The sequence below is a fragment of the Heptranchias perlo genome, chromosome 7, assembly GCF_035084215.1.
Source record: "Heptranchias perlo isolate sHepPer1 chromosome 7, sHepPer1.hap1, whole genome shotgun sequence".
In the NCBI taxonomy this organism is placed as follows: Eukaryota; Metazoa; Chordata; class Chondrichthyes; order Hexanchiformes; family Hexanchidae; genus Heptranchias; species Heptranchias perlo.
Window position 1 is genome coordinate 72,059,334 of NC_090331.1, and position 72,089 is coordinate 72,131,422.

Sequence of the window (72,089 nt, forward strand, 5' to 3'; positions counted from 1 at the left end):
GTGCCTGTATCGTGCAGTTCTTTCACTTACTTGTTTTTCTTTATCTCCTCTCTTGTACTCTATTCACTTCATTTGATCCCTTTATGGCTCTTCCTTTTCATTCTCTCTTTCTGTCTCTGTTTCTCTCCATCTGTTTCACCTTCACTCCATCCTCTTCCCGAATATGTTTTACACGCTTGTGTCTGTTGTTTCTCTGTGACCGTTCTTGATGGACTCTGAAATACCATCATTCTAGCATTCTGTGCCAAAACTCCTAATCCAGTGGTGGAGTTTCTAAGAACACATTACTAATGAGGAAATAGAACCAGTGGCAATGATAAAATTCAAGAGTGCCTCCCTCAGAGAGCAATAAACAACTGGCCTTTTGATGAGTAATGAAAACTTTATTTTAATTGTTCAAAGCCACAGCTTCATTCCTCTTGTAGATCCAACCAACAATTACCACCGCTTGTGTTTCACGAATGTTCCTTTGTCTACATCATCTCACGCCTCAGTGTTGCCTCTGGTAATCCCATATAACGACTGATTTTAACGTTGTTTCCAAGAAGCCCAGTTTTATTTTTCATTTCAAGCACTTCTTTTCTTTTCAATAACTGTTTCTGAATCCAAACTGGAACTAAAATTGTTTGATAGTCAACATATCTCTCATATCAAGCCTCCAGCCTCAATCTACTTCTCCATTGCAATCCTTTTTGTCACTGTGCTTTATCAGAGGAGCATAGGAGTGTATAGGACTAGAAAGGACAATTGCAGTCCATCTGGCCAGAACCAGTGCCTAGAAAATGTCATATCCCACAATACCTCTTACACTCCACTACCAAATTCTTTACCAGATACTTATTCAATTGTTTCTTAAATTATTTGTCACTGCCTCCCTTAGAAGTCAATTACAAATATACACCAGCCTCCACCTAGTCAATTTGGAACTGTTTTTTCACCTTCCCTCTTCTAGGTTTCGGACCCTGCCCCCTAGTTCCAGAATCTGTGATATGTTAAATATCTTGAAGTTTATCTTGTCGATACCGTTTAGGATCTTCCATACTTCAGTAAGACCTCCCTGAGCCTTCTCTTCTCCAGTGTAAATATTCCTTGCATCTGCAGCCTCTCCTTATAACTCAGGTGACTAAGTGCAGATATTAACTTTGCTGCCCTTTGCTGCACCCTCTCCAATGCTTGGATATTTTTCTGATAATATGGTGACCAGAATTGTACACATGACTCCAGGTGGGTCCGAACTAGCACTCTGCACACTCTCCAGAATCACTTCTTGAGATGGATGATCTATTCCTCTGGCTATACAGCTTCCTAATGTATCCAGGCCTGACTTGCTCTGTTTATTACTGCCGTACACTGCGCTGATGGCTTCAGCAAACTATCCGCCAGGAACATCAAATCACTCCCTTTTGTTGTGCCCTGGTGGCTAACATCATTTAACTTGTATTGCTAGCGTTTATTTTTCTTTTCCAGTCTTATGACTTTGCATTGGTTCATGTTAAATGATATTTGCCATTCTACAGCCCAGCTCCATATCTCCTTACAAGTTTCGTATCCTCCCTATTCTTATATTCATCCCTGTCCTCTGATCTTTTCATGGCTTTAAAGTTTAGAGAATCTCTTTGGTCCTCCTTACCCCTGGCAGTACTTGCCTTGTTACCCACAACAGCCTCCTTTTTTCTGTAGTGCATTTCATTCAACTGCTACATAGGTCTTTTTTATTGACAATAATGTATTCCTGAAAGTGTTCCACTTTTCTTCTGTAATCCTCCCTTCTAAAATATTATCAATACCACAATGTTCATTGCTCCTCAGAAATTTGCTCTCTTGTTCATCCCAAGATCCATATTTGCTCTCCATCAATCCTCTCATCCTTTTAAACCCTCAAATTATTCTCATCTACTCTTTCAATCTCAGACGGGGCCTCGGATAATCATCTTATCTGAAAGAAGCCAACTCTGATAGTGCGGTAGCACCTCAGCACTGCACTGAATTATCAACTTGGATGATGTGCTCAGGTCATAGAGTGAGACTTGAGCTCACAACCTTCTCGTCAATACTTCCATTGGCTCATTGAATAGAACGTTCACATCATGGAAGTGGCCTGTGGGCAATTTTCCATTCCTTCCAGTGACGAAGGTCTGACAATTCCTGGGTCCCTGGTCCGCTAATGTGAGTGCAGCAGAGCAGAACCCTAGCCTGGCCTTGCCCAAGACCAGGAAACCCATCCATTGTTCCGGGGACAGGGTCATTTGCATAACCGGGGTAGGCCATCACCACCTGCAAGGGTGCATCAACAGTGGCCACCCTGTCTTGAGCTCATCGCCCTGGTAAGGTGGAGCACAGTCCTCTGGCGGCCCAAATGGACTGAAGTCAACTGCTCCGACTGGAGCCAATCTGAGTAGAGAAGGAAATCGATGTCCTTCAGGATTGATTACCTTACTACAGCGAAGGTTTGGGGCTTTTAGAAACCCTCAAAGCAACTAATGCCAAGTCTCAACTGGCATGCGTTCCTCTGAGGTCTTTCGAGGGCTTAAAAGGAGCCATTTCTCGTGAAAGCCTGGGAGATCCCCCCTCTGAACCTGCCTCCTTGATGTAGGAGGGGTCAGGCCGAAGATGTTACCTTGGTCTCAATGACTGAAATTTAAAGGTCCTGTCAAATGGGGTGCAACCCCAGTTGAGCTGGGATCCAACCACAGTTCAGTTTTTTCCCACACATAAATAAAACTCTCCAGCCACAGGAAATTAGGGGCAAAATGGCCTTGCAATTATACTCTTGATTTAGTGGATAAACGCTTACTGCATTGTACGAATTTCTTTTTCTACATTTTAATGGTGGAATTAAACCTGTTATTTTAACAAGAACAAAGTCTGCTTCAAAATAGCTCATAAAGGAACTTCACACAAATCTGCTAAGTGTTTATACAAATATCATGTACCATTATTTCAAAAATTGTTTGAAAACACAGCTCCCATTCAATAACTGTACATGTGTCTGACCCTTCCACTCACTACAATGAGGATGTTGGACAATACAAAGATACCCATAATGCACTGTGGAAAAGCAATGAACTTAGACATTTGCAACAAAAGATGGAAGGCGTCAGGGACAATTTTGCTTACATAGGGTCTACAGTGATTTCACTAACAATGTGTTTTGCTATTTTGCTCTTTCAGGCGATGTATAAATAGCCCAGCTCTACTGATCCTCATCACAGTCACTGAAACACACAGAGCAAAATGGGAAAGGTATTTACTGATCAATATTATGATGTTATTTTATTACAGCTTTGTAGAAATGTTACCTGAAATAATTATTTTTCCACAGATCATCTTTTACGAGGACAGGAACTTCCAGGGTCAGCACCACGAGTCCAGTACTGACTGTTCTGACCTGTCCTCTTACTTCAGTCGCTGCAACTCCATCCGTGTTGAGAATGACTGGTGGGTGGTGTATGAGAAACCCAATTACATGGGATACCAGTATGTTCTGAGCAAGGGAGAATATCCTGACTACCAGCGCTGGATGGGATACAACGACAACATCAGGTCATGTCGCACTTACCCATACGTAAGTTTCAAACTTGTTTTATTTATTCTGTTTGCATTGTACCTTCTAACACCGATGACACTATTATATATTTAAATAATATGTTGTTAACATTTATAATATACAACACACAGAAACATTCCTTTCAAGTTAACTCTTCACTCCACTGAACAAATTTTCAGCATCTCAATCACTCACTTCTGGAGAAAGGTGAAAAGCTGCTTCCATGTCTCATTGAGGAATATTAAACACTTATTTCCTCACACAATGGAAAGTGAAAAGGGGCTGAAGTCTCATGAGGCCAGATTTCCACCTCCTTTACGTTGCCCAGGGATTCCTGTGGATCAACCGAGGGGATGGACACCTGTGGAAATGAGGTGGGGATCCTGATTGGAGCTTTCGGCCTCATTTTCCTCCACTTTGTCTGCAGGAGTGCTCAAACGCAAGGACACCCAGAAGAAGTTGTTATCTCTTGGGTCTAACCCTTCTCAGATAGGAGAATTTGAGTGGGTCAGGCAGCTGGGCCAAGGAGGTCTAAACAGATCAAAGGGGTTTTTGTCCCATTCGCGATTGGAACTTTGGGTCTGGATGGCCGAGACACGAGGCTCCACACACATCGGAATTATTGCAGCTGCAGGCCTCTCAGCTCTGCATTAATGGCTGGAATTCCACTCTTGATTTTGGGGCCACTGGCCTCTGCCAAGGGGTGGGCTTATAGCTCCAAACATTGGGACAATGTTAATGCCTGAATCCAGGCATGTTTACAGCATGTCAGGTGGTCTGCACGTTGAGTGCGCTGCGCCTGACCTGCACCCAGGTGTTGGTGGTGGGAGGGAGGGCATACTTGTAATATACTTCGATAAATAGAAATTACAATTAATTTTTGATTTCCATTTAAATTGATTACGCAACAGGAATTTTAACACGATTGAGTGGAATATTCAATAATTCAAGTCGTGACAACGATTTCAATAATCGTTGATGAATTCATCACTCAGGACAATTTGATGATCTTTATCACAGAATAATAAACTGTACATTCCAAAATATTTCACTGCCATTTTGGATCAATTAGTAATTGAAAATATTCTGAAAAACAATTGTAGTGGTAAATAACCTGTCGGCATCTGACTATTTATATAACCGTGACTAAATACAAAGCTTGTTGTCCATTTTGTTGCTGCAGAAATTTCCTGACAAGTTCTGCTTTGTAAACTGTGCAGTGATAAAATCATTCAAAAAGGGAAAAAATTTACTGACATGATTCTCCTGCCATTCCAGTCCAGCAGTAACTCCTACAGAATGAAGATTTACGAGAGGCCTGACTTTGGAGGACAGATGATGGAATTCATGGATGACTGTCCATCTGTCTACGATCGTTTCCACCACCGTGACATTCACTCCTGCCATGTGATGGACGGTTACTGGACCTTCTATGAACATCCCAACTACATGGGAAGGCAGTACTTCATGAGACCCGGTGAATACAAGCGGTTTGGTGACTGGGGCGGCAGTTGTCCATCTGTTGGTTCCTTCCGTCGTATGATGCATTACTAAAATTCCACTGTGCTGACTTGATTCCTTCCAAGAAGTGGTTAAATCAAACCGCAATTAATCAATAAATGAGATTTTATTGAGTCCTAGCCACTTTTGATCTTTATTTGCTGATTCTGTTGTAGATACTTAATTATAGGATATTTACAAACAATTATCTGGTCTTCATTGGCAGCATGAGTTTGCACCATGGCCGTATTGGCCAGCGGGGAAAATTAAATCCATGTTCCCAGTGATTTACATATATCTCACCTTGCTGATAGTGACAGAGCTTGGTGTTGTGACTTAACATTTATCCACCAATGAGGCAACAGTGGGAGAAACAGCTTTTCCAAACCTCCCGGGAGGAAGCTTCAAAGGCCGGATTGTAGGCCTCAGGATCCACACGTGGCCCAGGGGCTGCAGTTTGGACACCCCGATTTACAATCTCAAATCAAATTCAGAAAATAGTCACAGTATAAAATATTACCTCACCTATAATTAACCATTCTTTTTAAAATATCATGCAATTATGAGATTAAAAAAAACTGAAAGAAATATATAACCAGTGACCCTGAATGTATATTCATACTAGAGTTCACAAATCCTGAGGGCAAAAACATATCCTTTTTGCTAAAATGATAAGGTGACATAAAGGATATTTAGGGGCCAATGACCGTGACGTGCAAAGAGTTTGGTGACAATATCCTCTCCCTCTCTCTCTGAAAGTCTCTACACTCCACTTGTGCACTTCTTCTGATATCAAAGCTCGGATCTGTCACTCATCATATGGGAACTGCAGGTACTAACCCATATTCAAGCACAATGCATCCAACAGACAGGGCCAAATCTTGCAGTTCTTTCACTTACTTGTTTTTCTCTATCTCCTCTCTTGTACTCTATTCGATTCATTTCTTCCTTTTATGATTCTTTCTTTTCATTCTCTCTTTCTGTCTCTGTTTCTCTCCACCTGTTTCACCTTCACTCATCCTCTTCCCGAATATGTTTTACACGCTTGTGTCTATTGTTTCTCAGTAACTGTTCTTGATGGACTCTGAAATACCATCGTTCTAGCATTCTCTGCCAAACTTCTAATCCAGTGATGGAGTTTCTAAGAACACATTACTAATGAGGAAATAGAACTAGTGGCAATGATAAAATTCAAGAGTGCCTCCCTCAGAGAGCAATAAACAACTGGCCTTTTGATGAGTGATGAAAACCTTTTTTATTTTGATTCTTCAAAGCCACAGCTTCATGCCTCTTGTCGGTCCAACCAACAACTACCACCGCTTGTGTTTCACGGATGTTCCTTTGTCTACATCATCTCACGCCTCAGTGTTGCCTCCGATAATCCCGTATAACGACTGATTTTAAAGTTGTTTCAAAGAAGCCCAGTTTTTTTTTCATCTCAAGCACTTCTTTTCTTTTCAGTAACTGTTTCTGAATCCAAATTGGATCTTAAGTTGTTTGATTATCAACATATCTCTCATCTCAAGCCTCCAGCCTCAATCTATTGCAACATTCAATCCTTTACGTCACTGTGCTTTATCACAGGAACATTGGAGTCTATAGGACCAGGAAAGACAATTGCAGTCCATCTGGCCAGAACCAGTGTCTGGAAAATATAATTTGCCATGATCTGCAGCAAAGGCAGAGTGGTTTTAATGGAGGATTTTAAATTTCTTATTAATTGGGAAATGCAGACCCGCTCATGTCAGAAAGATAGTGAATTTCTTGAGTGTGTTCAGGACAGCTTTCTGCAACAATACGCCCTAGAACCAATAAGGAGGCAGGCCATATTAGAATTAATAATGAGTAATGAACCAGATTTAGTTAACAGCTTAACAGTGCGTGAACATTTATCCAATAGCGATCATAATATGGTTGAGTTAAACGTTGTGATTGAAAAGGAGGAACCGGCATCAACTACTAAGATTCTAAATTTAGGTAAGGCCGACTTCAATGGGATGAGACAGAGACTGTCCTCAGTAAACTGGGCAAATCTGCTAAAACGTAAAATGACAGAAGATCAGTGGGAGATGTTCAAAAAAGAATTTAACATGATACAGAACAAGTTTATGCCCCTCAGGGGAATAAGATCTATTTGTCAAAACACACAGCTATGGATGACAAAAGAGATAAGGGACAAGATAAAACTAAAAGAGAAAGCACACAAAAGTGTAAAAAAGCACAAATCCTGGCGATTGGGAGAGATACAAAGTACAGCAAAGGGTGACCAAACAGATAATAAGAGCTACAAAAAGGGAGTGTGAAAAGAAACTTGCAAGGGATATCAAAATGAACACAAAAAGTATTTACAATTATATTAGGAAACAAAAGGTAGTCAAGAGCAATGTGGGCCCCGTAAATACTAATAATGGTGTTATTGTAAATGAAAAAAAAGGAAATGGTGGACATGTTAAAGAATTACTTTGAGTCAGTATTTACAGTAGAGGAAGAGGATAGCATGCTGGACATCCCAAGGAAACTAATTTTGAATCAGCGACAGGGACTCACCATTATTAACGGAAGCAAATTAACAGTAATGAAGAAAATAATGGCACTAAAGAGTGACAAATCCCCAGGACCAGATGGTTTCCATCCTTGGGTTTTATAGGAAGCAGGTAAGAACTTTACAGAAGCCCTAACTACAATCTTCCGAAGTTCTCTCGATTCAGGAACCATTCCTTTAGATTGGAAAATTGCTCATGTCACTCTGCCATATAAGAAAGATGAGAGAGGGAAACCAAGGAATTATAGACCAGTTAGCCCAACATCTGTTGTCGGTAAATAACTGGAGTCTATAATTAAGGATAGAGTGATTGAACTCCTTGAAAATTTTGCGCTGATCAGAGAGATCCAGCATGGACTTGTAAAGGGTAGGTCATGCCTGACAAACCTGATTGAATTTTTTGAAGAGGTGACTAAAGTAGTGGACAGGGGAATGTCTATGGATGTTGTTTATATGGACTTTCAGAAGGCATTCGATAAACTTCCTCCTAAGAGCCTGTTAGCTAAAGTTGAAGCTCATGGAATTGAGGGCAAATTATTGACCTGGTTGGGAAATTGGCTGAGTGACAGGAGACAGAGAGTAGGGATAATAAACAGGTACTGAAATTGGCTGGATGTGACTAGTGGTGTCCCACAGGGATCTGTGTTGGGGCGTCAACAATTCATTGTATTTATTAATGACTTAGATGATGGAATGAGCGGCATATATCCAAGTTTGCCAAGGACACAAAGATAGGCATCATTGTAAGCAGTGTAGACGTAAGCATGAAATTACGGAGAGCGATTAGTAGATTAAGTGAATGGGCAAAACTGTGGCAAATGGATTTCAATGCAAGCATGTGTGAGGTAATCCACATTGTACCTAAAAAGGATAGGTCAGAGCACTTCCAAAATGAGGAAAAGCATGAAATAGTGGCGGTCCATAGAGACTTACAGGTCCATGTACGAAGATCTTTAAAATGTCGTGGACAGATACAGAAAATAATCAAAACGGTGAATGGAATGCTGGCCATTACATCTAGGGGACTAGAATACAAGGCAGTCAAAGTTATGCTACAGCTATACAAAGACCACACTTGGAGTATTGTGTTCAGTTGTGGGAAACGCACCTGAGGAAGGGTATACTGGCCTTGGAGGAAGTGCAGCGTAGATTTACCAGAATGATACGTGGACTTCAAGGGTTAAATTATGAGATAAGATGACACCAACTAGGGTTATATTCCCTGGAATTTAGAAGATTATGGGGTGATTTGATCAAAGTTTTCAAGATATTATGTGGAACTGATAGGGTAGATAGAGAGAAACTATTTCTGCTGGTTGGGGAGTCTAGGACTAGGGGACATAGCCTAAAACGTAGAGCCAGGACTTTCAGGATGAAGTTAGGAAACACTTCTACATGCAAAGGGTGGTGGTAGTTTGGAACTCTCTTCTGCAAACGGCAGTCGATGCTCGCTCAATTGTTAATTTTCAATCTAAGATTGATAGATTTTTGTTCACCAAAGGTAATAAGGGATATGGGGCTAAGGAAGGTATATTGAGTTTGGTCACAGATCAGCCATGATCTCACTGAATGGAGGAACATTCTTGAGGGGCTAAATGGCCTACTCCTGTTCCTATGTTCCTACCTCACACACCACACTATCAAATTCTTCACCACATGCTTATCCAATTCCTTCTTAAATCATTCATCATTGCTTCCCTTAGCAGTCACTTACATGCATACATCAGCCTCCGCCTAGTCAAATTGGAATTGTTTTTTCACCCTCCCTCTTCTAAGTTCCGGGCTCTGCCCCTTGTTCCAGAATCTGTGTAACCCTTCACATTTTCCCAGCAATCCTCATCTTGTCTATTTATGATTCTCCTGACAAGTTTCGTATCCTCCCTGTTCTTATATTCATCCCTGTCTTCTGATCTTTTCATGGCTTTAATGTTTAGAGAATCTTATTGGTCCTCCTTACCCCTGACAGTATTTGCCTTTTTACCCTTCTTTAGTGCATTTTGTTCAATTACTACATAGGTCTTTTTTATTGACAATAATGTATTCCTGCAAGTGTTCCACTTTTCTTCTGTAATCCTCCCTTCTAAAATATTATCAATATCACAATGTTCATTGCTCCTCAGAAATTTGCTCTCTTGTTCCTCCCAAGATCCATATTTGCTCTCCATCAATCCTGTCACCCTTTTAAAGCCTCAAATTATTCTTATCTACTCTTTCAATCTCAGACAGGGCCTCGGATTAACATCTTATCCAAAAGATGCCAACTCTGATAGTGCGGTACCACCTCAGCACTGCACTGAATTATCAATCTGGATGATGTGCTCAGGTCATACAGTGAGACTTGAGCTCACAACCTTCTAGTCAATACTTTCATTGGCTCATTGAATAGAATGTTCACAGCATGGATGTGTCCTGTGGGTAATTTTCCTTCCTTCCAGAAACGAAGGCCTGGTAATTCCTGGGTCCCTGGTCTGGTAACATAAGTGCAGCAGAGCAGAACCCTAGCCTGCCCTTGCCCAAGGCCAGAAACCTCATCCATTGTTCAGGGGACAGGGTCATTTGCAACGCCGGGGTAGCCCATCACCACCTGCAAAGGCGCATCAACAGTGGCCGCCCTGGCTTGAGCTCATCCGCCCTGATAAGGTGCAGCAGAGTTATTATGAGGCCCAAATGGACTGAAGTCTACGGCTTCCACTGGAGCCAATCTGAATAAAGAAGAAAATCGATATCCTTCAGGATTGATTACCTTACTAAAGTGAAGGTTTGGGTCTTTAGAAGTCGTCAAATGACTCACAACATATCTCAAGTGGCATGAGTTGCACTGAGGCCATTCAATGGCTTAAAAGGACGCATTTCTCGGGAAAGCCTGGGCCATCTCCCCTGACCTGTCCCCTTGATGTAGGAGGGGGCAGGCAAGAGATGTTACCAAGGTCTCACTGACCGTAATTTAAACGTCCTGTCAAATGGGGTGGACTCCCGGTTCAGCTGGGATCAAACCTATCTTTCAGTTTTCTCCCATACATAAATAAAACTTAGGCCCCTCTCCATCCTCTGGAATTTAGGGGCCAAATGACCTTGCAATTATACCCGTGATTTAGTGTATAAATGCTTAATTCATTATACGAATTTCCTTTTCTACATTTGAAAGGCGGCATTAAACCTGTTATTTTAACTGGATCAACATCTGCTTTAAAATAGCTCAGAAAGGAACTTCACACAAATCTGCTAAGTGTTTATACAAATATCATATACCAAGATTTCGAAAATTGTTTGAAAGCACAGCTCCCATTCAGTAATTGTACATGTGTCTGACCCTTCCACTCACTACAATAAGGATGTTGGACACTGCAGATACCCTTAATGCAGTGTGGAAAAGCAATGAACTTAGACCTTTACAACAAAAGATGGAAGGCGTCAGGGACAATTTTGCTTACATAGGGTCGACAGTGATTTCATTAACAATGTGTTTTGCTATTTTGCTCTTTCAGGCGATGTATAAATAGCCCAGCTCCACTGCTCCTCATCACAGTCACTGAAACACTCAGAGCAAAATGGGAAAGGTATTCACTGATCAATATTATGATGATATTTTATTACAGCTTTGTAGAAATGTTACCTGAAATAATTACTTTTCTTTAGATCTTCTTTTACGAGGACAGGAACTTCCAGGGTCAGCACTACGAGTGCAATACTGACTGTGATGACCTGTCCTCTTACTTCAGCCGTTGCAACTCCATCCGTGTTGAGAGTGACTGGTGGGTGGTGTATGAGAAACCCAATTACATGGGATACCAGTATGTTCTGTGGAAGGGTGAATATCCTGACTACCAGCGCTGGATGGGATTCAATGACAACATCAGGTCATGTCGCACCTACCCACACGTAAGTTTTAAACTTGTTTTATTTATTCTGTTTGCATTGTGGCTGCAGGAGTGCTCAAGCCCAAGGACACACAGAAGAAGTTGTTATCTCTTGGGTCTAACCCTTCTCAGATAGGAGGATTTGAGTGGGTCAGGCAGCTGGGCCAAGGAGGTCTAAACAGATCAATGGGGCTTTTTGTCCCATTCATTATTGGAACCTTGGGCCTGGATGGCCGAGACACGAGGCTCCACACACATTGGCCATTCGTGCAGCTGCAGGCATCACAGCTGTGCGGCATTGGCTGGAATTCTATTCCTGATTTTGGGGCCATTGGCCTCTGCCAAGAGGTGGGATTACAGCTCCGAACATTGGGACAATGTTAATGCCTGAATCCAGGCATGTTTACAGCATGTCAGGTGGACTGTACGTTGAGTGCGCTGCGCCTGACCTGCAATCCAGGTGTTGGTGGTGGGAGGGAGGGCATACTCCCAAACCACGTTTGTAATATACTTCGATAAATATAAATTACAATTATTTTTTGATTTCCATTTAACCTGATTACGCAACAGAAATTTCAACATGCTTATGTGGAATGATTCCAGTCGTGACAAAGATTTCAATAATCGTTGATCAATTCATCACTCAGGACAATTTGATGATCTTTATCACAGAATAATAAACTGTACATTCCAAAATATTTCACTGCCATTGTGGATCAATTAGAAATTGAAATTATTCTGAAAAACAATTGTAGTGGTAAATTACCTGTAGGCATCTGACTATTTATATAACCGTGACTAAATACAAAGCTTGTTGTCCATTTTGCTGCTGCAGAAATTTCCTGACAAGTTCTGCCATGTAAAGTTTGATAAAATCATTAAAAAAGGAAAGAATTTTACTGACATGATTCTCTTGCCATTCCAGTCCAGCAGTAACTCCTACAGAATGAAGATTTACGAGAGGCCTGACTTTGGAGGACAGATGATGGAATTCATGGATGACTGTCCATCTGTCTACGATCGTTTCCGCTCCCGTGACATTCACTCCTGCCATGTGATGGACGGTTACTGGACCTTCTATGAACATCCCAACTACATGGGAAGGCAGTACTTCATGAGACCCGGTGAATACAAGCGGTTTGGTGACTGGGGCGGCAGTTGTCCATCTGTTGGTTCCTTCCGTCGTATGATGCATTACTAATATTCCACTGTGCTGACTTGATTCCTTCCAAGAAGTGATTAAATCAAACTGCAATTAATCAATAAATGAGATTTTATTGAGTCCGAGCCTCATTTTGATCTTTATTTGCTGATTCTGTTGTAGATACTTAATTATAGGATATTTACAAACAATTACCTGGTCTTCATTGGCAGTATGGGTTTGCACCATGGACGTATTGGCCAGCGGGGAAAATTAAATCCATGTTCCCACTGATTTATATATATCTCACTTTGCTGATAGTGACAGAGCTTGGCGTTGTGGCTTAACATTTATCCACCAATGAGACAACAGTGAGAGAAACAGCTTTTCCAAACCTCCCGGTAGGAAGCTTCAAAGGCCGGATTGTAGGCCTCAGGATCCACACGTGGCCCAGGGGCTGCAGTTTGGACACCCCGATTTACAATCCCGAATCAAATTCAGAAAATAGTCACAGTATAAAATAATACCTCACCTATAATTAATCATTCTTTTTAAAATATCACAAAATTCTGACAATAAAACAAAAGTCAATGAAATATATAAGCAGTGACCGTGAATGTTTATTCATACGAGAGTTCACAAATCCTGAGGGTAAAAATGATGAGGTGACATAAAGGACATTTAGGAGCCAATGACCGTGATGTGCAAATATCCTCTCCCTCTCTCTCTGAATTGTAAACAATTTTACAACACCAAGTTATAGTCCAGCAATTTTATTTTAAATTCACAAGCTTTCGGAGATTTTCTCCTTCCTCAGGCAAATGTTTCAAGAGCTCCTTGAAGCCTACGCATTTATACATATAGAACAATACATGGTGTTTACAGACTGCCCCTGCAACTGCCCGTTGCCAAGGCAATCACCGTGTTCAGACAGAGAGGTGTCACCTGCAGAACCCCCGAATACACATTCAACAAAAAAACAAACAGGGAAAAAAAACAGAGAAAAAAAACACAGAGAGAGGCAGAAACATCCGGAAGGCAGAGAGAGCCAGCAAATGACCCATTATATTAAAAACAGATAACATTTGTTCGCTGGTGGGGTAACGTGTAGCGTGACATGAACCCAAGATCCCGGTTGAGGCCGTCCTCATGGGTGCGGAACTTGGCTATCAATTTCTGCTCGACGATTTTGCGTTGTCGTGTGTCTCGAAGGCCGCCTTGGAGTACGCTTACCCGAAGGTCGGTGGATGAATGTCCATGACTGCTGAAGTGTTCCCCGACTGGGAGGGAACCCTCCTGTTTGGCGATTGTTGCGCGGTGTCCGTTCATCCGTTGTCGCAGCGTCTGCATGGTCTCGCCAATGTACCATGCTCTGGGGCATCCTTTCCTGCAACGTATGAGGTAGACAACGTTGGCCGAGTCACAGGAGTATGAACCATGCACCTGGTGGGTGGTGTCCTCTCGTGTGATGGTGGTATCTGTGTCTCTATATTCCACTTGTGCACTTCTTCTAATGTTAAAGATCGGACCTGTCACTCATCATATGGGAACTGCAGGTCCTAACCCATATTCAAGCACAATGCATCCAACAAACAGGGCCCATATCTTGCAGTTCTTTCACTTACTTGTTTTTCTTTATCTCCTCTCTTGTACTCTATTCGATTAATTTGTTCCCTTTATGGTTCTTTCTTTTCATTCTCTCTTTCTGTCTCTGTTTCTCTCCATCTGTTTCACCTTCACTCCATCCTCTTCCCGGATATGTTTTACACGCTTGTGTCTGTTGTTTCGCTGTGACCGTTCTTGATGGACTCTGAAATACCATCATTCTAGCATTCTGTGCCAATTCTCCTCATCCAGTGGTGGAGTTTCTAAGAACACATTACTAATGAGGAAATAGAACCAGTGGCAATGATAAAATTCATGCCTCTCTCAGAGAGGAATAAACAACTGGCCTTTTGATGAGGGATGAAAACCTTCTTTATTTTAATTCTTCAAAGCCACAGCTTCATTCCTCTTGTCGGTCCAACCAACAATTACCACCGCTTGTGTTTCACGGATGTTCCTTTGTCTACATCATCTCACGCCTCAGTATTGCCTCAGGTAATCCCATTTAACGACTGATTTTAAAGTTGTTTCAAAGAAGCCCAGTTTTATTTTTCATCTCAAGCACTTCTTTTCTTTTCAATTACTGTTTCTGAATCCAAATTGGATCTAAAGTTGTTTGATAGTCAGCATATCTCTCATATCAAGCCTCCAGCCTCAATCGATTTCAAGATTGCAATCCCTTTTGTCACTGTGCTTTATCAGAGGAGCATAAGAGTGTACAGGACTAGAAAGGACAATTGCAGTCCATCTAGCCAGAACCAGTCTCTACAAAATATCATATTCCACAATCTGCAGCAAAGGCCGATTGGTTTTAATGGAGGATTTTAAATTTCTTTTTCACTGGGAAACGGAGACCAGGTCATGTCAGAAAGCTGGTGAATTACTTTAGTGTGTTCAGGACAGCTTTCTGCAACAATACATCCTGGAACCAACAAGAGGGCAGGCCTTATTTGGGTTACAAATGAGCAATTAGCCAGATTTAGTTAACAGCCTAACAGTGAGTGAACATTTATCTCATAGCGATCATAATATGATCGAGTTCAACGTTTTGTTTGAAAGGGAGAAACCCGTATCAACTAATAACGTTCTGATGTTAGGTAGGACCGACTTCAATGGGATGTGACAGAGACTGTCCACAGAATACTGGACAAATCAGTTGTAAGATTCTCAAAATTCACAGATCCCCCAAAACTCAGAGAAAAACCCTAAAAAACCCTGAGTATGGAAAACTTTGGCCATTGACCAAAATCCTAAGATGCTAGGATAGGTGAGAGGTCACCAGACGAAATCAACAACACACAGTGGAATGTGGGAGAATTACTGCTTCAGAAATGTCTCTGTTTTAATGCAAAACCTACAGCAGGTTTTCGACACTCACTGCCATTGAAAGAGGCAACTGCTCCAGACATGGTGGGGCCATGTCTTTGTTTTAAAGCAAAACTGATCAACACCTAGGATGTTGGATACAAAAGGAAGCCTTATGGGACAAGCTCTAAAATCGGAATTAACAATGACCCATCAGGAGAAGCAATTGCAACATGATGAGGGACTATCAAAAAGCCATCAAAGATTCTTAAGGACTTTGTAACAACTGTTTAAACAGACATGAAGTGTTTTTTTTTAAGGTGACGAAGACCATTATAAGAGAGCGATACACAAGTGGATCCTCAAAACCTCTCTCTCTCTCTCTCTGGCATGCTGGCGCTTGTGTGCTGCCGGTCTTGTTATGCCTGTCTCTGGAAGGAAGAGCAGCTTCCAGCGAACCACAAGCAACAGGAAAGCAGTTCGACAGGGAAGGTCATCAGCTTTAAAATCAGGCCGACACACAAGAAGAAACCAGCGCAACAGTCCCAGTGACCATCAGACACCTCGCGGCAACAAGGGCCTTACGAAACAACCAACCGAATATTGCCACCAACCAACCGGGTAATATTGGGCCACCGCGACCAATGAAAACCAACTCGGGAGAAAACCAAAGATCCGCAAAGTTTCCACTTTACAATCTATTTCTGACTTACCTCTGGGTGAATTACTGTCAAGGATTCGTTTGGTGAGCATTATCTCTGGCCCTTTAGAGTCCAACTTAGCTAGTAAAGTGGGATTGGGATGGGTGAGGTATCTTTCTACTGTAATTTCCCTCATGTATACCGAAGTGTTCCCGATATTATTAGAGTGTTTAGATTGTTGTCTTGTATTTTCTCTCTTGAATAAAGGTCGAAGTTTCCTGCACCAAAACCAGTTGTCTGCTGCACTTTGTCGCAACCCCCAAATAAGTACAAGGTCGAGAACCCAGGGAGTGGGAGCGATTCGGACCGCTCAGAAGCCAGAGGCGAAGCTGACACACACCACCACCCCCTACAGAGTTAATGGGTAAAATTAAGTGGGTGATGTTCAAAAAAGAATTGAACATGTTTATCCCCAAAAGGGGCAAGAACTCTACTTGCCAAAACACACAGCCATGGACGACAAAAGAGGAAAGGGACAACATAAAATTAAAGATAAAGCAGACAAAAATGGAAAAAATATCACAGTTCCTGGCGATTGCTTGAGATACAAAGAACGGCAAAGGGTGATAAAACGGAGAGTAAGAGATACAAAAAGGGATTATGAAAAGAAACTTGCAAGGGATATCAAAATCAACACAAAAAGTTTTCATAATTATATTAGGAAACGGAGGGTGGTCCAGAGCAATGTGGGCCCTGTAAATACTGATAATGGTGATATTGTAAATGAAAATAAGGAAATGGTGGACATGTTGAATAATTACTTTGCAACAGTATTTACAGTAGAGGAAGAGGATAACATGCCGAATATTCCAAGCAAACTAATTTTGAATCAGGGATGGGAGCTCACCATAATTAACGTAAGCAAATTAACAGTAATGAAGAAAATAATGGCACTAAAGAGTGACAAATCCCCAGGACCAGATGGTTTCCATCCTAGGGTTTTAGAAGAAGTAGGTGAGAACATTGCAGAAGCCCTAACTACAATCTTCAAAAGTTCACTCAATTCAGGAACAGTTCCTTTAGATTGGAAAATTCCACATGTCACTCCGTTATATAAGAAAGGTGAGAGAGGGGAAACCAGGGAATTATAGACCATTTAGCCTAATATCTGTTGTCGGGAAATTATTAGAGTCAATGATTAAGGATAGAGCGACTGAACACCTTGAAAATTTTCAGCTGATCAGAGAGAGCCAGCATGAATTTGTAAAGGGTAGGTCATGCCTGACAAACTTGATTGAATTTCTTGAAGAGGTGACTAAAGTAGAGGTCAGGGGAATGTCTATGGATGTTGTTTACATGGACTTTCAGAAGACATTTGATAAACATCCTCAAAAGTGACTGTTAGCTAAAGCTGAAGCTCATGGAATTGTACATAAATTATTGACCTGGTTAGGAAATAGGCTGAGCGGCAGGAGACAGAGAGTAGGGCTAATGGGCAGGTACTCAAATTGGCAGGATGTGACTGGTGGTGTCCTGTGGGGATCTGTTTGGGGCCTCAACTATTCACTGTATTCCTTAATGACTTAGATGACGGGAAAGAGAGCCACATATCCAAGTTTGCCAATGATACAAAGATAAGCAGCATTGTAACCAATGTAGATGGGAGCATAAAATTACAGACAGATATTAATAGATCAAGTGAATAGGCAAAGCTGTGGGAAATGGATTTCACTGCAGGAAAGTATGAGGTCATCAACTTTGGACCAAAACAGGATAGATTAGATTACTTTCTAATTGGTGAAAAGCTCAAACAGTGGAGATCTAAAGAGACTTAGGGTATCATGTACATAGTTCATTCAAATATTATGGACAGGTAGAGAAAATAATGAAAAAGACTAATGGAATGCTGGCCTTTCTATCGAGAGGACTAGAATACAAGGGGGTCAAAGTTATGCTGCAGCAACACAAAGCCATGGTTAGGCCACACCTGGAGTACAGTGTTCTTTTCGAGGCACCGCACCTGAGGAGGGATATATCGGCTTTGGAGGAAATGCAGCGTAGATTTACTAGAATGATACCTGGACTCCAAGGGTTAAATTACGAGGAGAGATTACACAAACTATGGTCGTATTCCCTGGAATTTAGAAGATTAAGGGGCGATTTGATCAAAGTTTTCAAGATATTAAGGGGAACTGATTGGGTAGATACAGAGAAACTTTCTCTGCCGGTTATCGGGTCCAGGTCTCGGAGACAAGGCTACAACTTAGAGCCAGGACTTTCAGGAGTGAAGTTAGGGAACACTTCTACACACAAAGCGTGGTAGAAGTTTGGAAATCTCTTCTGCATACAGCTGTCGATGCTTGCTCAATTGTTAATTTTCAATCTGAGATTGATAGATTTTTGTTAACCAAAGGTACAAAAGGGATATGGGGCTAAGGCAGGTATGTGGAGTTCAGTCACAGATCAGCCATGATCTCATTGAATGTCGGAACGGTCTCCAGGGGCTTAATGGCCTACTCCTGTTCCTATGTTCCGATGTTCCTGCCTTTCACACCACACAATGAAATTCTTTACTAGATACTTATCCAATTCTCTCTTTAATCATTCATCATTCCGTTGCTTAGCAATCAATTCGATTCAAACACCCAGCCTCTGCCGAGTCAAATTGGAATTGTTTCTTCACCCTCCCTCTTCTAAGTTTCGGGCTCTGCCCCCTTGTTCCAGAATCTGTGTTATCTTTCACATTTACCCAGCAATTCTCATCTTGTCTATTTATGATTCTCCTGACAAGTTTCATATTTTCCCTATTCTTATATTCATCTGTGTCCTCTGATCTTTTCATGGCTTTAAAGTTCAAAGAATCTCATTGGTCCTCCTTACCCCTGGCAGTACTTGCCTTGTTCCCCACAACAGCCTCCTTATTTCTTTAGTGCATTTTGTTCAACTGCAACATAGTTCTTTTTTATTGACAATAATGTATTCCTGAAAGTGTTCCACTTTTCTTCTGTAATCCTGCCTTCTAAAATATTATCAATACCACAATGTTCATTGCTCCTCAGAACTTTGCTCTCTTGTTCATCCCAAGATCCATATTTGCTCTCCATCAATCCTATCATCCTTTCAAACCCTCAAATTATTCTCATCTACTCTTTCAATCCCACACGGGGCCTCGGATAATCATCTTATCTGAAAGATGCCAACTCTGATAGTGCGGTACCACGTCAGCACTGCACTGAATTATCAACTTAGATGATGTGCTCAGGTCATACAGTGAGACTTGAGCTCACAACCTTCTCGTCAATACTTTCATTGGCTCATTGAATAGAACATTCACATCATGGAAGTGACCTGTGGGTAATTTTCCTTCCTTCCAGAGAAGAAGGCCTGGAAATTCCTGGGTCAATGGTCTGGTAACATAAGTGCAGCAGAGCAGAACCCTAGCCTGCCCTTGCCCAAGGCCAGAAAACCCATCCATTGTTCCGGGGACATTTGCAACGCCGGGGAAAGCCATCACCACCTGCAAGGGTGTATCAACAGTGGCCACCCTGGCTTGATATCATAGCCCTGGTAAGGTAGAACAGAGTGCCCTGGTGGCCCTTTTGGGATGAAGTCTATGGCTCCTCCTGGTGCCAATCTGACTAGAAAAGGAAATCGATGTACTTTAGGATTGATTATCTTACTATAGCGAAGGTTTGGGGCCCTTAGAAGTCCTCAAATGGATTTGCACCAAGTTTCAACTGGCATGAGATCCACTGAGTCCTTTCAATGAGTGAAAAGGACGCATTTCTCAGGAAAGCCTGGGACATCTCCCCTGACCTGCCCGCTTGATGTAGGAGGGGACAGGCAGGAGATGGTTCTGTGGTCCCACTGACCATAATTTAAAGGTCCTGTCAAATTGGGTGGACTCCCGGTTCAGCTGGGATCAAACCTATCTTTCAGTTTTCTCCCACACATAAATAAAACTGAGGCCCCTCTCCATCCCCAGGAAATTAGGGGCCAAATGGCCTTGCAATTATACTCTTGATTTAGTGTATAAACGCTTACTGCATTGTACAAAAATCCTTTTCTACTTTTTAATGGCAGCATTAAACCTGTTATTTTAACTGGATCAATATTTGCTTTAAAATAACTCATAAAGGAACTTCACACAAATCTGCTAAGCTTTGCAAAAAGATTACCTGAAATAATTATTTTTCTTAGGTTTTTTTTACGAGGACAGGAACTTCCAGGGTCGGCACTACGAGTGCAATACTGACTGTGATGACCTGTCCTCTTACTTCAGCCGCTGCAACTCCATCCGTGTTGAGAGTGACTGGTGGGTGGTGTATGAGAGACCCAATTACATGGGATATCAGTATGTTCTGTGGAGGGGAGAATATCCTGATTACCAGCGCTGGATGGGATACAATGACAACATCAGGTCATGTCGCACCTACCCATACGTAAGTTTTAAACTTGTTTTATTTATTCTGTTTGTATTGTACCTTCTAACACTGATGACACTATTAATTATTTGACTAAATACAACAGGTTGTTAACATTAATAATATACAACACACGGAGACATTCCTTTCAAGTTAACTCTTCACTCCACCAAACAAATTTTAGCTTTAATGATTAGATAATCTTATTGGTCCTCCTTATCCTTGGCAGTACTTGCCTTGTTCCCCACAACAGCCTCCTTATTTCTTTAGTGCATTTTTTACAATTGCTACATAGGTCTTTTTTATTGACAATAATGTATTCCTGAAAGTGTTCCACTTTTCTTCTGTAATCCTCCCTTCTAAAATATTATCAATATCACAATGTTCATTGCTCCTCAGAACTTTGCTCTCTTGTTCTTCCCAAGATCCATATTTGCTCTCCATCAATCCTATCATCCTTTTAAACCCTCAAATTATTCTCATCTACTCTTTCAATCTCAGACGGGGCCTCGGATAATCATCTTATCTGAAAGACGCCAACTCTGATAGTGCGGTAACACCTCAGCACTGCACTGAATTATCAACTTGGATGATGTGCTCAGGTCATACAGTGAGACTTGAGCTCACAACCTTCTCGTCAATACTTTCATTGGCTCATTGAATAGAATATTCACATCATGGAAGTGACCTGTGAGTAATTTTCCTTCCTTCCAGAGAAGAAGGCCTGGAAATTCCTGGGTCAATGGTCTGGTAACGTAAGTGCAGCAGAGCAGAACTCTAGCCTGGCCTTGCCCAAGGCCAGAAAACCCATCCATTGTTCCGGGGACATTTGCAACGCCGGGGAAAGCCATCACCACCTGCAAGGGTGTATCAACAGTGGCCACCCTGGCTTGAAATCATAGCCCTGGTAAGGTAGAGCAGAGTGCCCTGGTGGCCCTTTTGGGATGAAGTCTGTGGCTCCTCCTGGTGCCAATCTGACTCGAAAAGGAAATCGATGTACTTCAGGATTGATTACCTTACTATAGCGAAGGTTTGGGGCCCTTAGAAGTCCTCAAATGGATTCGCACCAAGTTTCAACTGGCATGAGATCCACTGAGTCCTTTCAATGAGTGAAAAGGACGCATTTCTCAGGAAAACCTGGGACATCTCCCCTGACCTGCCCTCTTGATGTAGGAGGGGACAGGCGGGAGATGTTTCTATGGTCCCACTGACCATAATTTAAAGGTCCTGTTAAATAGGGTGGACTCCCGGTTCAGCTGGGATCAAACCTATCTTTCAGTTTTCTCCAACACATAAATAAAACTGAGGCCCCTCTCCATCCCCAGGAAATTAGGGGCCAAATGGCCTTGCAATTATACTCTTGATTTAGTGTATAAACGCTTACTGCATTGTACAAAAATCCTTTTCTACTTTTTAATGGCGGCATTAAACCTGTAATTTGAACTGGATCAACATTTGCTTTAAAATAACTCATAAAGGAACTTCACACAAATCTGCTTAGTGTTTATACAAATATCATATACCAAGATTTCAAACATTGTTTGAAAATACAGAGCCCATTCAATAACTGTACATGTGTCTGACCCTTCCACTCATTACAATAAGAATGTTGGACTCTGCAAAGATACCAATAACACAGTGTGGAAAAGCAATGAACTTAGACCTTTACAACAAAAGATGGAAGGTGTCTGGGATAATTTTGCTTACATAGGGTCTACAGTGATTTCATTAACAATGTGTTTTGCTATTTTGCTCTTTCAGGCGATGTATAAATAGCCCAGCTCCACTGATCCTCATCACAGTCACTGAAACACTCAGAGCAAAATGGGAAAGGTATTCACTGATCGATATTGTGATGTTATTTTATTACAGCTTTGCAAAAATGTTACCTGAAATAATTATTTTTCTTTAGATCTTTTTTTACGAGGACAGGAACTTCCAGGGTCGGCACTACGAGTGCAATACTGACTGTGATGACCTGTCCTCTTACTTCAGTCGCTGCAACTCCATCCGTGTTGAGAGTGACTGGTGGGTGCTGTATGAGAAACCCAATTACATGGGATACCAGTATGTTCTGAGCAGAGGAGAATATCCTGACTACCAGCGCTGGATGGGATACAATGACAACATCAGGTCATGTCGCACCTACCCATACGTAAGTTTTAAACTTGTTTTATTTATTCTGTTTGTATTGTACCTTCTAACACTGATGACACTATTAATCATTTAACTAAACACAACAGGTTGTTAACATTCACAATATACAACACACGGAGACATTACTTTCAAGTTAACTCTTCACTCCACTAAACAAATTTTACAGCATCTCAATCACTCACTTCTGGAGAAAGGTGAAAAGCTGCTTCCATGTCTCATTGAGGAATATTAAACACTAATTTCCTCACACAATGGAAAGTGAAAAGGGGCTGAAGTCTCATGAGACCAGATTTCCACCTTCCTTTACGTTGCCCAGGGATTCATGTGGATCAACCGAGGGGATGGACACCTGTGGAAAAGAGGTGGGGATCCTGATTGGAGCTTCCGGCCTCATTTTCTTCCACTTTGTCTGCAGGAGTGCTCAAGCGCGAGGACACCCAGAAGAAGTTGTTATCTCTTGGGTCTAACCCTTCTCAGATAGGAGGATTTGAGTGGGTCAGGCAGCTGGGCCAAGGTGGTCTAAACAGTTCAGTGGGAGTTTTTGTCCCATTCGTGATTGGAACCTTGGGTCTGGATAGCCGAGACACGAGGCTCCACACACATTGAAATTATTGCAGCTGCAGGCCTCTCAGCTCTTCGTCAATGGCTGGAATTCCACTCCTGATTTTGGGGCCATTGGTCACTGCCAAGGGGTGGGCTTATAGCTCCGAACATTGGGACAATGTTGCTGCCTGAATCCAGGCATGTTTACAACATGTCAGGTGGTCTGTACGTTGAGTGCGCTGCGCCTGTCCTGCACCCAGGTGTTGGTGGTGGGAGGGAGGGCATACTCCCAAACCACGTTTGTAATGTACTTCAATAAATATAAATTACAATTAATGTTTGATTTCCATTTAAACTAATTACACAACAGGAATCTTATCAAGATTGAGTGGAATATTCAATAATTCAAGTCGTGACAACGATTTCAATAATCGTTGATGAATTCATCACTCAGGACAATTTGATGATCTTTATCACAGAATAATAAACTGTACATTCCAAAATATTTCACTGCCATTTTGGATCAATTAGTAATTGAAAATATTCTGAAAAACAATTGTAGCCGTAAATAACCTGTAGGCATCTGTCTATTTATATAACCGTGACTAAATACAAAGCTTGTTGTCCATTTTGTTGCTGCAGAAATTTCCTGACAACTTCTGCTTTGTAAACTGTGCAGTGATAAAATCATTCAAAAAGGGAAGAAATTTACTGACATGATTCTCTTGCCATTCCAGTCCAGCAGTAACTCCTACAGAATGAAGATTTACGAGAGGCCTGACTTTGGAGGACAGATGATGGAATTCATGGATGACTGTCCATCTGTCAACGATTGTTTCCGCTCCCGTGACATTCACTCCTGCCACGTGATGGACGGTTACTGGACCTTCTATGAATATCCCAACTACATGGGAAGGCAGTACTTCATGAGACCTGGTGAATACAAGCGGTTTGGTGACTGGGGCGGCAGTTGTCCATCTGTTGGTTCCTTCCGTCGTATGATGCATTTCTAAAATTCCACGGTGCTGACTTGATTCCTTCTAAGAAGTGGTTAAATCAAACCGCAATTAATCAATAAATGAGATTTTATTGAATCCGAGCCTCATTTTGATCTTTATTTGCTGGTTCTGTTGTAGATACCGTAATTATAGGATATTTACAAACAATTATCTGGTCTTCATTGGCAGCATGAGTTTGCACCATGGCCGTATTGGCCAGCGGGGAAAATTAAATCCATGTTCCCTGTGATTTACATATATCTCACCTTGCTGATAGTGACAGAGCTTGGTGTTGTGACTTAACATTTATCCACCAATGAGGCAACAGTGAGAGAAACAGCTTTTCCAAACCTCCCGGTAGGAAGCTTCAAAGGCCGGATTGTAGGCCTCAGGATCCACATGTGGCCCAGGGGCTGCAGTTTGGACACCCCGATTTACAATCCCGAATCAAATTCAGAAAATAGTCACAGTATAAAATAATACCTCACCGATAATTAATCATTCTTTTTAAAATATCACAAAATTCTTACAGTAAAACAAAAGTGAAAGAAATATATAACCAGTGACCCTGAATGTATATTCATACTAGAGTTCACAAATACTGAGGGCAAAAACATATCCTTTTTGCTCAAATGATAAGGTGACATAAAGGACATTTCGGGGCCAATGACCGTGCTGTGCAAAGACTCTGCTGACAATATCCTCTCCCGCTCTCTCTGAAAGTCTCTACACTCCACTTGTGCACTTCTTCTGATGTTAAAGATCAGACCTGTCACTCATCATATGGGAACTGCAGGTACTAACCCATATTCAAGCACAATGCATCCAACAAACAGGGCCCATATCTTGCAGTTCTTTCACTTACTTGTTTTTCTTTATCTCCTCTCTTGTACTCTATTCGATTCATTTGTTCCCTTTATGATTTTTCCTTTTCATTCTCTCTTTCTGTCTCTGTTTCTCTCCACCTGTTTCACCTTCACTCATCCTCTTCCCGAATATGTTTTACACGCTTGTGTCTGTTGTTCCTCTGTGACCGTTCTTGATGGACTCTGAAATACCATCATTCTAGCATTCTGTGCCAAAACTCCTAATCCAGTGGTGGAGTTTCTAAGAACACATTACTAATGAGGAAATAGAACCAGTGGCAATGATAAAATTCATGCCTCCCTCAGACAGCAATAAACAACTGGCCTTTTGATGAGAAATGAAAACCTTCCTTATTTTAATTCTTCAAAGCCACATGTTCATTCCTCTTGTAGGTCCAACCAACAATTACCACCGCTTGTGTTTCACGAATGTTCCTTTGTCGACATTATCTCACGCCTCAGTATTGCCTCTGGTAATCCTATATAACGACTGATTTTAAAGTTGTTTCCAAGAAGCCCAGTTTTATTTTGAATCTCGAGCACTTCTTTTCTTTTCAATAACTGTTTCTGAATCCAAATTGGATCTAAAGTTGCTTGATAGTCAGCATATCTCTCATCTCAAGCCTCCAGCCTCAATCGATTTCAACATTGCAATCCCTTTTGTCACTGTGCTTTATCAGAGGAGCATAGGAGTGTACAGGACTAGAAAGGACAATTGCAGTCCATCTGGCCAGAACCAGTGTCTACAAAATATCATATCCCACGATCAGCAGCAAAGGCGATTGGTTTTAATGGAGGATTTTAAATTTCTTTTTCACTGGTGAAAGGAGACCAGGTCATGTCAGAAAGGTGGTGAATTACTTGAGTGTGTTCAGGGCAGCTTTCTGCAACAATACATCCTGGAACCAACAATAGGGCAGGCCATATTAGATTTAAAAATGAGCAATTAGCCAGATTTAGTTAACAGCCGAACAGTGAGTGAACAATTATCTCATAGTGATCATAATATGATCAAGTTCAATGTTTTGTTTGAAAGGGAGAAACCCGTAACAACTATTAAGGTTCTGATGTTAGGTAGGACCGACTTCAACGGGATGTGTCAGAATCTGTCCACACAATACTGGGCAAATCAGCTGAAGGGTAAAATAAAGTGGGTGATTTACAAAAAAGAATTTAACATGTTTATACCCCTAAGGGGCAAGAACTCTATTTGCCAAAACACACAGCCATGGACGACAAAAGAGGTAAGGGACAACATAAAATTAAAGATAAAGCAGACAAAAATGGAAAAAATAGCACAGTTCCTGGTGATTGCTTGAGATACAAAGAACAGCAAAGGGTGACAAAACAGATAGTAAGAGCTACAAAAAGGGAGTATGAAAAGAAACTTGCAAGGGATATCAAAATCAACACAAAAAGTTTTCATAATTATATTAGGAAACAAAGGGTGGTCCAGAGCAATGTGGGCCCTGTAAATACTGATAATGGTGATATTGTAAATGAAAATAAGGAAATGGTGGACATGTTGAATAATTACTTTGTGTCAGTATTTACAGTAGAGGAAGAGGATAACACACTGAACATTCCAAGGAAACTAATTTTGATTCAGGGATAGTGACACTCCATAATTAACGTAAGCAAATTAACAGTAATGAAGAAAATAATGGCACTAAAGAGTGACAAATCCCCAGGACCAGATGGTTTCCTTTCTCGGGATTCAGAAGAAATAGGTGAGAACATTGCAGAAGCCCTAACTATAATCTTCAAAAGTTCGTTCAATTCAGGAACAGTTCCATTAGATTGGAAAATTCCACATGTCACTCCGTTATATAAGAAAGGTGAGAGAGGGGAAACCAGGGAATTATAGACCATTTCGCCTAATATCTGTTGTCGGGAAATTATTAGAGTCAATGATTAAGGATAGAGCGACTGAACACCTTGAAAATTTTCAGCTGATCAGAGAGAGCCAGCATGAATTTGTAAAGGGTAGGTCATGCCTGACAAACCTGATTGAATTTTTTGAAGAGGTGACTAAAGTAGAGGTCAGGGGAATGTCTATGGATGTTGTTTACATGGACTTTGAGAAGACATTTGATAAACATCATCATAAGTGACTGTTAGCTAAAGCTGAAGCTCATGGAATTGTACGTAAATTATTGACCTGGTTAGGAAATAGGCTGAGCGGCAGGAGACAGAGAGTAGGGATAATGGGCAGGTACTCAAATTGGCAAGATGTGACTGGTGGTGTCCTGTGGGGATCTGTTTGGGCACTCAACTATTCACTGTATTTCTTAATGACTTTAATGACGGGAAAGAGAGCCACATATCCAAGTTTGCCAATGACACAAAGATAAGCAGCATTGTAAGCAGTGCAGATGGGAGCATAAAATTACAGAGAGAGATATTAATAGATCAAGTGAATAGGCAAAACTGTGGCAAATGGATTTCACTGTAGGCAAGTGTGAGGTCATCCACTTTGGACCAAGAAAGGATAGATCAGAGTACTTTCTAAATGGTGAAAGCTCAAACAGTGGAGGTCCAAAGAGACTAAGGGGATCATGTACATAGTTGATTAAAATATTTTGGACAGGTGCAGAAAATAATCAAATAGTCGAATGGATTGCTGGCCTTTATATCTAAAGGACTGGAATACAAGGGGGTCAAAGTTATGCTACACAAAGCCTGAGTTAGACCACACCTGGAGTACTGTGTTCAGTTCTAGGCACCGCACCTTCGGAGGGATATATTGGCCTTGGAGGGAGTGCAGCGTAGATTTACTAGAATGATACCTGGACTCCAAGGGTTAAATTACGAGGACAGATTACACAAACTAGGGTCGTATTCCCTGGAATTTAGAAGATTAAGGGGCGATTTGATCAATGTTTTCAAGGTGCTAAGGGGAACTGATATGATAGATAAGTTTCGGGCTCTGCCCCTTGTTCCAGAATCTGTGTTATCTTTCACATTTTCCCAGCAATCCTCATCTTGTCTACTTATGATTCTCCTGACAAGTTTCCTATTCGCCCTATTCTTATACTCATCCCTGTCCTCTGATCTTCTCACGGCTTTAAAGATTAGAGAATCTCATTGGTCCTCCTTATCCTTGGCAGTACTTGCCTTGTTCCCCACAACAGCCTCCTTATTTCTTTAGTGCATTTTTTACAATTGCTACATAGGTCTTTTTTATTGACAATAATGTATTCCTGAAAGTGTTCCACTTTTCTTCTGTAATCCTCCCTTCTAAAATATTATCAATACCACAATGTTCATTGCTCCTCAGAACTTTGCTCTCTTGTTCATCCCAAGATCCTGTTTTGCTCTCCATCAATCCTATCATCCTTTTAAACCCTCAAATTATTCTCATCTACTCTTTCAATCCCACACGGGGCCTCGGATAATCATCTTATCTGAAAGTTGCCAACTCTGATAGTGCGGTAACACCTCAGCACTGCACTGAATTATCAATCTAGATGATGTGCTCAGGTCATAGAGTGAGACTTGAGCTCACAACCTTCTCGTCAATACTTTCATTGGCTCATTGAATAGAACGTTCACATCATGGAAGTGACCTGTGGGTAATTTTCCTTCCTTCCAGAGATGAAGGCCTGGAAATTCCTGGGTCAATCGTCTGGTAACGTAAGTGCAGCAGAGCAGAACCCTAGCCTGGCCTTGCCCAAGGCCAGAAAACCCATCCATTGTTCCGGGGACATTTGCAACGCCGGGGAAAGTCTTCACCACCTGCAAGGGTGTATCAACAGTGGCCACCCTGGCTTGATATCATAGCCCTGGTAAGGTAGAGCAGAGTGCCCTGGTGGCCCTTTTGGGATGAAGTCTATGGCTTCTCCTGGTGCCAATCTGACTCGAAAAGGAAATCGATGTACTTTAGGATTGATTACCTTACTATAGCGAAGGTTTGGGACTCTTAGAATTCCTCAAATGGATTCGCACCAAGTTTCAACTGGCATGAGATCCACTGAGTCCTTTCAATGAGTGAAAAGGAACCATTTCTCAGGAAAGCCTGGGACATCTCCCCTGACCTGCCCCCTTGATGTAGGAGGGGACAGGCAGGAGATGTTTCTATGGTCCCACTGACCATAATTTAAAGGTCCTGTCAAATGAGGTGGACTCCCGGTTCAGCTGGGATCAAACCTATCATTCAGTTTTCTCCCGCACATAAATAAAACTTAGGCCCCTCACCATCCCCAGGAAATTAGGGGCCAAATGGCCTTGCAATTATACTCTTGATTTAGTGTATAAACGCTTACTGCATTGTCGAATAATCCTTTTCTACTTTTTAATGGTGGCATTAAACCTGTTATTTTAACTGGATCAACATTTGTTTTAAAATAACTCATAAAGGAACTTCACACAAATCTGCTAAGTGTTTATACAAATATCATATACCAAGATTTCAAACATTGTTTGAAAACACAGATCCCATTCAATAACTGTACATGTGTCTGATCCTTCCACTCACTACAATAAGGATGTTGGACACTGCAAAGATACCAATAACACAGTGTGGAAATGCAATGAACTTAGACCTTTACAACAAAAGATGGAAGGTGTCCGGGATAATTTTGCTTACATAGGGTCTACAGTGATTTCATTAACAATGTGTTTTGCTATTTTGCTCTTTCAGGCAATGTATAAATAGCCCAGCTCCACTGATCCTCATCACAGTCAGTGAAACACTCAGAGCAAAATGGGAAAGGTATTTACTGATCAATATTGTGATGTTATTTTATTGCAGCTTTGCAGAAATGTTACCTGAAATAATTATTTTTCTTTAGATCTTTTTTTACGAGGACAGGAACTTCCAGGGTCGGCACTACGAGTGCAATACTGACTGTGCTGACCTGTCCTCTTACTTCAGTCGCTGCAACTCCATCCGTGTTGAGAGTGACTGGTGGGTGCTGTATGAGAGACCCAATTACATGGGATATCAGTATGTTCTGAGCAGTGGAGAATATCCTGACTACCAGCGCTGGATGGGATACAATGACAACATCAGGTCATGTCGCACCTACCCATACGTAAGTTTTAAACTTTTTCTATTTATTCTGTTTGTATTGTACCTTCTAACACCGATGACACTATTAATTATTTGACGAAACACAACAGGTTGTTAACATTCCCAACATACAACACACGGAGACATTCCTTTCAAGTTAACTCTTCACTCCGCTAAATACATTTTCAGCATCTCAATCACTCACTTCTGGAGAAAGGTGAAAAGCTGCTTCCATGTCTCATTGAGGAATATGAAACACTTATTTCCTCACACAATGGAAAGTGAAAAGGGGCTGAAGTCTCATGAGGCCAGATTTCCACCTCCTTTACGTTGCCCAGGGATTCCTGTGGATCAACCGAGGGGATGGACACCTGTAGAAATGAGGTGGGGATCCTGATTGGAGCTTTCGGCCTCGTTTTCTTCCACTTTGTCTGCAGGAGTGCTCAAGCGTGAGGACACCCAGAAGAAGTTGTTATCTCTTGGGTCTAACCCTTCTCAGATAGGAGGATTTGAGTGGGTCAGGCAGCTGGGCCAAGGAGTTCTAAACAGTGCAATGGGGGTTTTTGTCCTATTCGCTGTTGGAACCTTGGGCCTGGATGGCCGAGACACGAGGCTCCACACACATTGGAATTATTGCAGCTGCAGGCCTCTCAGCTCTGCATTAATGTCTGGAACTCCATTCCTGATTTTGGGGCCATTGGCCTCTGCCAAGGGGTGGGATTATAGCTCCGAACATTGGGACAATGTTAATGCCTGAATCCAGGCATGTTTACAGCATGTCAGGTGGACTGTACATTGAGTGCGCTGCGCCTGACCTGCACCCAGGTGTTGGTGGTGGGAGGGAGGGCATACTCCCAAACCACGTTTGTAATATACTTCGATAAATATAAATTACAATTAATTTTTGATTTCCATTTAAACTGATTACACAACAGGAATTTTAACAAGATTGAGTGGAATATTCAATAATTCAAGTCTTGACAACGATTTCAATAATCGTTGTTGAATTCATCACTCAGGACAATTTGATGATCTTTATCACAGAATAATAAACTGTGCATTCCAAAATATTTCACTGCCATTGTGGATCAATTAGTAATTGAAAATATTCTGAAAAACAATTGTAGTGGTAAATAACCTGTAGGCATCTGACTATTTATATAACCGTGACTAAATACAAAGTTTGTTGTCCATTTTGTTGCTGCAGAAATTTCCTTAAATTTCTGCTTTGTAAACTGTGCAGTAATAAAATCATTAAAAGAGGGAAGAAATTTACTGACATGATTCTCTTGCCATTCCAGTCCAGCAGTAACTCCTACAGAATGAAGATTTACGAGAGGCCTGACTTTGGAGGACAGATGATGGAATTCATGGATGACTGTCCATCTGTCTACGATCGTTTCCGCTCCCGTGACATTCACTCCTGCCATGTGATGGACGGTTACTGGACCTTCTATGAATATCCCAACTACATGGGAAGGCAGTACTTCATGAGACCCGGTGAATACAAGCGGTTTGGTGACTGGGGCGGCAGTTGTCCATCTGTTGGTTCCTTCCGTCGTATGATGCATTACTAATATTCCACTGTGCTGACTTGATTCCTTCTAAGAAGTGTTTAAATCAACTGCAATTAATCAATAAATGAGATTTTATTGAGTCCGAGCCTCATTTTGATCTTTATTTGCTGGTTCTGTTGTAGATACCGTAATTATAGGATATTTACAAACAATTACCTGGTCTTCATTGGCAGCATGGGTTTGCACCATGGCCGTATTGGCCAGCGGGGAAAATTAAATCCATGTTCCCAGTGATTTACATATATCTCACCTTGCTGATAGTGACAGAGCTTGGTGTTGTGACTTAACATTTATCCACCAATGAGGCACCAGTGAGAGAAACAGCTTTTCCAAACCTCCCGGTAGGAAGCTTCAAAGGCCGGATTGTAGGCCTCAGGATCCACACGTGGCTCAGGGGCTGCAGTTTGGACACCCCGATTTACAATCTCAAATCAAATTCAGAAAATAGTCACAGTATAAAATATTACCTCACCTATAATTAACCATTCTTTTTAAAATATCATGCAATTATGAGATTAAAAAAAACTGAAAGAAATATATAACCAGTGACCCTGAATGTATATTCATACTAGAGTTCACAAATACTGAGGGCAAAAACATATCCTTTTTGCTCAAATGATAAGGTGACATAAAGGATATTTCGGGGCCAATGACCGTGATGTGCAATGACTCTGCTGACAATATCCTCTCCCTCTCTCTCTGAAAGTCTCTGCACTCCACTTGTGCACTTCTTCTGATGTTAAAGATCGGACCTGTCACTCATCATATGGGAACTGCAGGTACTAACCCATATTCAAGCACAATGCATCCAACAACTATATCTTGCAGTTCTTTCACTTACTTGTTTTTCTTTATCTCCTCCCTTGTACTCTATTCGATTCATTTGTTCCCTTTGTGATTCTTTCTTTTCATTCTCTCTTTCTGTCTCTGTTTCTCTCCATCTGTTTCACCTTCACTCCATCCTCTTCCCGAATATGTTTTACACGCTTGTGTCTGTTGTTTCTGTGTGACCGTTCTTGATGGACTCTGAAATACCATCATTCTAGCATTCTGTGCCAAAACTCCTAATCCAGTGGTGGAGTTTCTGAGAACACATTACTAATTTTTTTTATTCCTTCATGGGACTTGGTCATCGCTGGCAAGGCCAGCATTTATTGCCCATCCCTAATTCCCCTTGGGAAGGTGGTGGTGAGCTGCTACAGTCCGTGTGTTGAAGGTTCTCCCACAGTGCTGTTAGGCATGGAGTTCCAGGATTTTGACCCAGTGACGATAATGGAACGGCGATATATTTCCAAGTCGGGATGGTGTGTGATTTATGGTGGAACTTGCAGGTGGTGTTGTTCCCATGTGCCATGAGGAAATAGAACCAGTGGCAATGATAAAATTCAAGAGTGCCTCCCTCAGAGAACAATAAACAACTGGCCTTTTGATGAGTAATGAAAACCTTCTTTATTTTAATTCTTCAAAGCCAAAGCTTCATTCCTCTTGTAGGTCCGACCAACAACTACCACCGCTTGTGTTTCATGAATGTTTCTTTGTCTGCATCATCTCATGTCTCAGTATTGCTCTGGTAATCCCATATAACGACTGATTTGTTTCCAAGAAGCTGAAGGGTTCTCTAAATTCCCACATATTTCATATCATTAACAAGGATATGACTTTTGGACTTTTATGGCAGAGGACCCAACTGCTGGGTTAAATGTGGAACCCTGCAGACAGGAGGCTAGGCCCATGAGGGCCTGGGACTGGACATGCCTGGGCTTGTTGGGTGCAGTGTGGATTGTTGCCTGAAACCAGACAACAAGAAGAGACAGAATATGCATTCTTCCCTTTAAAACAATCAACCCAGAGAAAGACTTCATCTTACACGAAACTAAAGCCCATCAAAACCTTGCATAAATAATCACTACTAACTACTAAGGCAGGAAGGCAACAATGGAGCAATTATGCGAGCCCATCAAGACTTCACATATATAATGGCTTTCAGTTCAAGACTAGTTACGGGGGCAGGAACGCAACAATAAACATTATGCAAGCCCAATAAAAACAACGAGACAACAATCACCTGAAGAACCCCACCAAAATCAGACAAAGAACTAAACTTGATTTGGCGCTCAGATGAGAAATTCGAAAAACAGCATAACTGGGCCACCATTTACGAAGGGGCAGTTTGAACAGTTTTGAGCAGGTTTTAAGCAGCGGTTGTAAGCAGGTTTTAAGCAGTTTGAAGCAGAGTTTAAGCAGGGAGAGATAGCTGAGCCAAGCAGACGAAGGAGATCCGGAGGTTCGCAGGCCCGCAGGCAACATCACGGCGAGGGGCACGGTGTGGCATGCTCAACCGAAGACAACAAGGCAGCAACCGCAGCTCTCCACGAAGATCGACCACACACAACCGCACCTTACCGCATCAGCGGACTCCACCCAACTGAAGAACCTTCGCAGATTCCCCAGACCAGAACCACGTGGGGACGGCAGGCCCCAAAGGACACAAAGAGTGTACCCCAAAACTGCAACAGGCTTACCTGGCTGGATTTCAAACTGTCAAGGGTCCCCTAGTTGGTGAGCATGATCTCTGACCTCTCCTAGTTCAATTTAGTTAGGTTTTGGGGGTGGGACAAGGGTAAGGGTATTGGTAACGTGATTTTCCCTTGTTATGACGTGTTTTCCCCATTCTTAACTTAGTGTACTTTTGTAGGTCTGTATAAACTCAGTGTAATCCTAATGTTATAACTTCATTTGTTACTGCAATAAACCCAGTTTTTCTTGTACCAAAACCAGTTGCCTGCTGCACTTTGTCACAACCCCCAAATAAGTCCAAGGTCTCGAACCCAGGGAGTGGGAGCGATTCGGACCGCTCAGAATTCAGAGGTGAAGCTGACACACACCACCACCCCCTACAAAGCCCAGTTTTCATTTTCATCTCAAGCACTTCTTTTCTTTTCAATAACTGTTTCTGAATCCAAACTGGATCTAAAGTTGTTTGATAGTCAACATATCTCTCATCTCCAGCCTCCAGCCTCAATCTACTTCAACATTCAATCCTTTTTGTCACTGTGCTTTATCAGAGAAACATAGAAATGTGCAGCCCCAGAAAAGACGATTGCAGTCCACCTGACCAGAACCAGTGTCTAGAAAATATCATATCCCACGATCTGCAGCAAAGGCTGATTGGTTGGAACGGGGGATTTTAAATTTTAATTCGTTGGGAAAAGGAGGCCTGCTCATGTCAGAAAGGTAATGAATTTCTTAAGTTCAGGGCTGCTTTCTGCAACAATACATCCTAGAACCAACAAGGGGGCCGGCCATGTTAGATTTAAGAATGAGTAATGAGTCAGAATTAGTTAACAGCCTAACGGTGAGTGAACTTTTATCTCATAGCGATCATAATATGATCGAGTTCAACGTTTTGTTTGAAAGGCAGAAACCCGTTTCAATTATTAAGGTTCTGATGTTAGGTAAGGCCGGCTTCAACGGGATGTGACAGAGACTGTCCACAGTAAACTGGGCAAATCAGTTAATGGGTAAAATAAGTGGAGGATGTTCAAAAAAGAATTCAACATGATTCAGAACCAGTTTATACCCCTAAGGGGCAAGAACTCTACTTGCCAAAACACACTGCCATGGATGACAAAAGAGGAAAGGGACAACATTAAAGAAACTGCAGTCAAAAATGGGAAAAAATAGCACAGTTCCTGGCGATTGCTTGAGATACAAAGAACAGCAAAGGGTGACAAAACAAATAGTAAGAGCTACAAAAAGGGAGTATGAAAAGAAACTTGCAAAGGATATCAAAATCAACACAAAAAGTTTTCATAATTATATTAGGAAACAGAGGGTGGTCCAGAGCAATGTGGGCCTTGTAAATACTGATAATGGTGTTATTGTAAATGAAAATAAGGAAATGGCGGACATGTTGAATAATTACTTTGTGTCAGTATTTACCATAGAGGAAGAGGATAACACGCTGAACATTCCAAGGAAACTAATTTTGAATCAGGGACGGGGACTCATAATTAATGTAATCAAATTAACAGGAATGAAGAAAATAATGGCACTAAGAGTGACAAATCCCCAGGACCAGATGGTTTCCATCCCTGGGATTGAAGGAAGTAGGTGAGAACATTGCAGAAGCCCTAACTATAATCTTCAAAAGTTCTCTCAATTCAGGAACAGTTCCTACAGATTCGAAAATTGCACATGTCACTCCGCTATTTAAGAAAGGTGAGAGTGGGAAACCCAGGAATTATAGACCAGTTAGTCGAACATCTGTTATCGGGAAATTACTTCAGTCAGTAACTAAGGATAGAGTGACTGAACACTTTGAAAATTTTCAGCTGATCAGAGAGAGCCAGCCTGGATTTTTATAGGGAAGGGCATGCCTGACGAAATTGATTGAATTTTTTGAAGAGGTGTCTAAAGTAGTGGACAGGGGAATGTCCATGGATGTTGTTTATATGGATGTCCAGAAGACATTCGTTAAAGTTCCTCATTAGAGACTGTTAGTTAAAGTTGAAGCTCAGGGAATTGAGGGCAAATTCTTAACCTGTTTAGGAAACTGGCTGAGCGGCAGGACACAGAGATTAAGGAACTCTCAGGTACTCAAATTGGCAGGATGTGACGAGTGGTGTCCCACAGGGATCTGTGTTGGGGCCTCAACTATGCTCTGTATTTATTAATAACTTAGATGACGGGATAGAGAGCCATGTATCCAAGTTTGCCAATGACACAAAGATAAGTAGCATTGTGAACAGTGTAGATGGGAGCATAAAAGTAGAGAGAGATATTAATAGATCAAGTGAATGGGCAAAACTGTGGCAAATGGATTTCACTGTAGGCAAGTGTGAGGTCATCCACTTTGGACCTAAAAAGGATAGATCAGAGTACTTTCTAAATGGTGAAAAGCTCAAACAGTGGAGGTCCAAAGAGACTTAGGGGATCATGTACATAGTTCATTAAAATATCATGGACAGGTACAGAAAATAATCAAAAAGGCTAATAGAATGCTGGCCTTTATAAGTAGAGAACTAGAATACAAGGGGGTTGAAGTTATGCTGCAGCTATACAAAGCCCTGGTTAGACCAGACCTGGAGTACAGTATTCTATTCTGGACACTGCACCTGAGGAGGGATATTTTGGCCTTGGAGGGAGTGCAGCGTAAATTTACTAGAATGATACCTGGACTCCAAGGGTTAAATTACAAGGAGAGATTACACAAACTAGGGTTGCATTCCCTGGAATTTAGAAGATTAAGGGGTGATTTGATCGAAGTTTTCAAGATATTAAGGGGAACTGATAAGGTAGATAGAGGGAAACTTTCTCTGCTGGTTATGGGATCCAGGATGAGGGGACATAGCCTAAATCTTAGAGCCAGGACTTTCAGGAGTGAAGTGCGGGAACGCTTCTACATGCAATGGGTGGTAGAAGTTTGGAAATCTCTTCCACAAACAGCAGTCGATACGAGCTCAATTATTAATTTTCAATCTGAGACTGATAGATTTTTGTTAACCAAAGGTATTAAGGGATATGGGGCTAAGGAGGGTATATGGAGTTCACTCACAGATCAGCCGTGATCTCATTGAATGGAGGAATAGTCTCGAGGGGCTAAATGGCCTCCTCCTGTTTCCATGTTCCAATGTTCCTGCCTTTCACACCACACTATCAAATTCTTTATTAGATGCTTATCCAATTCTCTCTTTAATCATTCATCAATCCCTTGCTTAGCAGTCAATTAGATTCAAATACCAGTCCCTGCCCAGTCAAATTGGAATTGTTTTTTCACCCTCCCTCTTCTAAGTTTTGCGCACTGCCCCTTGTTCCAGAATCTGTGTAACCCTTCACATTTTCCCAGCAATCCTCATCTTGTCTATTTATGATTCTTCTGACAAGTTTAGTATCCTCCCTGTTCTTATATTCATCCCTGTCCTCTGATCTATTCATGGCTTTAAAGTTTAGAGAAACTCTTTAGTCTTCCTTATCCCTGGCAGTACTTGCCTTGTTCCCCACAACAGTCTCCTTTCTTCTTTTGTGCATTTTTTACAACTGCTCCATAGGTCTTTTTTATTGACAATAATGTATTCCTGAAAGTGTTCCACTTTTCTTCTGTAATCCTCCCTTCTAAAATATTATCAATATCACAATGTAAATTGCTCCTCAGAACTTTGTTCTCTTGTTCCTCCCAAGATCCATATTTGCTCTCCATCAATCCTATCATCCTTTTAATCCCTCAAATTATTCTTATCTGTTCTCTCAATCTCAGACGGGGCCTCAGTTTAACATTTTATCTGAAAGACGCCAACTCTGATAGTGCGGTAGCACCTCAGCACTACACTGAATTATCAATCTAGATGATGTGCTCAGGTCATACAGTGAGACTTGAGCTCACAACCTTCTAGTCAATACTTTCATTAGCTCATTGAATAGACATTCACATCATAGATGTGACACGTGGGTAATTTTCTTTCCTTCCAGATATGAAGGCCTGGAAATTCCTGGGTCTCTGGTCTGGTAACGTAAGTGCAGCAGATCAGAACCCTACCCTTCCCTTGCCAAAGAAACCCCATCCATTGTTCAGAGGACAGGGTCATTTGCATGGACAGATTAGGCCATCACCACCTGCAAGGGTCCATCAACAGTTACCACCCTGTCTTGAGCTCATCACCCTGGTAATGCAGAGCAGAGTCCTCTGGTGGTCCAAATGGGCTGAAGTCTATGGCTCCTCCTGGAGCCAATCTGACTAGAAAAGGAAATCGATGTCCTTCAGGATTGATTACCTTACGATAGCAAAGGTTTGTGGCCTTTAGAAGTCCTCAAATGGATTTGCACCAAGTTTCAACTGGCATGAGTTCCACTGAGTCCTTTCAATGAGTGAAAAGGACGCATTTCTCAGGACAGCCTGGGACATCTCCGCTGACCTGCCCTCTTGATGTAGGAGGGGGCAGGTAAGAGATGTTACCATGGTCTCACTGACCGTAATTTAAAGGTCCTATCAAATGTGGTGGACTCCCGGATCAGCTGGGCTCCAACACACAGTTCAGTTTTCTCCCACACATGAATAAAACTTAGGCCCTCTCCATCCCCAGGAAATTAGGGGCCAAATGTCCTTGCAATTATGATCGTGATTTAGTGTATAAACGCTTAATTCATTGTACAAAAATACTTTTCTACTTTTTAATGGCGGCATTAAACCTGTTATTTTAACTCAATCAACGTCTGCTTTAAAATAGCTCATAAAGGAACTTCACACAAATCTGCTGAGTGTTTATACAAATATCATATACCAAGATTTCATACATTATTTGAAAACACAGCTCCCATTCAGTAATTGTACATGTGTCTGACCCTTCCACTCACTACAATAAGGATGTTGGACACTGCAAAGATACCAATAACACAGTGTGGAAAAGCAATGAACTTAGACCTTTACAACAAAAGATGGAAGGTGTCTGGGATAATTTTGCTTACATAGGGTCTACAGTGATTTCACTAACAATGTGTTTTGCTATTTTGCTCTTTCACGCGATGTATAAATAGCCCAGCTCTACGGATCCTCGTCACAGTAACTGAAACACACAGAGCAAAATGGGAAAGGTATTTACTGATCAATATTATGATGTTATTTTATTACTGCTTTGCAGAAATCTGATCTGAAATAATTATTTTTCTTTAGATCTTCTTTTACGAAGACAGGAACTTCCAGGGTCAGCACTACGAGTGCAATACTGACTGTGATGACCTGTCCTCTTACTTCAGTCGCTGCAACTCCATCCGTGTTGAGAGTGACTGGTGGGTGGTGTATGAGAGACCCAATTACATGGGATATCAGTATGTTCTGAGCAGAGGAGAATATCCTGACTTCCAGCGCTGGATGGGATTCAATGACAACATCAGGTCATGTCGCACCTACCCACACGTAAGTTTTAAACTTGTTTCATTTATTCTGTTTGTATTGTACCTTCTAACACTGATGATGCTATTCAATATTTTTTTATTTTATTCATTCATTGGGTGTGGGCGTGGTTTTCCTTATTGCCCATCCTGAATTGCCCTTGAGAAGGTGGTGGAGAGCCGCCTACTTGAACCGCTGCAGTCCGTGTGGTGATGGTTCTATCACAGTTAGGTAGGGAGTTCCAGGATTTTGACCCAGCGACGATGAAGGAACAACGATATATTTCCAAGTCGGGATGGTGTGTGACTTGGAGGGGAACGTGCAGGTGGTGTTGTTCCCATGTGCCTGCTGCCCTTGTCCTTCTAAGTGGTAGAGGTCACCGTTTTGGGAGGTGCTGTCGATGAAGCCTTGTTGAGTTGCTACAGTGCATCCTGTGGATGGTACACACTGCAGCCACTGTGCGCCGGTGGTGAAGGAGTGAATGTTTAGGGTGGTGGATGGGGTGCCAATCAAGCGGGCTGCTTTGTCCTGGATGGTGTCAAGCTTCTTGAGTGTTGTTGGAGCTGCACTCATCCAGGCAAGTGGAGAGTATTCCATTACACTCCTGACTTGTGCCTTGTAGATGGTGGAAAGGCTTTGGGGAGTCAGGAGGTGAGTCACTCGCCACAAAATGCCCAGCCTCTGACCTGCTCTTGTAGCCACAGTAGTTATGTGGCTGGTCCAGTTAAGCTTCTGGTCAATGGTGAGCCGCAGGATGTTGATGGTGGGGGATTTGGTGATGGCAATGTCGTTGAATATCAAAGGGAGGTGTTTAGACTCTCGCTTGGTGGAGATGGCTATTTCCTGGCACTTGTCTGGCGCGATTGTTACTTGCCACTTTTCCACCCAAGCCTGGATGTTGTCCAGGTCTTGCTGCATGCGGGCACAGACTGCTTCATTATCTGAGGGGTTGCGAATGGAACTAATCACTGTGCAATCATCAGCGAACATCCCCATTTCTGACCTTATGATGGAGGGAAGGTCATTGATGAAGCAGCTGAAGATGGTTGGGCCTAGGACACTGCCCTGAGGAACTCCTGCAGCAATGTCCTGGGGCTGAGATGATTGGCCTCAAACAACCACTATTATCTTCCTTTGTGCCAGGTATGACTCCAGCCACTGGAGAGTTTTCCCCCTGATTCCCATTGACTTCAATTTTATTCGGACTCCTTGGTGCCACACTTGGTCAAATGCTGCCTTGATGTCCAGGGCAGTCACTCTCACCTCACCTCTGGAATTCAACTCTTTTGTCCATGTTTGGACCAAGGCTGTAATGAGGTCTGGAGCTGAGTGGCCCTGGTAGAACCTAAACTGAGCATTGGTGATCAGGTTATTGGTGAGTAAGTGCTGCTTGATAGCACTGTCGATGACACCTTCCATCACTTTGCTGATGATTGAGAGTAGACTGATGGGGTGGTAATTGGCCGGAATGGATTTGTCCTGCTTTTTGTGGACAGGACATGCCTGGGCAATTTTCCACATTGTTGGGTAGATACCAGTGTTGTAGCTGTACTGGAACAGTTTGGCTCGAGGTGCAGCTCGTTCAGGAGCACAAGTCTTCAGCACTACAGCCGGGATGTTGTCGGGGCCCACAGCCTGTATCCAGTGCACTCAGCCGTTTCTTGATAGCACGTGGAGTGAAACGAATTGGCTGAAGACTGGCTTCTGTGATGGTGGGGATATCGGGAGGAGGCTGAGATGGATCATCTACTTGACTCTTCTGGCTGAAGATGGTTGCAATCGCTTCAGCCTTGTATTTTGCACTCACGTGCTGGACTCCGCCATCATTGAGGATGGGGATGTTTACAGATCCTCCTCCTCCCTTTAGTTGTTAGATTGTCCACCAGCATTCACGACTGGATGTGGCAGGGCTGCAGAACATTGATCTGACCCATTGTTTGTGGAATCGCTTCGTTCTGTCTATAGAATGTTGCTTCCGTTGTTTAGCCTGCATGTAGTCCTGAGGTGTAGCTTCACCAGGTTGGCACCTCATTTTTACGTACGCCTGTGCTGCTCCTGGCATGCTCTTCTACACTCCTCATTGAACCAGGATTGATCCCCTGGCTTGTTGGTAACGGTAGAGTGAAGAATATGCCGGGCCATGAGGTTACAGATTGTGCTGGAATGCAATTCTGCTGCTACTGATGGCCCACAGCGCTTCATGGATGCCCAGTTTTGAGCTGCTAGACCTGTTCTGAATCTATCCCATTTAGCATGGTGATAGTGCCACACAACACGTTGGATGGTGTCCTCAGTGCAAAGACGGAAGTTTGTCTCCACGAGGACTGTGCGGTTGTCACTCCTACCAATACTGACATGGACAGATGCATTTGCGACAGGTAGATTGGTGAGGACGAGGTCAAGTAGGTTTTTCCCTCGTTTCAGTTCGCTCACCACCTGCCGCAGGCCCAGTCTGGCAGCTATGTCCTTCAGGACTCAGCCAGCTCGGTCAGTAGTGGTGCTGTTGAGCAACTCTTGATGATGGACATTCAAGTCCCCCACCCAGAGTACATTCTGTGCCCTTGCTACCTTCAGTGCTTCCTCCAAGTGGTGCTCCAGATGGAGGAGGACTGATTCATCGGCCAAGGGAGGGCAGTAGCTTGTAATCAACAGGAGGTTTCCTTGCCCATCTTTGACCTGATGCCATGAGATTTCATGGGGTCCGGAGTCAATGTCGAGGACTCACATGGCCACTCTTTCCTGACTGTATATCACTGTACCGCCACCTCTGGTCGGTCTGTCCTACCGGTGGGACAGGATATACCCAGGGATGGTGATGGAAGTGTCTGGTACGTTGCCTGAAAGGTACGATTCTGTGAGTATGGCTGTGTCAGGCTGTTGCTTGACTATTCTGTGGGACAGCTCTCCCAATTTTGGCACAAGTCCCCAGATGTTAGTGAGGAGGACTTTGCAGGGTCGACTGGGCTTGGTTTGCCATTGTCGTGTCCGGTGCCTAGTGGTCCGATGCCGGATAATCCGTCCGCTTTTATTCTTAATATGACTAAACAAAACAGGTTGTTAACATTTCCAATATTCAACACACTGAGACATTCCTTTCAAGTTAACTCTTCACTCCACTAAACAAATTTTCAGCATCTCAATCACTCACTTCTGGAGAAAGGTGAAAAGCTGCTTCCATGTCTCATTGAGGAATATTAAACACTTATTTCCTCACACAATGGAAAGTGAAAAGGGGCTGAAGTCTCATGAGGCCAGATTTCCACCTCCTTTACGTTGCCCAGGGATTCCTGTGGATCAACCGAGGGGATGGACACCTGTGGAAATGAAGTGGGGATCCTGATTGGAGCTTTCGGCCTCGTTTTCTTCCACTTTGTCTGCAGGAGTGCTCAAGCGCAAGGACACCCAGAAGAAGTTGTTATCTCTTGGGTCTAATCCTTCTCAGATAGGAGGATTTGAGTGGGTCAGGCAGCTGGGCCAAGGAGGTCTAAACAGATCAAAGGAGTTTTTGTCCCATTCGTGATTGGAACCTTGGGCCTGGATGGCCGAGACACGAGGCTCCACACACATTGGAATTATTGCAGCTGCAGGCCTCTCAGCTCTTCGTCAATGGCTGGAATTCCACTCTTGATTTTGGGGCCACTGGCCTCTGCCAAGGGGTGGGCTTATAGCTCCGAACATTGGGACAATGTTAATGCCTGAATCCAGGCATGTTTACAGCATGTCAGGTGGTCTGTACGTTGAGTGCGCTGCGCCTGACCTGCACCCAGGTGTTGGTGGTGGGAGGGAGGGCATACTCCCAAACCACGTTTGTAATATACTTCGATAAATATAAATTACAATTAATTTTTGTTTTCCATTTAAACTGATTACACAACAGGAATTTTAACAAGATTGAGTGGAATATTCAATAATTCAAGTCGTGACAACGATTTCAATAATCGTTGCTGAATTCATCACTCAGGACAATTTGATGATCTTTATCACAGAATAATAAACTGTACATTCCAAAATATTTCACTGCCATTGTGGATCAATTAGTAATTGAAAATATTCTGAAAAACAATTGTGGTAAATAACCTGTCGGCATCTGTCTATTTATATAACCGTGACGAAATACAAAGTTTGTTGTCCATTTTGTTGCTGCAGAAATTTCCTGACATTTCTGCTATGCAAACTGTGCAGTAATAAAATCATTAAAAGAGGGAAGAAATTTACTGACATGATTCTCTTGCCATTCCAGTCCAGCAGTAACTCCTACAGAATGAAGATTTACGAGAGGCCTGACTTTGGAGGACAGATGATGGAATTCATGGATGACTGTCCATCTGTCTACAATCGTTTCCGCTCCCGTGACATTCACTCCTGCCATGTGATGGACGGTTACTGGACCTTCTATGAATATCCCAACTACATGGGAAGGCAGTACTTCATGAGACCCGGTGAATACAAGCGGTTTGGTGACTGGGGCGGCAGTTGTCCATCTGTTGGTTCCTTCCGTCGTATGATGCATTACTAATATTCCACTGTGCTGACTTGATTCCTTCTAAGAAGTGATTAAATCAAACCGCAATTAATAAATAAATGAGATTTTATTGAGTCCGTGACTCATTTTGATCTTTGTTTGCTGGTTCTGTTGTAGATACCGTAATTATAGGATATTTACAAACAATTACCTGGTCTTCATTGGCAGCATGGGTTTGCACCATGGCCGTATTGGCCAGCGGGGAAAATTAAATCCATGTTCCCTGTGATTTACATATATCTCACCTTGCTGATAGTGACAGAGCTTGGTGTTGTGGCTTAACATTTATCCACCAATGAGACAACAGTGAGAGAAGCAGCTTTTCCAAACCTCCCGGTAGGAAGCTTCAAAGGCCGGATTGTAGGCCTCAGGATCCACACGTGGCCCAGGGGCTGCAGTTTGGACACCCCGATTTACAATCCCGAATCAAATTCAGAAAATGGTCACAGTATAAAATAATACCTCGCCTATAATTAACCATTCTTTTTAAAATATCACAAAATTCTGACAGTAAAACAAAGTGAAAGAAACATATAACCAGTGACCCTGAATGTATATTCATACTAGAGTTCACAAATCCTGAGGGCAAAAACATATCCTTTTTGCTCAAATGATAAGGTGACATAAAGGACATTTCGGGGCCAATGACCGTGATGTGCAAAGACTATGCCGACAATATCCTCTCCCTCTCTCTCTGAAAGTCTCTACACTCCACTTGTGCACTTCTTCTGATGTTAAAGCTCGGACCTGTCACTCATCATATGGGAACTGCAGGTACTAACCCATATTCAAGCACAATGCATCCAACAACCAGGGCCTGTATCTTGCAGTTCTTTCACTTACTTGTTTTTCTCTATCTCCTCTCTTGTACTCTATTCGATTCATTTGTTTCCTGGCAATGATAAAATTCATACCTCCCTCAGAGAGCAATAAACAACTGGCCTTTTGATGACTAATGAAAACCTTCTGTATTTTAATTCTTCAAAGCCACAGCTTCATTCCTCTTGTCGGTCCAACCAACAATTACCACCGCTTGTGTTTCACGAATGTTCCTTTGTCTATATCATCTCACGCCTCAGTATTGCCTCTGGTAATCCCATATAACGACTGATTTTAAAGTTGCTTCCAAGAAGCCTAGTTTTATTTTTCATCTCTAGCACTTCTTTTCTTTTCAATAACTGTTTCTGAATCCAAACTTGAACTAAAGTTGTTTGATAGTCAGCATATCTCTCATCTCAAGCCTCCAGCCTCAATCGATTTCAACATTCAATCCTTTTTATCACTGTGCTTTATCACAGGAACATTTGAGTGTACAGCCCCAGAAAGCAATCCATCTGGCCAGAACCTGTGTCTAGAAAATATCATATCCTATGGTCTGCAACAAAAGCTGACTGGTTGGAATGGAGGATTTTAAATTTCTTATTCACTGGGAAAAGTAGACCAGCTCATTTCAGAAAGGTGGTGAATTTCTTGAGTGTGTTCAGGGCAGCTTTCTGCAACAATACGTCCTAGAACCAACAAGGGGGCAGGCCTTATTTGTTTGAATAATGAGTAACGAGCTACATTTAGTTAACAGCCTAACGTTGAGTGAACATTTATCGACAAGCGATCAGAATATGATCGAGTTCAACGTTTTGTTTGAAGGGGAGAAACCCGTATCAACTATTAAGGTTCTGATGTTAGGTAGGACCGACTTCAACGGGATGTGACAGAGACTGTCCACACAATACTGGGCAAATCAGTTAATGGGTAAAATGAAGCGGGTGATTTTCAATAAAGAATTTAACATGTTTATACCTCTAAGGGGCAAGAACTCTACTTGCCAAAACACACAGCCATGGATGACAAAAGAGGTAAGGGACAACATAAAATTAAAGATAAAGCAGACAAAAATGGAAAAAATAGCACAGTTCCTGGCGATTGCTTGAGATACAAAGAACAGCAAAGGGTGACAAAACAAATAGTAAGAGCTACAAAAAGGGAGTATGAAAAGAAACTTGCAAGGGATATCAAAATCAACACAAAAAGTTTTCATAATTATATTCGGAAACAGAGGGTGGTCACGAGCAATGTGGGCCCTGTAAATACTTATAATGGTGATATTGTAAATGAAAATAAGGAAATGGTGGACATGTTGAATAATAACTTTGTGTCTGTATTTACAGTAGAGGAAGAGGACAACACGCTGGACATTCCAAGGAAACTAATTTTGAATCATGGACGGGGGCTCTCCATAATTAACGTAAACAAATTAATAGTAATGAAGAAAATAATGGCACTAAAGAGTGACAAATCTCTAGGACCAGATGGTTTCCATCCCTGGGATTAAAGGAAGTAGGTGAGAACATTGCAGAAGCCCTAACTATAATCTTCCAAAGTTCTTTCAATTCAGGAATAAGTTTCTTTAGATTGGAAAATTGCACATGTCACTCCGCTATTTAAGAAATGTGAGAGAGGGAAACCAAGGAATTATAGACCAGTTAGTCTAACATCTGTTGTCAGGAAATTACTGGAGTCAATATCTAAGGATAGAGTGACTGAACACCTTGAAAATTTTCAGCTGATCAGAGAGAGCCAGCATGGATTTGTAAAGGGTAGGTCATGCCTGACAAACCTGATTGAATTTTTTGAAGAGTTGTCTAAAGTAGTGGACAGGGGACTGTCTATGGATGTTGTTTATATGGACTTCCAGAAGGCATTCGATAAACTTCCTCATAAGAGACTGTGAGCTAAAGTTGAAGCTCATGGAATTGAGGGCAAAATGTTGACATGGTTAGGAAAATGGCTGAGCAGCAGGATACAGAGAGTAGGGATAATGGGCAGGTACTCAAATTGGCAGGATGTGACTAGTGGTGTCCCACAGGGATCTGTGTTGGTGCCTCAACTATTCTCTGTATTTATTCATGACTTAGATGACAGAAAAGGGAGCCATGTATCCAAGTTTGCCAATGATACAAAGATAGGCAGCATTGTAAGCAATGTAGATGGAAGCATAAAAGTAGAGAGAGATATTAATAGATCAAGTGAATGGGCAAAACTGTGGCAAATTGATTTCACTGTAGGCAAGTGTGAGGTCATCCACTTTGGACCTAAATAGGATAGATCAGAGTACTTTCTAAATGGTGAAAAGCTCAAAACAGTGGAGGTCCAAAGAGACTTGCGGGTCATGTACATAGATTATTAAAATATCATGGACAGGTACAGAAAATAATCAAAAAGGCTAATGGAATGCTGGCCTTTATAAGTAGAGGACTAGAATACAAGGGGGTTGAAGTTATGCTACAGCTACGCAAAGCTCTGGTTAGACCAGACCTGGAGTACTGTGTTCACTTCTAGGCACCGCACATTAGGAAGGATATATGGGCCTTGGAGGAAGTGCAGAGTAGATTTACTAGAATGATACGTGGATTCCAAGGGTTAAATTACAAGGAGATATTACACAAACTAGGGTTGTATTTCCTGATATTTAGAAGATTAAGGGTGATTTGATCGAAGTTTTCAAGATAATAAGGGGAACTGATAGGGTAGATACAGAGAAACATTTTCCACTGGCTATGGGGTCTAGGACTAGGGGACGAAGCCTAAAACTTAGAGCCAGGACTTTCAGGAGTAAAGTTAGGGAACACTTCTACACACAAAGGATGGTAGAAGTTTGGAAATCTCTTCCGCAAATTGCAGTCGATGCTTGCTCAATTGTTAATTTACAATCTGAGATTTATAGATTTTTGTTAACCAAAGGTATTAAGGGATATGGGGCTAAGGAGGGTAAATGGAGTTAGGTCACAGATCAGCCATGATCTCATTGAATGGTGGAATTTTCTCGAGGGAATAAATGGCCTCCTCCTGTTTCCATGTTCCAATGTTCCTGCCTTTCACACCACACTATCAAATTCTTTATTAGATACTTATCCAATTCTCTCTTTAATGATTCATCAATCCCTCACTTAGCATTCAATTAGATTCAAACACCAGCCTCTGCCAAGTCAAATTGGAATTGTTTCTTCACCCTCTCTCTTCTCATGTTTCAGGCTCTGCCCCCTTGTTTCAGAATCTGTGTAACCCTTCACATGTTCCCAGGATTCCTCATCTTGTCTATTTATGATTCGTCTGACAAGTTTAGTGTCCTCCCTGTTCTTATATTCATCCCTGTCCTTTGACCTTCTCATGGCTTTAAAGTTTAGAGAAACTCTTCGGTCTGCCTTACCCCTGGCAGTGCATCCTTGTTCCCCACAACAGTCTGCTTATTTCGTTAGCGCATTTTGTTCAACTGCTACATAGGTCTTTTTTATTGAAAATAATGTGATCCCTGAAAATGTTCTACTTTTCTTCTGTAATCCTCCCTTCTAAAATATTATCAATATCACAATGTTCATTGCTCCTCAGAACTTTGCTCTCTTGTTCCTCCCAAGATCCTTTTTTGCTCTCCATCAACTCTGTCATCCTTTTAATCCCTCAAATTATTGTCATCAACTCTTTCAATCTCAGACGGGGCCTCGGTTTAACATTTTATTTGAAAGATGCCAACTCTGATAGTGCGGTACCACCTCAGCACTGCCCTGAATTATCAACCTAGATGATGTGCTCAGGTCATACAGTGAGACTTGAGCTCACAACCTTCTAGTCAATACTTTTCTTGGCTCATTGAATAGAACATTCACATCATGGATCTGACACATGGGTAATTTTCCTTCCTTCCAAGCCGAAGGAATGGAAATTCCTGGGTCCCTGGTCCGCCAACATAAGTGCAGCAGAGCAGAACCCTCGCCTGCCCTTGCCCAAGGGCAGAAACCCCATCCATTGTTCAGAGGACAGGGTCATTTGCATGGCCGGGATTAGCCATCACCACCTGCAAAGGAGCATCAACAGTGGCCACCCTGGCTTGAGCTCATCGCCCTGGTAATGTGGAGCACTGGTGGTCCAAATGGGCCGAAGTCCATGGCTCCTCCTGGAGCCAATCTGACTACAAAAATAAATCGATGTCCTTCAGGATTGATTACCTTACCATAGCAATGGTTTGTGGCCTTTAGAAGTCCTCAAATGGATTTTCACCAAGTTTCAACTGGCATGAGTTCCACTGAGTCCTTTCAATGAGTGAAAAGGACGCATTTCTCAGGAAAGCCTGGGACATCTCCCCTGACCTGCCCTCTTGATGTAGGAGGGGACAGGCAGGAGATGTTACCATGGTATCACTGGCTGTAATTTAAAAGTCCTTTCAAATGGGGTGGACTCCCGGTTCAGCTGGGCTCCAACAAACAGTTCAGTTTTCTCCCACCCATAAATAAAACTAAGGCCCTCTCCATCCCCAGGAAATTAGGGGCCAAATGGCCTTGCAATTATACTCTTGATTTAGTGTATAAACGCTTAATGCATTGTAGAAAAATCCTTTTCTACTTTTTAATGGCAGCATTAAACCTGTTATTTTATCTGAATCAACATTTGCTTTAAAAACCTCATAAAGGAACTTCACACAAATCTGCTAAGTGTTTATACAAATATCATATACCAAGATTTCAAAAATTGTTTGAAAACACAGCTCCCATTCAGTAACTGTACATGTGTCTGACCTTTCCACTCACTACAATAAGGATGTTGGACACTGCAACGATACGCTTAATGCAGTATGGAAAAGCAATGAACTTAGACCTTTACAACAAAAGATGGAAGGTGACTGGGATAATTTTGCTTACATAGGGTCTACAGTGATTTCACTAACAATGTGTTTTGCTATTTTGCTCTTTCAGGCGATGTATAAATAGCCCAGCTCCACTGATCCTCATCACAGTCACTGAAACACTCAGAGCAGAATGGGAAAGGTATTTACTGATCAATATTGTGATGTTATTTTATTACTCCTTTGCAGAAATGTTACCTGAAATAATTATTTTTCTTTAGATCATCTTTTTCGAGGACAGGAACTTCCAGGGTCGGCACTACGAGTGCAGTACTGACTGTGCTGACCTGTCCTCTTACTTCAGCCGCTGCAACTCCATCCGTGTTGAGAGTGACTGGTGGGTGCTGTATGAGAGACCCAATTACATGGGATATCAGTATGTTTTGTGGAAGGGTGAATATCCTGACTTCCAGCGCTGGATGGGATACAATGACAACATCAGGTCATGTCACACCTACCCATACGTAAGTTTTAAACTTGTTTTATTTATTCTGTTTGCATTGTACCTTCTAACACTGATGACGCTATTAAATATTTGACTAAACACAACAGGTTGTTAACATTCACAATATACAACACTGGGAGACATTCCTTTCAAGTTAACTCTTCACTCCATTAAACAAATTTTCAGCATTTCATTCATTCACTTCTGGAGCTGCTTCCATGTCTCATTGAGGAATATTAAACACTTATTTCCTCACATAATGGAAAGTGAAAAGGGGCTGATGTCTCATGAGGCCAGATTTCCACCTCCTTTACGTGGCCCAGGGATTCCTGTGGATCAACCGAGGGGATGGACACCTGTGGAAATGATTGGAGCTTTCGGCCTCGTTTTCCTCCACTTTGTCTGCAGGAGTGCTCAAACGCGAGGACACTCAGAAGAAGTTGTTACCTCTTGGGTCTAAACCTTCTCAGATAGGAGAATTTGAGTGGGTCAGGCAGCTGGGCCAAGGAGGTCTAAACAGTTCAATGGGGGGTTTTGTCCTATTCGCTGTTGGAACCTTGGGCCTGGATGGCCGAGACACGAGGCTCCACACACATTGGAATTATTGCAGCTGCAGGCCTCTCAGCTCTTCGTCAATGGCTGGAATTCCACTCCTGATTTTGGGGCCATTGGCCTCTGCCAAGGGGTGGGCTTATAGCTCCGAACATTGGGACAATGTTAATTCCTGAATCCAGGCCTGTTTACAGCATGTCAGGTGGTCTGTACGTTGAGTGCGCTGCGCCTGACCTGCACCCAGGTGTTGGTGGTGGGAGGGAGGGCATACTCCCAAACCACGTTTGTAATATACTTCGATAAATATAAATTACAATTAATTTTTGATTTCCATTTAAACTGATTAAACAACAGGAATTTTAACAAGATTGAGTGGAATATTCAATAATTCAAGTCTTGACAACGATTTCAATAATCGTTGATGAATTCATCACTCAGGACAATTTGATGATCTTTATCACAGAATAATAAACTGTACATTCCAAATAACTTTGCAGCCATTGTGGATCAATAAGTAATTGGAAATATTCTAAAAAACAACTGTGGTAAATAACCTGTAGGCATCTGTCTATTTATATAACCATGACTAAATGCAAAGCTTGTTATCCATTTTGTTGCTGCAGAAATTTTCTAACAAGTTCTGCTACATTAACTGTGCAGTCATAAAATCATTAATAAAGGGAAGAAATTTACTGACATGATTCTCTTGCCATTCCAGTCCAGCAGTAACTCCTACAGAGTGAAGATTTACGAGAGGCCTGACTTTGGAGGACAGATGATGGAATTCATGGATGACTGTCCATCTGTCTACGATTGTTTCCGCTCCCGTGACATTCACTCCTGCCATGTGATGGATGGTTACTGGACCTTCTATGAATATCCCAACTACATGGGAAGGCAGTACTTCGTGGGACCCGGTGAATACAAGTGGTTTGGTGACTGGGGTGGCAGTTGTCCATCTGTTGGTTCCTTCCGTCGTATGATACATTTCTAAAATTCCACTGTGCTGACTTGATTCCTTCAAAGAAGTGGTTAAATCAAACCGCAATTAATCAATAAATGAGATTTTATTGAGTCCTAGCCTCATTTGATCTTTATTTGCTGATTCTTTGTAGATACGTAATTATAGGATATTTACAAACAATTACCTGGTCTTCATTGGCAGCATGGGTTTGCACCATGGACGTATTGGCCAGTGGGGAAATTTAAATCCATGTTCCCACTGATTTACATATATCTCACCCTGTTGATAGTGACAGAGCTTGGTGTTGTGATTCTTTTTAAAATATCATGAAATTCTGACGGTAAAACAAAAGTGAACGAAATATATAACCACTGACCCTGAATGTATATTCATACTAGAGTTCACAAATCCTGAGGGCAAAAACATATCCTTTTTGCTCAAATGATAAGGTGACATAAAGGACATTTCGGGGCCAATGACCGTGATGTGCAAAGACTCTGCTGACAATATCCTCTCCCGCTCTCTCTGAAAGTCTCTACACTCCACTTGTGCACTTCTTCTGATGTTAAAGATCAGACCTGTCACTCATCATATGGGAACTGCAGGTACTAACCCATATTCAAGCACAATGCATCCAACAACCAGGGCCCATATCTTGCAGTTATTTCACTTACGTGTCTTTCATTATCTCCTCTCTTGTACTCTATTCGATTCATTTGTTCCCTTTGTGATTCTTCCTTTTCATTCTTTCTGTCTCTGTTTCTCTCCATCTGTTTCACCTTCACTCCAACCTCTTCCCGAATATGTTTTACACGCTTGTGTCTGTTGTTTCTGTGTGACCGTTCTTGATGGACTCTGAAATTCCATCATTCTAGCATTCTGTGCCAAAACTCCTAATCTTGTGATTGAGTTTCTAAGAACACATTACTAATGAGGTAATAGAACCAGTGACAATGATAAAATTCATGCCTCCCTCAGAGAGCAATAAACAACTGGCCTTTTGATGAGTAATGAAAATCTTCTTCATGTTAATTCTTCAAAGCCACAGCTTCATTCCTCTTGTAGATCCAACCAACAATTACCACCGCTTGTGTTTCACGAATGTTCCTTTGTCTACATCATCTCACGCCTCATTTTTGCCTCTGGTAATCCCATATAACGACTGATTTTAAAGTTGTTTCCAAGAAGCCCAGTTTTATTTTCATCTCAAGCACTTCTTTTCTTTTCAATAACTGTTTCTGAATCCAACCTGGATATAAAGTTGTTTGATAGTCAGCATATCTCTCATCTCAAGCCTCCAGCTCCAATCTATTCCAACATTCAATCCTTTTTGTCACTGTGCTTTATCGCTGGAACATTGGAGTGTACAGGACTAGAAAGGACAATTGCAGTCCTTCTGGCCAGAACCAATTTCTGGAAAATATTATATCCGATGGTCTGCAGCAAAGGCTGATTGGTTCGAACGGGGGTTTTAAATTTTTATTCATTGGGAAAAGGAGAACAGGTCATGTCAGAAAGGTGGTGAATTTCTTGAGTGTGTTCAGGACAGCCTTCTGCAACAATACATCCTAGAACCAAAAAGGAGGCAGGCCATATTAGATTAAATAATGAGCATTGAGTCAGATTTAGTTGCCAGTCTAACGGTGAGTGAACATTTATCTAATGTCGATCATAATATGATCAAGTTCAACGTTTTGTTTGAAAGGGAGAAACCCGAATCAGCTACTAAGATTCTAAAGTTAGGTAAGGCCGACTTCAATGGGATGAGACAGAGACTGTCCTCAGTAAACTGGGCAAATCTGCTAATGGGTAAAACGACAGAAGGTCAGTGGGAGGTGTTCAATAAAGAATTTAACATGATTCAGAACTAGTTTATACCTCCAAGAGGTAAGAACACAGCTATGGATGACAAAAGAGTAAGGGACAACATAAATCTAAAAGAAAAAGCCTACAAAAATGCAAAATATAGCACAGATCCTGCCAATTGGGAGAGATACAAAGAATAGCAAAGGGTGACAAAACAGATAGTAAGAGCTACAAAAAGGGAGTATGAAAAGAAACTTTACGATTATATTATGAAAAAGCGGGTGTTCAAGAGCAATGTGGGCCCTGTAAATACTGATAATGGTGATATTGTAAATGAAAATAAGGAAATGGCGGACATGTTAAATAATTACTTTGCTTCAGTATTTACAGCAGAGAAAGAGGATAACATGCCGAACAACCCAAGGAAACTAATTTTGAACCAGGGACGGGACTCAATATAATTGATGTAAGCAAATTAATAGTAATGAAGAAAATAGTGGCACTAAAAAGTGACAAATCCCCAGGACCAGATGGTTTCCATCCCAGGGTTTTAAAGGAAGTAGGTGAGCACATTGCAGAAGCCCTAACTATAATCTTCCAAAGTTCTCTCAATTCAGGAACCATTCCTTTAGATTGGAAAATTACACACGTCATTCCGCTATTTAAGAAAGGTGAGAGAGGGAAACCAAGGAATTATCGACCAGTTAGCCCAACATCTGTTGTCGGGAAATTATTAGAGTCTATAATTAAGGATAGAGCGACTCAACACCTTGAAAATTTTCAGCTGATCAGAGAGATCCAGCATGAATTTGTAAAGTGTAGGTCATGTCTGACAAACCTGATTGAATTTTTTGAAGACATGTCTAAAATAGTGACAGGCGAATGTCTATGGATGTTGTTTATGTGTGGACTTTCAGAAGGCATTCGATACAGTCCCTCATAAGAGACCATTAGCTAAAGTTCAAGCTCATGGAATTGAGGGCAAATTATTGACCTGGTTAAGAAGTTGGCTGAGCAGCAGGATACAGAGAGCAGGGATAATGAGCAGGTACTCAAATTGGCAGGATGTGACTAGTGGTGTCCCACAGGGATCTGTGTTGGGGCCTCAACTATTCACTGTATTTATTAATGACTTAGATGACGGGATAGAGAGCCACATATCCAATTTTGCCGATGGCACAAAGATAGGCATCATTGTTAGCAGTATAGATGGAAGCATAAAATAACAATGAGATATTAATAGATTAAGTGAATGGGCAAAACTGTGGCAAATGGATTTCTCTGTAGGCATGTGTATGGTCATTCACTTTGGACCTAAAAAGGATAGATCAGAGTACTTTCTAAAGGATGAAAAGCTCAAACAGTGGAGGTCCAAAGAGACTTAGGGGATCATGTACATAGTTCATTAAAATATTATGACAGGTACAGAAAATAATCAAAAAGGCTAATGAAATGCTAGCCTTTATATCTAGAGGACTAGAATGCAAGGGGGTCGAAGTTATGCTACAGCTATACAAAGCCCTGGTTAGACCATACCAGGAGTATTGTGTTCAGTTCTGGGCACCGCACCTTAGGAAGAATAGAATGGCCTTGGAGGGAGTGCAGTGTTGATTTACTAAAATGACACTGGATTCCAAGGGTTGAATTATGAGGGAAGATTACACAAATTAGGCTTGTATTCCCTGGAATTTAGAAGATTAAGGAGTGATTTGATCAAAGTTTTCAAGATATTAAGGGGAACTGATAGGGTAGATAGAGAGAAACTTTCTCCGCTTATTATGGGGTCTAGGACTAGGGGACACAACCTAAATCGTAGAGCCAGGACTTTCAGGAGCGAAGTGAGGGAACACTTCTACACGCAAAGGATGGTAGGATTTTGGAACTCTCTTCCACAAACAGCTGTCAATAATAGATTCATTATTAATTTTCAATCTGAGATTGATAGATTTTTGTTAACCAAAGGTATTAAGGGATATGGGGCTAAGGTGGGTATATGGAGATTAGTCACAGGTCAGCCATGACCTCATTGATTGGTGGAACAAGCTCGAGGGGCTAAATGGCCTATTCCTGTTCCTATGTTCCTACCTTTCACACCACACTATCAAATTCTTTACTAGATACTTATCCAATTCTCTCTTTAATCATTCATCATTGCCTCCCTTAGCACTCAATTATATTCAAACATCAGCCTCTGCCGAGTCAAATTGGAATTGTTTTTTCACCCTCCCTCTTCTAAGTTCCGGGCTCTGCCCCCTTGTTCCAGAATCTGTGTTATCTTTCACATTTTCCCAGCAATCCTCATCTTGTCTATTTATGATTCTCCTGACAAGTTTCGTATCCTCCCTATTGTTACATTCATCCCTGTCCTCTGATCATTTCATGGCTTTAAAGTTAAGAGAATCTCATTGGTCCTCCTTATCCCTGGCAGTACTTGCCTTGTTCCCCAAAACAGCCTCCTTATTTCTTTAGTGCATTTTGTTCAACTGCTACATAGGTCTTTTTTATTGACAATAATGTATTCCTGAAAGTGTTCCACTTTTCTTCTGTAATCCTCCCTTCTAAAATATTATCAATACCACAATGTTCATTGCTCCTCAGAAATTTGCTCTCTTGTTCCTCCCAAGATCCATATTTGCTCTCCATCAATCCTATCAACATTTTAAGCCCTCAAGTTATTGTCATCTACTTTCTCAATCTTAGATGGGGCCTCGGATTAACATCTTATCTGAAAATTGGCAGCTCTGATAGTGCGGTACCACCTCAGCACTGAACTGAATGATCAATCTGGATGATGTGCTCAGGTCATACAGTGAGACTTGAGCTCACAACCTTCTAGTCAATACTTTCCTTGGCTCATTGAATAGAACATTCACATCATGGATGTGTCCTGTGGGTAATTTTCCTTTCCTTCCAGAGATGAAGGCCTGGGAATTCCTGGGTCAATGGTCCTCTAATATAAGTGCAGCAGAGCAGAACCCTAGCCTGCCCTTGCCCAAGACCAGAAACCCATCCATTGTTCCGTGGATAGCGTCATTTGCATAGCCGGGTTAGACCATCATCACCTGCAAGGGCGCATCAACAGTGGCCACATTGGCTTGAGCTCATCCGCCCTGATAAGGTGGAGTAGAGTCCCCTGGCAGCCCAGATGGGCTGAGTCCTACGGCTCCTATTGTAGCCAATCTGACTAAAGAAGGATATTGATGTCCTTCAGGATTGATTACTTTACTATAGTGAAGGTTTGGGGCCTTTAGAAGTCCTCAAAGCGTCTCACAGCATGTCTCAACTGGCATGAGTTCCACTGAGGACTTTCAATGACTGAAAAGGATGCAATTCTCAGGAAAGCCTGGGACATCTCCCATGATCTGTCCCCTTGATATAGGAGTGGGCAGGTGGGAGATGTTACCATGGTCTCACGGACCATAATTTAAACGACCTGTCAAATGGGGTGGACTCCCGGTTGAGGTGGGCTCCAACCCACAGTTCAGTTTTCTCCCACCCATAAATAAAACTCAGGCCCTCTCCATCCCCAGGGAATTAGGGACCAAATGGCCTTGCAATTATACTCTTGATTTAGTGTATAAATGCTTACTGCATTGTACGAAATTCCTTTTCTACATTTTAATGGCGGCGTTAAACCTGTTATTTTAACTGGATCAACGTCTGCTTTAAAATAGCTCATAAAGGAACTTCACACAAATGTGCTAAGTGTTCATACAAATACCGTGCACTATTATTTCAAAAATCATTTGAAAACTGTAAGACGGCCACTGTGTTGAATTGACATGTGAAATGGCCACTATATTAAATTGGGAAACTGTTGCTAGGCTGACTGTTAATGAGGAGATGGGTCATGAGGCCCACTGACTAAACTGATTAAGTGAGATTAGCACACAATTGATCATCAAGTTGCAGGCGCGATAATGCAGGACATAAATATGAGGGTAGTGAGAGATCTGGGCACGGCAGTCAAGAATGAGTCCTTGGTTTGGTCACCAAGTTGAGGTATCCAGGGCAAGGTAAACCTGACCAGCACTTGAGTCTGGGTAGCAGAAATGGGAACTCTTAAAGTATTTACTCAGTGTATGTTGTGCTAAAATTGTGTTTATCTAAATTGAATTAGACAAATAAAAGTGTTAATGGTTAACCCAACATTGTGTTTATGTGTCTGTAATTCCTGGAGTCACGAACATAGTAACATATGGTAAAGGCACGTTCCTTTCTGCCTACATATTTGGTGACCTGTGGCAGGAGTCTGAGGTTAGACTATTATGCAGAATGTGTGGCTTAAGCGGTAAGGGGGAGAGAAAGGGACCCCCAACGGGCAATGAGCAAATGTACCAGTATTGTCTGCGAAAGGTAAATCCTAAGGAAGAGTGGATGAAATCCATTTTGGTAGCGCCCAGTCCGAAGGACCGACCGTTTGAGTGGTTGGAAAGTTTGGCCCAAAAAGTGAAATCTGAACGGGCGATCTGGCTTTTGGCCATGGATCAGGAAATTACTGACAAACAGGGGGAGAATACCCAACAAGATGGGGAGATCAAACGGTTGAAGGAACAGTTGAGTATTCAGGAAGCTGGTTGATGAAAGAGCTACATAGAATCATAGAATCATAGAAGTTTACAACATGGAAACAGGCCCTTCGGCCCAACATGTCCATGTCGCCCAGTTTATACCACTAAGCTAGTCCCAATTGCCTGCACTTGGCCCATATCCCTCTATACCCATCTTACCCATGTAACTGTCCAAATGCTTTTTAAAAGACAAAATTGTACCCGCCTCTACTACTGCCTCTGGCAGCTCGTTCCAGACACTCACCACCCTTTGAGTGAAAAAATTGCCCCTCTGAACCCTTTTGTATCTCTCCCCTCTCACCTTAAATCTATGCCCCCTCGTTATAGATTCCCCTACCTTTGGGAAAAGATTTTGACTATCTACCTTATCTATGCCCCTCATTATTTTATAGACTTCTATAAGATCACCCCTTAACCTCCTACACTCCAGGGAAAAAAGTCTCAGTCTATCCAACCTCTCCCTATAAGTCAAACCATCAAGTCCCGGTAGCATCCTAGTAAATCTTTTCTGCACTCTTTCTAGTTTAATAATATCCTTTCTATAATAGGGTGACCAGAACTGTACACAGTATTCCAAGTGTGGCCTTACTAATGTCTTGTACAACTTCAACAAGACATCCCAACTCCTGTATTCAATGTTCTGACCAATGAAACCAAGCATGCTGAATGACTTCTTCACTACCCTAACCACCTGTGACTCCACTTTCAAGGAGCTATGAACCTGTACTCCCAGATCTCTTTGTTCTATAACTCTCCCCAACGCCCTACCATTAACGGAGTAGGTCCTGGCCTGATTCGATCGACCAAAATGCATCACCTCACATTTATCTAAATTAAACTCCATCTGCCATTCATCGGCCCACTGGCCCAATTTATCAAGATCCCGTTGCAATCCTAGATAACCTTCTTCACTGTCCACAATGCCACCAATCTTGGTGTCATCTGCAAACTTACTAACCATGCCTCCTAAATTCTCATCCAAATCATTAATATAAATAACAAATAACAGCGGACCCAGCACCGATCCCTGAGGCACACCGCTGGTCACAGGCCTCCAGTTTGAAAAACAACCCTCTACAAGCACCCTCTGTCTTCTGTCCTCAATCCAATTTTGTATCCAATTGGCTACCTCACCTTGGATCCCGTGAGATTTAACCTTATGTAACAAATTACCATGTGGTACCTTGTCAAAGGCTTTGCTGAAGTCCATGTAGACCACGTCTACTGCACAGCCCTCATCTATCTTCTTGGTTACCCCTTCAAAAAACTCAATCAAATTTGTGAGACATGATTTTCCTCTCACAAAACCATGCTGACTGTTCCTAATCAGTCCCTGCCTCTCCAAATGCCTGTTGATCCTGTCTCTCAGAATACCCTCTAACAACTTACCCACTACAGATGTCAGGCTCACCGGTCTGTAGTTCCCAGGCTTTTCCCTGCCGCCCTTCTTAAACAAAGGCACAACATTTGCTACCCTCCAATCTTCAGGCACCTCACCTGTTGCGGTGGATGATTCAAATATCTCTGCTAGGGGACCCGCAATTTCCTCCCTAACCTCCCATAATGTCCTGGGATACATTTCATCAGGTCCCGGAGATTTATCTACCTTGATGCGCGTTAAGACTTCCAGCACCTCCCTCACTGTAATATGTACACTCCTCTGTAATATGTACACTCCTCAAGACATCACTATTTATTTCCCCAAGTTCCCTAACATCCATGCCTTTCTCAACCGTAAGTACCGACGTGAAATATTCATTTAGGATCTCACATAAGGTGGGGGAGGAGAAGTTTCAAATGCGGGAAGACTTTAAGCGTGAATATCAGTTTCTGCAGTGTTCTCTGACTAATGCGAAGCATAAATTGCGGAAACGAACACAGGAAAGAGATGAGTGGGAGCAGAAATGTGAGGCGGCGGAACAGGGGTGTGAAGCTATGAAGGTGGCTTGTAGAGTTTTAAAACAGCAGCAAAGTGAGACTGCTTGTCACAGCCAGTGTCAACAAGAAATAAATAGGCTGAAAACAGTGCTTAGGCCCAATGAGAGGTTGTCTGTCTAATGACCCCGGCTATAGAGTGGGACGAGACGGAGGTACAAGGGCCCGATGATGGGATCCAGTGTGTCAAGAGTCACCCTCCTCCATTTAACCCCTGTGGCTCTCAGGCGAGTCCGATGTTGCCAATTGTGCAATGGAAATATAGCCCCGGTCAGAACGAGGGTGACGAAGCAGTACTTGCAAGAACCTTTTTGATTCCCCACACCACGGGCCAACTACAGGAACTTGTTACTAAATTGCCACCTATCAGACACAGCCAATCAACTGAACCCTTAATGGCCGCGCAATTTCCCAGCAGTCATGGCCCGGACGAGGAAGAAATTTGGAAATTGTTGTTGTTTACTCTTGATCCGGGGATATATGGGGGGTGCTGGGATAGGGCCTGAAACTAGAATGGGGGACTACCGCCAGGTCTTGAAAGCTGTCAGCATGGTCAGGAGGGAACCCCTTCCTGGAATGTTCCCAGACCCGACAAAAGCCAAGGGGACACCCGCAAGCTTTCGCCGATCGACTTTGGGCTTCCTATTTACGAGCCCAAGGAGGGGTGGCGGCCCACCATCAACCACAGGCTGGCCCTCTAAACCACTGGCTCCGGACACCGATCAGTCAGTGCCTTCCCTCGATCCAAGTCAAGGCACTTAATTGGTTTGACCCAGAAAATGAGAATAACACCAAGGCAGAGGTCCTACAGAGACTCACCCTCCCCTATAATACCGACCGGGTGCCAGAACCCAAGTCTGGCAAGCTGTTCGCGAATCACCCAGGAGGAGAAGCTGATCAGTCTCAGTTTCAGACCCCCAAATAAGCAATGGAGACAAGGGGGAAAATCCCCTCCAAACCTCAGACAGGGCTGTGCTATAATTGTGGGAGGAGAGGACATTTTGCGAAGGAATGCAGGAAACCGCGGTGCCCACGGGATTCTAAAGACCAGTCCTCAAACAAAGATGAGTTGCAGGCCACGCTGCTTCAACTGACAAGCGCCCTGCAGAATCTCAAACCCAGCGACCCCACACACTGCAACGGGAATGACAAGCGGATCCCCAGAGTCTGCCCCGCAATGACATGGTCGCGCCCAGTCCGAGTACCTAACCCCGATCAGTTTTGACGGGTGGGGTCACCCATGGGTGAAATTAAAAGTCACGGGCAGGGAGGGAGATTATTTGGTGGACAATTGTCCACGATAGCGACCCTCTTAAATCACCCCACTCATCGGGAGAACCTTATAATCTCTCAGGATTCACAGGCCAGGAAAGGACTGGGGCGGTATCCAAACCTTTGACAGTCGCAATCGGTCCACTCCAAGCAGATTGGGCCTGTGTATTAATGAGATGGGAGCATGGGGCCAGTGGGGTACTCGGGTCTGACTGGATGCTTCACCATCAGGCGATTATAGATTTGAAAATAGTTGTGTTTGGGCAGCGGTAGGAGGTGCAGGGAGTCTGGACGCCATCATGGTCATTCCCCCTGAATGGGGACCGGTGTGCGTGTTACACCCATCCACTGTATACGACCTAGAACAGCTGAGTGCTAATGCCCCTGAGACATTGAGGGGAGTAGTCAAGAAACATCAGAGTGATTTTGCACGAGATAAAAATGAGTGTGGGAGAATGACCCGGGTGGAAGTTTGCATTGACGGACAGCCAATGTCGAAGCCACAAAAGCAATATCCCTACCCCGCAGTGGCTAATGCCCACCATGAGTGAACGGTTAATTCCCTGGTTGAACAAAGGGTTTTGCACCCTATCGGCACTGAGGTTAATTCCCCTATCTGGCCGGAGAGGAAACCAGATGACTCATGGTGCATGACTATAGACTATAGCATTCAAAACCAGCATATCCCAGCGTACGTACCCACCATGGCAGCATTGGTGGACCTTATTGCTAATATTCCCCCGAGCGCCACTATTTTTATCATCTTGGATATCTCCAATGGGTTTTGGTCAGTTCCCTTTAGAAAGGAAGATCAGTATAAATTTGCTTTTACTTTCAAGGGACAACGGTACACTTGGACCTTTCTCCTACAGGGGTTCCACAATAGTCCTATTTCTCACCAGTGAATGGTGCAGGCACTTGAGGGATTCTCTAAGCCCTCTTCATTGGTGCAATATGTAGACGACCTCCTACTATTCAGCGAAAGTGGGGAAGATCATGGGCAACTGCTGGGGGAACTCCTCCAGTTACTGCAGCAAGCGGGGTTAAAGGTCAATCCAAAGAAAGCCCAGATCGGACAGTCACAGTTCCAATTCCTGGGTCTTACCATAAAACAAGGTGAAAGGTGCATAGACCGGGCCAAACGGGAGGCTGTTCAAGCCCTCCCTATTCTGGCGAATGTCCCTGCCCTCCGATCGTTTCTCAGTCTCACAGGTTACTGCAGGGAGTTTATTGAGGACTATGTGGCAAGAGCAGCCCCTCTGTACTCCCTTTTAAGGAAAGATCAACAGTGGATCTGGGATCCCAGTTGCCAACATGCTTTTGAGACTTTAAAGAACCAGATTCAACAGGCCCCGGCTCTGGGCTCCATCCACCAGAATAGACCCTTTGTTCTCGAGGTAGCCGCCTCAGAACGAGGGCTTAGTGCTATCTTGATGCAACTCAGGCATGGTAACGATCGGCCCGTAGCATACGCGTAGCGGTTACTGAGTGAGGGTCGAGCTCGGATACTCAGCTTGTGAGCTCCACCTGCTGGCGGTCTTTTGGGCGGTCAAGCACTTCATGGTCTTTACAGGGGAGAGTCCCATTCACTTGCTTACACACCACATCCTCACTAAGTTATTACTGACCGGACGACTGCAGGATGGGACTATTAGCAGTATTAGGCTGGCCTGCTGGACGTTCCTACTGTCCAGTTGTCAGATAACCGTGCAACAGCTAACGGAGCCCAAACTGGCCCAAAATATGGCTTATCCAGGAACCCCTCATGAGTGCCACGTGGAACATAATGGTTATATTTAAGGGGTTATGCTTATCGAGCCGTGCCCGGATTGTAGGGATGTGTATGTGGACGGATCCAGTTACGTCACGAGGGAACCCAGTATACTGGATGCGGGATATGGGATGAGAAGCGCAATGTGACGCTCGCCCTTAAATTGCTCACCCGTTTTAATGCATAACAGGCAAAATTGATGGTGGTGGCATACATTGTCACCCACCCCACCGCATTCCCTGCTCCCTTCGTTATATGTTCTGATTCCACGTTCACTTGTAAATCTATGACAGAATACTTGGACCTTTGGCACCGACAGGGTTTTAAGTCGGTGAACGGCAAACCTTTGTCTACGGCCCCCATTCTTAGGACCATTTTTAATGCTATCCAACAGTCCCCCACGAACTTCTTCATTCGAAAGGTCAAGGCACATAGCAAGGCAGAGCCGCACTGGGAGGGCAATCAAAAGGCGGACGCACTAGCTAAGCAGGGAGCGATGGAGGGAACGTCTTGGGACCCTCAACAATCAGAGATGGTTCTAGCAATTGCGGATGGTTTATCCGACGCTAAGGCTTCCCCCTCCCCAATAGACCTTTCAGTGGCACAACTTGCAGATCCAGTTCTCAAAAATGTTATCCGAGCTAAACGAAATGATGAGGAGATTCTGGGACACCACCTTAACACAGTGTTAAGACAGGGATTGCTCTTCCATAATAACCAATGGGTTGTCCCACACCAACATAGGGAAGAATTTATAAAATTGGGGGACCAGGAGCAGGCCACCCGAGCCCTGTCGTGATCATCAAATGAATAGAGGCCGTAGCATAGAGCCTAACCTCCAAGATGATGTCTGGTATTTCTATGACAGATGTTTGATGTGTGCAGCAAATAACCCCGACCCCCAGAAGGGAAAGGCACGCCTCGGTCATACACGGAGAGTAGAAGAACCATGGCAAGCTATACAAATTGATTATATTGGGCCTCTCCCCAACACATCCAGTGGGAATAATTACTGTCTCGTTGTTGTCGACAATTTCTCTAAATGGGTGGAGGTCTTCCCGTGCAAAGCGGTGACAGCCCACGGCACAGCCAAAGTTCCAGTAAAGGAGATTTGCTCACGGTGGGGAATTCCAAGGATAGTGGAATCTGACCAAGGGAGCCATTTTACGGGGCAAGTAATGGCCAACACACATAAATTCCTGGGCATACAGGGTAAATGGCATGTGGTACACAATCCTCAGTCTTCAGGGATCGTGGAGCGAATGAATAGGACTTTGAAGGAAAAGCTCCATAAGGACATTAGTTCTAAATAATGGAATATTCGACTCCCATTGATATTCATGGCTGTTTGGGCAACCCCGTCACAGATGACTGGCTATTCACCGCATGAATTAATGACCGGTAGACCAATTCGTACTCCTACTCACCTCCTGGCCCCACAGCTGACAGAAAGGCAGGTGGGAGAGGTAGAAAGGGACAAGTTTGTCCAAAATCTCCACCAGCATCTACAGGAAGTCATGTTGCAGGCGGCCAATAACATCGGAAAAACTCACCGGCAGGACAAACTCTTGCTCGAACCCTATAAACCCCAAGAATGGGATATGGGGTCCAGGTAATGGTCCGTAACTATGCCCGAGTGGGAATCTTTGATCCTCTGCTCCAGGGCCCGTATTATATCGTTGACAAAGCCAACCCCATGGTATACGCAGTACAATCCCCTAAAAGGGTTAAGTGGTTCCACATTAATTAATGTAAGAGGCATCCGGGTGACAATCCGCCACAACCAAAGGCCGGGATCTGCAGACACACCCTACATTCCCCTATGGATATGGGAACAGGATGGAGGAGCAGCACCTGTCACTCCGACACCAGACCCAGGCCCAGTAACCCTCCAAGGGACCCTACCACGGTATGGACCCTACCACGGTATAGGGGTATGGACCCTACCACGGTATAGGGGTATGGACCCTACAAGGTATAGGGGTATGGACCCTACCATGGTATAGGGGTATGGACCCTACCACAGTATAGGGGTATGGACCCTACAAGGTATAGGGGTATGGACCCTACCACGGTACAGGGGTATGGACCCGACCACGGTACAGGGGTATGGACTCTACAAGGTATAGGGGTATGGACCCTACAAGGTATAGGGGTATGGACCCTACAAGGTATAGGGGTATGGACCCTACCACGGTATAGGGGTATGGACCCTACAAGGTATAGGGGTATGGACCCTACCACGGTATAGGGGTATGGACCCGACCACGGTATAGGGGTATGGACTCTACCACAGTATAGGGGTATGGACTCTACCACGGTACAGGGGTATGGACCCTACCACGGTATAGGGGTATGGACCCGACCACGGTATAGGGGTATGGACTCTACCACAGTATAGGGGTATGGACCCTACCACGGTACAGGGGTATGGACCCGACCACGGTATAGGGGTATGGACTCTACCACAGTATAGGGGTATGGACCCTACAAGGTATAGGGGTATGGACCCTACCACGGTACAGGGGTATGGACCCGACCACGGTATAGGGGTATGGACTCTACCACAGTATAGGGGTATGGACTCTACAAGGTATAGGGGTATGGACCCTACAAGGTATAGAGGTACGGACCCTACAAGGTATAGAGGTATGGACCCTACCATGGTATAGGGGTATGGACCCTACAAGGTATAGGGGTATGGACCCCTCCACGGTATAGGGGTATGGACCCCTCCACGGTATAGGGGTATGGACCCCACCACGGTATAGGGGTATGGACCCTACCATGGTATAGGGGTATGGACCCTACCATGGTATAGGGGTATGGACCCTACAAGGTATAGGGGTATGGACCCCTCCACGGTATAGGGGTATGGACCCCACCACGGTATAGGGGTATGGACCCTACCATGGTATAGGGGTATGGACCCTACAAGGTATAGGGGTATGGACCCCTCCACGGTATAGGGGTATGGACCCCTCCACGGTATAGGGGTATGGACCCTACAAGGTATAGGGGTATGGACCCTACAAGGTATAGGGGTATGGACCCTACCATGGTATAGGGGTATGGACCCTCCAAGGTATAGGGGTATGGACCCTACAAGGTATAGGGGTATGGACCCTACAAGGTATAGGGGTATGGACCCTACAAGGTATAGGGGTATGGACCCTACAAGGTATAGGGGTATGGACCCTACCATGGTATAGGGGTATGGACCCTACAAGGTATAGGGGTATGGACCCTACAAGGTATAGGGGTATGGACCCTACCATGGTATAGGGGTATGGACCCTACAAGGTATAGGGGTATGGACCCTACAAGGTATAGGGGTATGGACCCTACAAGTTATAGGGGTATGGACCTCACCACGGTATAGGGGTATGGACTCCACCACAGTATAGGGGCATGGACCCTGCCACAGTATAGGGGTATGGACCCCACCATGGTATAGGGGTATGGACCCTACAAGGTATAGGGGTATGGACCCGACCACAGTATAGGGGTATGGACCCGACCACAGTATAGGGGTATGGACCCGACCACAGTATAGGGGTCTGGACCCTGCCACAGTATAGGGGTATGGGCCCTACAAGGTATAGGGGTATGGACCCCACCATGGTATAGGGGTATGGACCCTACAAGGTATAGGGGTATGGACCCTACAAGGTATAGGGGTATGGACCCTACAAGGTATAGGGGTATGGACCCTACAAGGTATAGGGGTATGGACCCCACCACAGTATAGGGGTATGGACCCTACAAGGTATAGGGGTATGGACCCCACCACAGTATAGGGGTATGGACCCTACAAGGTATAGGGGTATGGACCCCACCACAGTATAGGGGTATGGACCCCACCACAGTATAGGGGTATGGACCCCACCACAGTATAGGGGTATGGACCCCACCACGGTATAGGGGTATGGACCCCACCACGGTATAGGGGTATGGACCCCACCACGGTATAGGGGTATAGACCCTGCCACAGTATAGGGGTATGGACCCTACAAGGTATAGGGGTATGGACCCTACAAGGTATAGGGGTATGGACCCCACAAGGTATAGGGGTATGGACCCCACCACGGTATAGGGGTATGGACCCTACAAGGTATAGGGGTATGGACCCCACCACAGTATAGGGGTATGGACCCCACCACAGTATAGGGGTATGGACCCCACCACAGTATAGGGGTATGGACCCCACCACGGTATAGGGGTATGGACCCCACCACGGTATAGGGGTATGGACCCCACCACGGTATAGGGGTATAGACCCTGCCACAGTATAGGGGTATGGACCCTACAAGGTATAGGGGTATGGACCCTACAAGGTATAGGGGTATGGACCCCACAAGGTATAGGGGTATGGACCCCACCACGGTATAGGGGTATGGACCCTACAAGGTATAGGGGTATGGACCCCACCACGGTATAGGGACAAATAAACGAAAAAGGAGAAAGCCACTTCGGTTTTCACCTAATTAACTCAGAAACCTCCTGAGGAACGAGCCAATCGGGAGAGATACACGTGTGTTCTCTTTTAGGTTGCCATGACGACTTCGAAGATTGGGCTGTCCTGCAGAATGCTAATACCAATGCTGGGATTTGTATTTGTGGGCCTCATGGGGTCCAGAGTGATCATTGTTCACCAAACAACAGGCGAAAATGATGAATGCAATGCGAATAGCACCCAATGCAACCACAGACAAGTCTATTTAAAAACACAGAGCCACTATCAATGTGCCTCGGTAAAAAGGGGACCCCGACACGGATATGAGATGCCCCAGAATTGAAGACCAATCTGTAATGCTACTGTGGGTTGGATGCAAGGCACGTGTAACATGTTTGTTTCATGCAGTGATTGTGTTCATGTTCCGGTTGATAATAGTACGTCAGGGATACTTAATATCACAAAAGGGTCGGGTGTGAAACTATGGTGTGTATGTTCGGCTACCCCTGAGGAGCTGGATAGTGTCAGAGATTGTACAGCTGACGGATCAACTAGCAGACCTCCCAGGGAAAGGAACTCGGTGGGCCAGACCAGGGGAAGGCAGGGAAGACTGGCCTTCTTGAACTTCGTCTGACAGCATCGAGTGGCCAGCCACCGCTTTTACACATAACGTCAACGTATGGTGCAGTGATTTAGGGACAGAAACCCAGGGATCATCTTTTGAGAATAGTGTTAAAATAGTAGTGGTACCTGGGAAAAAGTCCCATTTTGACACCAATCCTACAGGCACTTGCCCGGGTATTTGGCAAGGACCTAGTAATGGGCTAGTAGTCCGACACAAACCAAATCTTGATCAATAACATCGTATGGGAGAATGTTCCCGTGGTTTTTGAGATCTCGGCTCTAAACATTCTGGAATAATTATTATTCCAGACGCTATTAGATCAAACAATTGAGAACTTTTATAAACCCATTGCAGGAATAGAGCAGGGAGATGAGTGGCCACCAGGAGAGGAAGAATGGGTAGAGGTGCCTGAACAGGAGGGGCAGAATAGCTCCAGCAAGGGAAATTATAACTGTATCAAAGAGGGGGACGCATAGAAAGAGAGACATCATGGAATGGATGGGGATAGGAGGAGCCCTGGGAACTATAATCATGGCTGACTTTAATTTACATATAGATTGGTCAAACTAAATTAGCAATAATACTGTGGGGGAGGAATTCCTGGAGTGTGTACGTGATGGATTTCTAGACCAATATGTTGAGGAACCAACTAGAGAACAGGCAATCCTAGACTGGGTATTGTGCAATGAGAAAGGATTAATTAACAATCTTGTTGTGCGGGGTCCCTTAGGGAAGAGCGACCATAACGTGATAGAATTCCTCATTAAGATGGAGAGTGAAGTAGTTGAATCCGAAACTAGGATCCTGAATCTAAATAAAGGAAATTACGAAAGTATGAGGTGTGAGTTGGCTAGGATAGATTGGGGAACTTTACTAAAAGAGATGACAGTGGATAGGCAATGGCTAATATTTAACGAACGTGTGCAGGAATTACAACAATTATTCATTCCTGTCTAGCACAAAAATAAAACAGGAAAGGTAGCTCAACCGTGGCTTACAAAAGAAATTAGGGATAGTATTAGATCCAAAGAGGAGACATATAAAATTGCCAGAAAAAGCAGCAAGCCTGAGGATTGGGAACAGTTCAGAATTCAGCAAAGGAGGACAAAGAGATTGATTAAGAGGGGAAAATAGAGTATGAGAGTAAACTAGCAGGGAACATAAAAACTGACTGAAAGCTTCTATAAATATGTCAAGAGAAAAAGATTAATGAAGACAAATGTAGGTTCCTTACAGTCAGAAATGGGGGAAATTATAATGGGGAACAAGGAAATGGCAGAAAAATTAAACACATACTTTGGTTCTGTCTTCACAAAGGAGGACACAAATAACCTCCCGGAAATGTTAGGGAGCCAAGGGTCTAATGAGAGGGAGGAACTGACGGAAATCAGTATTAGTAAAAAAATAGTCCTAGGGAAATTAATGGGGCTAAAGGCTGACATCCCCAGGGCCTGATAATCTACATCCCAGAGTACTAAAGGAAGTGACCCTGGAAATAATGGATGCATTGGTGGTCATCTTCCAAAATTCTATAGACTCTGGAACAGTTCCTACAGATTGGAGGGTGGCAAATGTAACCCCACTATTTAAAAAAGGAGGGAGAAAAAACAGGGAATTACAGACTAGTTAGCCTAAAGGATGTGATAACAGAACACTTGGAAGGCATTAACGGGATTCGATAAAGTCAGCATGGGTTTATGAAAGGGAAATCATGCTTAACAAATCTACTGGAGTTTTTTGAGGCGATAACTAGTAGAATAGATAGGGGAGAACCAGTGGATGTGGTGTATTTGGATTTTCAGAAGGCTTTTGATAAGGTCCCACACAAGAGGTTAGTGTGCAAAACTAAAGCACATGGGATTGGAGGGAATATACTGGCATGGATTGAGAATTGGTTGACAGACAGGAAACAGAGAGTAGGAATAAATGGGTCTTTTTCCGGGTGGCAGGCAGTGACTAGTGGGGTACCGCAGGGATCAGTGCTTTTCACAATATATATCAATGATTTGGATGAGGGAACTAAATGTAACATTTCCAAGTTTGCAGACGACACAAAGCTGGGGTAGAATGTGAGCTGTGAGGAGGATGCAAAGAGGCTCCAATGTGATTTAGACAAGTTGGGTGAGTGGGCAAGAACATGGCAGCTGCAGTGTAACGTGGATAAATGTGAGGTTATCCACTTTGGTTGTAAAAACAGAAAGACAAATTATTATCTGAATGGTGATAGATTGGGAAAAGGGGCGGTGCAAGGAGACCTGGGTGTCCTTGTACACCAGTCGCTGAAAGGGAGCATTCAGGTGCAGCAAGCAGTTAGGAAGGCAAATGGTATGTTGGCGTTCATTGCAAGAGGATTTGAGTACAGGAACAGGGATGTCTTACTGCAGTTGTACAGGGCTTTGGTGAGACCACATCTGAATTATTGTGTGCAGTTTTGGTCTCCTTATCTGATGAAGGATGTCCTTGCCATGGAGGGAGTGCAATGAAGGTTTATCAGACTGATTCCTGGGATGGCAGGACTGACGTATGAGGAGAGATTGGGTGGACTCGGCCTATATTCACTAGAGTTTAGAAGAATGAGAGGTGATCTCATCGAAACATATAAAATTCTAACAGGACTGGACAGACTAGATGCAGGGAGGATGTTCCCGATGGCTGGGAGTCCAGAACCAGGGATCACAGTCTCAGGATACGGGGTATGCCATTTAGAACCGAGATGAGGAGAAATTTCTTCACTTGAGGATGGTGAACCTGTGGAATTCTCTACCACAGAAGGCAGTGGAGACCAAGTCATTAGATGTATTCAAGAAGGAGATCGATATATTTCTTAATGCTAAAGGGATCAAGGGATATGGGGAAAAAGCGGGAACAGGGTATTGAGTTAGACGATCAGCCAAGATCATTTTGAATGGCGGAACAGGCCCGAAGGGCCGAATGGCCTACTCTTGATCCTATTTTCTATGATTCTATGATTCTATAACTGCAGCTATGAATTCTTGGGATATAGAGGATTTTTGGGAGGAGCCTAGGCGAGGCGCAAAGCATTTCACGGCTTGCTGAAAGATATAAATGAGGACCAAAAGTAATCTCTAAATGAGCACACCATAACGCTCCAGTCAATTATTGAGGTCCTGATGGCACTCAGAAAAACTCAGGAAAAGGTTAACGACATTATTTTGAAAAATGAGGAATCAGTAAATCAAGCTGCAAAGGCGGTAGCGTGCACGGTATACGGGAATTTCCTCTTGACACATGTACAGGAGGGATTACAAGACCCAGAAAAGGGGAGGATCCCCTTCCGCGGGTGGGTCTCTCCCATGTACCCTGGAATTGACCCCCCTCCTCTGTGTGAGATCTGTAGATACGTGGGGGCGATGGTGGCCTGAGGAGCGTGCCCTAGTAGTAATCACACAGATAACAGTCCCGGACTCTTCTTTGGGGCAGCCCTCCGGTTGCCCAAATTGGAGAAGTCACAGGAATGGGACCTATTTACGGTGACCTCAGTGGGAGTATTAGAGGGCGAGGTACATTCGGAGCACATTAAACTGGCCCTAATCTTGATAAGGAGAGGTGTAACTTGGAAGGCGTCTAACACTAAATGTTGGCACCCGATTGAAGAATCATTGGTTTGCTCCTGTGATGTAACCGGATCAGGGGATCCGGGATGTGGATTCACCTTAAACGAGGACGATGCACCCGGTCTGTTCCACGAGCGTTGAAAAATGGGGCCACCCAAATCATAGGTTGGTATATACCCCCAACGGCACGAACTGTGGAGTAACCAATCGAAAAACATATAAACATGGATTAAAGAATGCGCATCACAACCTCAAACATCTGCTTCCACCCACTGAGTAAACCATTATTGGGGAGGATCAATACTACCCAATGCACCAACAC

General features: G+C 43.1%; 6 protein-coding genes across 6 annotated transcripts; all 6 read left to right on the forward strand.

The window, feature by feature from the left end:
• Positions 1-3,234: 3,234 nt before the first annotated feature.
• Positions 3,235-5,101, forward strand: LOC137324016 (gamma-crystallin S-1-like). The gene is made up of 3 exons (XM_067988185.1): positions 3,235-3,243; positions 3,323-3,565; positions 4,826-5,101. The coding sequence occupies exons 1-3, from the start codon at positions 3,235-3,237 to the stop codon at positions 5,099-5,101; spliced, it is 528 nt and encodes a 175-aa protein (XP_067844286.1).
• A 6,036-nt stretch (positions 5,102-11,137) lies between these two features.
• Positions 11,138-12,647, forward strand: LOC137324017 (gamma-crystallin S-1-like). The gene is made up of 3 exons (XM_067988186.1): positions 11,138-11,146; positions 11,226-11,468; positions 12,372-12,647. Exons 1-3 carry the CDS (start codon positions 11,138-11,140, stop codon positions 12,645-12,647), a joined length of 528 nt encoding a protein of 175 aa, XP_067844287.1.
• Positions 12,648-22,386: 9,739 nt separating this feature from the next.
• Positions 22,387-24,275, forward strand: LOC137323852 (gamma-crystallin S-1-like). The gene is made up of 3 exons (XM_067987860.1): positions 22,387-22,395; positions 22,475-22,717; positions 24,000-24,275. The coding sequence occupies exons 1-3, from the start codon at positions 22,387-22,389 to the stop codon at positions 24,273-24,275; spliced, it is 528 nt and encodes a 175-aa protein (XP_067843961.1).
• Positions 24,276-29,831: 5,556 nt separating this feature from the next.
• Positions 29,832-31,717, forward strand: LOC137323850 (gamma-crystallin S-1-like). Its single transcript, XM_067987857.1, has 3 exons — positions 29,832-29,840; positions 29,920-30,162; positions 31,442-31,717. The coding sequence occupies exons 1-3, from the start codon at positions 29,832-29,834 to the stop codon at positions 31,715-31,717; spliced, it is 528 nt and encodes a 175-aa protein (XP_067843958.1).
• A 7,578-nt stretch (positions 31,718-39,295) lies between these two features.
• LOC137324019 (gamma-crystallin S-1-like) lies at positions 39,296-44,118 on the forward strand. Its single transcript, XM_067988187.1, has 3 exons — positions 39,296-39,304; positions 39,384-39,626; positions 43,843-44,118. Exons 1-3 carry the CDS (start codon positions 39,296-39,298, stop codon positions 44,116-44,118), a joined length of 528 nt encoding a protein of 175 aa, XP_067844288.1.
• A 5,810-nt stretch (positions 44,119-49,928) lies between these two features.
• Positions 49,929-51,786, forward strand: LOC137324020 (gamma-crystallin S-1-like). Its single transcript, XM_067988188.1, has 3 exons — positions 49,929-49,937; positions 50,017-50,259; positions 51,511-51,786. Exons 1-3 carry the CDS (start codon positions 49,929-49,931, stop codon positions 51,784-51,786), a joined length of 528 nt encoding a protein of 175 aa, XP_067844289.1.
• The last annotated feature ends 20,303 nt before the right edge of the window (positions 51,787-72,089 follow it).

What these genes read in the sequence shown, in the direction of transcription:
- LOC137324016 (XM_067988185.1), top strand. An exon ending in CATGTCGCACTTACCCATAC is followed by an intron (nt 3,566 to 4,825) that starts GTAAGTTTCAAA and finishes CTGCCATTCCAG; the next exon opens with TCCAGCAGTAACTCCTACAG.
- LOC137324017 (XM_067988186.1), top strand. An exon ending in CATGTCGCACCTACCCACAC is followed by an intron (nt 11,469 to 12,371) that starts GTAAGTTTTAAA and finishes TTGCCATTCCAG; the next exon opens with TCCAGCAGTAACTCCTACAG.
- LOC137323852 (XM_067987860.1), top strand. An exon ending in CATGTCGCACCTACCCATAC is followed by an intron (nt 22,718 to 23,999) that starts GTAAGTTTTAAA and finishes TTGCCATTCCAG; the next exon opens with TCCAGCAGTAACTCCTACAG.
- LOC137323850 (XM_067987857.1), top strand. An exon ending in CATGTCGCACCTACCCATAC is followed by an intron (nt 30,163 to 31,441) that starts GTAAGTTTTAAA and finishes TTGCCATTCCAG; the next exon opens with TCCAGCAGTAACTCCTACAG.
- LOC137324019 (XM_067988187.1), top strand. An exon ending in CATGTCGCACCTACCCACAC is followed by an intron (nt 39,627 to 43,842) that starts GTAAGTTTTAAA and finishes TTGCCATTCCAG; the next exon opens with TCCAGCAGTAACTCCTACAG.
- LOC137324020 (XM_067988188.1), top strand. An exon ending in CATGTCACACCTACCCATAC is followed by an intron (nt 50,260 to 51,510) that starts GTAAGTTTTAAA and finishes TTGCCATTCCAG; the next exon opens with TCCAGCAGTAACTCCTACAG.